The sequence below is a fragment of the Quercus lobata genome, chromosome 10 (assembly GCF_001633185.2).
Source record: "Quercus lobata isolate SW786 chromosome 10, ValleyOak3.0 Primary Assembly, whole genome shotgun sequence".
NCBI lineage: Eukaryota > Viridiplantae > Streptophyta > Magnoliopsida > Fagales > Fagaceae > Quercus > Quercus lobata.
Genome location: NC_044913.1, coordinates 18,380,740 through 18,446,412, shown reverse-complemented (window position 1 = coordinate 18,446,412; position 65,673 = coordinate 18,380,740). Strand labels below are relative to the sequence as shown.

At 32.8% G+C, this 65,673-nt stretch overlaps 4 protein-coding genes across 4 annotated transcripts; 1 reads left to right on the top strand and 3 right to left on the bottom strand.

Moving 5' to 3' along the window:
• Positions 1-8,344: 8,344 nt before the first annotated feature.
• LOC115963259 (probable LRR receptor-like serine/threonine-protein kinase At1g74360) lies at positions 8,345-14,562 on the bottom strand. The gene is made up of 4 exons (XM_031082201.1): positions 14,447-14,562; positions 13,022-13,123; positions 12,102-12,340; positions 8,345-11,708 (listed from the first exon to the last, which is right to left on the bottom strand). The coding sequence occupies exons 3-4, from the start codon at positions 12,163-12,165 to the stop codon at positions 8,479-8,481; spliced, it is 3,294 nt and encodes a 1,097-aa protein (XP_030938061.1). The 5' UTR covers positions 12,166-12,340; positions 13,022-13,123; positions 14,447-14,562; the 3' UTR covers positions 8,345-8,478.
• Positions 14,563-23,126: 8,564 nt separating this feature from the next.
• On the bottom strand, positions 23,127-27,146 carry LOC115963147 (probable LRR receptor-like serine/threonine-protein kinase At1g74360). Its single transcript, XM_031082043.1, has 2 exons — positions 26,844-27,146; positions 23,127-26,490 (listed from the first exon to the last, which is right to left on the bottom strand). The coding sequence occupies exons 1-2, from the start codon at positions 26,905-26,907 to the stop codon at positions 23,261-23,263; spliced, it is 3,294 nt and encodes a 1,097-aa protein (XP_030937903.1). The 5' UTR covers positions 26,908-27,146; the 3' UTR covers positions 23,127-23,260.
• A 26,207-nt stretch (positions 27,147-53,353) lies between these two features.
• On the top strand, positions 53,354-56,453 carry LOC115964458 (zinc finger BED domain-containing protein RICESLEEPER 2-like). The gene is made up of 4 exons (XM_031083765.1): positions 53,354-53,384; positions 54,787-54,857; positions 55,039-55,269; positions 55,383-56,453. The coding sequence occupies exons 1-4, from the start codon at positions 53,354-53,356 to the stop codon at positions 56,451-56,453; spliced, it is 1,404 nt and encodes a 467-aa protein (XP_030939625.1).
• A 7,723-nt stretch (positions 56,454-64,176) lies between these two features.
• Positions 64,177-64,572, bottom strand: LOC115964457 (egg cell-secreted protein 1.4-like). The gene has a single exon (XM_031083764.1). It carries the CDS (start codon positions 64,570-64,572, stop codon positions 64,177-64,179), a length of 396 nt encoding a protein of 131 aa, XP_030939624.1.
• Between the last annotated feature and the right edge of the window lie 1,101 nt (positions 64,573-65,673).

Sequence of the window (65,673 nt, the reverse complement as noted above, 5' to 3'; positions counted from 1 at the left end):
TAAGGATTACTAACGAAAGAACAAAAACTTAGGTAATGTTTGGTAACAGTTTTTGTTTTCTATTTCCAAAAACTTGTTTTTAGCATGGGAGTCAATTTCGTACTGTACCGACTGGAATATACCGTACCGGCAAGTAAACCGGTACACATAACTCCCCTGTTTCGTATCGGAAAAAATACCGGCCGTATCGGCCAATTTCGAGCAATACCGACCGATACCGGGCGTACTGGCCGGTACAGAAAAAAGTTTTTTTTTTTTTTTTTTTTTTTTTTTTTTTTTTTTTTTTAAGTTTTGTAATTTTTGAATTTTTTTAGGGCTGAATGGTAACTTATTTACATTAACTTATTAGTATTATTTGTTTTCTTAGTAGGCAATGGTAACTTTTAAGCTATCTATTTTTTATATTGTTTTTTTTTTTTTTTAATTGATACTAAAGTCTAAAACCATGAATAATTAGTTTTGAATTGAGAAAATGTTTTATGGTAAACCCGAAACGGTACACCGATATTGACCGGTATCCGAAATATATTGTACCGCTGATCAAACCGATACAGCCTCCGGTACAGTATTGACTCCCTTAGTTTTTGGGAATATAAAGAAAAAATAATTTTTCTTGTATTTTTGGTTAGTTGAAATTAAAAAGACAGTTGTAGGGACCGGCTCAGAATAACAAGTTGGCTGGGCCTTGGGCCCGTCTGAGGACCATTCTGTCAGAGGAGACGTCGCAGCCCAAAATCCTTGCTCAGGCCCACTGGAGCGAAGAAAACACGTCCGAGGAGTAATTCCTCCTTGAACATTCCAAAGTCCAGGTCAATGATGCATCTCAGTTACTGTAACCCTCACTCCAAACACGTAAAAAGAAAGGAGACTCAAAATATCCCAGCAAAGGCTGTCACCACCACATTAAATGCACCACAACTACTCTCCTGGCCGCATTAATGAAGAGAAGACCCCTGAACAGTGCTACCTTGATCACTGTAACTCATAAAGAACTGGTAAGGGCGTCTGATGGGACAGGTGCTCAAGTGAGGGCTTGGATGATCAACAAGTGTAAGGCCCAGATGATAAAAGAGGGCCTATATAATATGTAAGAGCCCCTCAAGAGAGGGGGACGGAAAAAAAGAGGAGAGAGGAGAGAGGGGAGCAAGAGTTCATTATATGAATGCATGCCCATGAATAAAGCTTCCACTTTCACATCCATTTTCTTCATTCTCGTTTCTATATCTACTAAGGACATGCAACAAACCGTTTAACCCAACTGGAACCAAGTTCTTCAGCCCATACTCTACAAAATTCATTGTGTGGGACCTTTTGGGTCAAGGCCTGACCATCCAGGAACGAGTTGACTAAAATCGTGTCCCTACAATAGTTTTTTGAAGAAAAAAAATAAAATATGTTATTACCAGGATTTGAACTGTAATGCTAACTCATTAAATGAGACAGATTTATTAAATTAAATGCGTATTTTCATTGACTTTTGAAAATTAGAAATTGAAAACAGCATTTTGCATGTTTGCAATTTTTTTCACAAATTGAGTTTTGAGAATAGTTTTTGTTTTCTGTATATTTTAGGTTGCCAAACAAGTTTTTTAGATTCAAAAATAGAAAATTATTTTTGAAAAAAAAAATAAAGAGAAAAAATAATTACCAAACATAACCTTAACTTTCTTGTATAGATTGATTCAAAAGTTCCTCAAACTCTTTTTTCACCATTTCTTATTCTTATATTGCCATCCTAGCTTTACTTTTACTTTAAATCTCCATAATCTTTTGTCTTATTTTTTATTCCAAACAAACTTTTATAAAAAAGAACAACAAAATATGACAACTCCATGACAAAAGAAAAACTTTTAAGTTCCACTCAACCTTTGAGAAAAAAAGAAAAAAAAAAGAGAGAAAAGAAGAAGAAACAAATTGATCAGATGCATATCTGTTATTTGGAGAGGTGCAATCCTTTCTGCTCACAACTTAGCTATGTGGTTGACATGGCAAATGGAACCGGTCAAATTGAATGGGTTTAAGTAGTGGCAGCTCCAGGATTTTTATTTAAGGGGGTCAATAATGGCAAAGCTATGAATTTATTGGCAGGGGAGGCATGAGTAAAAAATAAAAGGATTTTTTTTTTCTCTATATATAACTTTCACATTACATACAACACAACTATATTGTACAATAATTTTAAAAAACATTAACATTCGAAAGATCGTTAAGACAACAATCATTGGATGTGTAAACGAGTAGAATTAAATAACTAATTATACAGTTTTATCAAATTAATAATAACTTATTATATAATTTATATTTATAAGTTATATCAATTGAATAAAAAATATTAAATAAATAAGAATAGTAACACACTTACGAGTAGGGCTAGGGCCTAGGAGTAAGTGTGAAACTAAGAAAAATAATACTCCAGCAATAAAATTTTGCTTATGAAGTGTATGGTTTTTTAAATATGCACGCTATCACTCTCTTGGAATTGGAGTAAATAGTAAAAGATTTCTTGGACTTGAAAATGTGTAGAGCACTTATCAAAATACTTGATTGGACATAGAGAAAAACTAAGAAAACATAAATACAAATCAAACATAGAGAAAAACTAAGGATCATGTTCAAACTTATTTCAATTGGGTTTAACAAAAAATGTAAAGTTAGGGTGTTCAGATTTTTATTGTAGGGGTAAAATATATATATATATATATATATATAATTTTTTTTTTTTTTTTTTAAGGATCAGGTTAGGGGGTTCATTTGAACATCCTAGGGTTGGTCTTGGAATCGCCCCTAGGTTTAAGTTAGGTACAAGTCAAGCTAAGTACAAGTCAAGAAATGAACCCCTTGGGTTGGTCTAGGAGCCACCCCTGGGTTTAAGTTAGGTACAAGTCAAAAGTGAGGAATCTAGAGGGGGCAATAAATTCAAGTTCTTGTTAAAAACATACTCCTCTCATGAGAGAGTATTAATTTAGGAAAAAATCGGGTTCCACACGCATGGGACCCACATGTCAGTGAGACAATGGGTGCATGCGCCCGTCTCACAGGATACCTTCTCTTAATTTAGATGAGGTAGATGAGGAAGATAATGAGAAGAGACCATTAGTTTACATGAAATAGATGAGGAAAATAATGAAGATTTAAAACCTTGTGATGACAATGGTCATATGATTAATGAGGATGAGGATTATATACTTTAGGATTGCATTGCATTGCTTTTGTTAGGCATAGAAAAATTATTACTTAATATTCTAGTGATTTTTTCTCTTTTATCTAATAGCCTTTTAGATATTCTATGATTCAACCATATATATTTCATGGCTTTACTTTGATCATGACTATCAAATATAATATTTGTGTATATTTTGTAAGGTACAAGAATTATACAAAATTTTATATTTTGTTTTTATATGATTACTTGATTAGTATTAATAATTAATTTTAAACTAATTACATTATTTCTAAAGTGTGTGGTTTACTTCAATCAAACACGTATTTAAGTCCTCCCCAAAAAAAAAAAACACGTATTTAAGTCTGGAAGAGACATCTGCGCTTATGCCACTTTTAATCCAATGCTGGATGAGCCCAACAGGCTCCAACTCCACTACCCCAAGTTTAAGCCGAATGGGCTCCTAAATAAGGCCTCTATATTAATTTGGAGGTTAACATTAGTAGTAGAGTACCAGAATTGCTTGAGATCTGAAGTGAAGCCCAAGCATACCCATTAACAAATTACATACACTTCACAAACAAGCAAGGCCACTTTTTTAATCACAATTTCAAATCAAACTCCTTGAAGAGATAAATAAATAAATTTATTTATTTATCTATTTATTTATTGAAGGGTTCTTTTTGTTTTTGGCATAAAAAAAGAAAAAAAAACTAACATTGATTTGCTATTCTCTTAATAGCTATAATACTGCACAGATGCCAATATAAGGGGAAAGTAAACTCTGAATCTTACTCTTCTATATTTAACCAAAATCTATATAGAAGTCATTGAAAGAACACAAATGAAACATAACCCATCAATTATTTCATCCAGATAGTGTGTAAAACCACGTTACACAGTTAAAAGACAACTCTTTTTTTTTTTTTTTTTGGGAAACAGATACCCAATAAATTCGGAAAAGGAGAAAAAAGAAACTGGAAGACACATTAGGCAAAACTTGTAGAGATTTCACTAGAATGCACAAATCAAACACCTACATAAGAGTTGAAAAATGAACCCATTTTCTTGGAAAACAATTTCCTGGGAAAAAAACTGGAAAGGAGAAAGGAAATGTCATCTGGGGTTGGGAGTTACTAACTTCGTTGAGGATGATAGAGAAATTAGACTCACCAAGATACAATTTTGGGCCGCTTAGATTTTTCTCTTACTTTGCTTTCATGTTTTGGATAACATTGTTGCACAGAGTTGGAAGCTAAAAAAAATGGGTGAAATTTGTCACTAAAGAGAGAGAAAGAGAGAGAGAGAGAGAGCAGGGAAAATACATGCAATGCAATGGCCAAATGTTGGTTGGGAAAAGCTAGTAGGATACTAATTTTGGGAAATTCTAAGGAGAGATTGGTCATTAGGAAACGAGTAAACAGGGGTATTATGGTCACTTACGTGTACAAATAATGAAACTTTGGGTCCAGGCCCTTTCTCAGATGAAAATAATGTGATTCTTTTAATACCTAAGTACACTCCTTTATTTGCTCAAAAAAAAAAAAAAAAAAAGTACACTCCTTTACTACTGACAAGGGACTGGAATTTTAGCATTAAAAATAAAATCTACTACAACAAAAATGTGTATAATTTTTGCAATAAGAGCAATTACATCAGCTTGTACATAAATTTTTTCATTTTACACATCTAAAACCTACCTTTTCTATTTTACACACTTATTTTTACAAAACACCTACATCAGTTTGTCTATTATACACATTTATTCAAATAAAATATTCATTTCTTTACCCATACAGCCATCGACCCATACCCACAATCCACACCGGAATCCACACAACCCACCGACAAAAAACCAGAAAAACAAACCCAGCAAAATGGGTCAGAACCCATTTATCAAGATTGATGTCTTGCCTTGAGCAACAAGATCGACGCCTCCGGTGGCGATGGCGAGAACGAGAAACAAGATCGACGGTTTATATCGACACCTCTGGTGGCGATGGCTAGAACGAGAAACAAGATCGACGCCTCCAAAGGCAAGTGGTGGCGATGGTGATGGCGAGAGACATTCAACCCCATTCAACCTGAAACCCAATGATCAAGCCCATTCAACCCGAAAACAACGAGAAACAAGGAAGAAAGATCGATCGGCGGTGGTGGCGATTGATGGAAGAGGAAGAAAGATTGATGAGAGGAAGAAAAAGAGAGTTCTGCGCTTGAGAGAGAGAGAGAGAGAGAGGGAGCTAAGAGTCAAGTACAGAGAGAGAGAGAGAGAAAAAATTGTTAAAAAATTATATGCACATGCTGCAGTACCCATGCATATTTGCACGGGTACTGTAGCAACTTGCATTTATACACAAGTTTACCCAAACTGATGTAGGTGTTTTTTTTGCTCATATTGTGTAAAATGAGCACATTTTTCCATTTTGCACAATTTTACATAATTTTAAATCAACTGATGTAATTGCTCTAACTTTTTATTTGTTTAATTGTAATCGGTGAGAAAAAAAATAGTGAACGAATATAAAAGCAATACACAATCTAGCACAACAAGAGCATTGTGACAAAAATTGTGAGATAGTTTGTGATTTTAGAAGATCTCTTTTAGAATTTGATATATTTGTCTGGTTGTGCAATTTAATTTTTGTGATTGGGTCAAACTTTTTGACTGTTTTGACCTAGTCTCAACTCAAGGCCGGATTGGACTATTTATTGCAACTATATATATATATATATATATATATATATATATATTTGTGAGAACATGTAGTTATATTAGATGATTGTATAACTTCAATTGTTGGTCCGTATCTGTTATTTGGAGAGGTGCAAAACTTTACTGCCCACAACTTAGCTATGTGGTAGACTAGTTTAAGACAGGTACATGTCAAATTGAGTATAAATTAGAAACTTATTTAACTAAAAGTACAAGACTTAGGTACAATACTTAAGTGCTACTCTTTAGGTTCATCTCTTAAGATTTTGAATAGAAGTGTATTTTTTAAATTAAGTAGCCACATAGCAGAATTTTAAGAGGAGAATCTAAGAAACAGCACCTAAAGTACTGTATATAAGTTTTGTCCTAACTAAAATAAGTTATTATTCCTCTAGCCTTTTGCTTGATTTTTTTTGATAGGTTGGGGCAATTTGGTATGACTTGAATTTTTTTCAAGTTCCTTTAACATACTTTCTAACTTTTACTACTACTACTACTATTATTATTATCATTATTATTATTTCTTTAAATAAAGATAAAAGAACAAAGAAATACTTAAAAATGGAAGTTATACATAAATCCTTGAGTTTATATTTCGACAATTAATTCTATTAGTCTACTAGGCCAATAGTTTCACAAAGAAGAAAACAAATCATGTATACATTTTATATAAGAAAATGAAATAAAATTGAATTATCTATAAAAGTAACTAAGTATGCATTTGGTTTAGTATTTTACTAAAAACTTATTTGTTTATTTGCCTAAAGTTGCAAAAGTATAGTGGTACCTTAAAAAAAAAATGTTGAGGCTTCAAAAAGTTATACATAAGAAAATAACCTTAAAAAAACTAAAAGAAAAAAATTAATTCAAACTCACACATATATAAAGTTTCAAGAATAAAACATAACATGTTATGTAAAGGAAAAGAAAATATATAATTAGGAAGAATATATATAATGAACTTATAAAAATAACTACTTAATGTTTGTAATAGATTTGACACTAAAAATATTTATATTTGAGAATCGCATGTCAAGTTGACAAATAGAGTCATTAGTATTTTCATTTACAATATAGAAAAACCAATATACTTTTAATCTACAAATGTACATTAAAAATGAATCAATAAAAAAAAAAACTTTTATATTTGTAATAGAAGCTTGATAAACAAGTCATGTCTGGTTAGAGTTCAACCAGACCGGATAAAGTCAAAAGTAGGTTAGGTTAGACAAAAACAGATTGCCATATTACTCATATTAGGTTTTTTTTTTTTTTTTTTTTTTTTTTTTTTTTTTTGTGTGTGTGTGTGTTCAAATTTTACAAGGTCTACTAATTAGACATCTTGGCCTAACAAATTTGGTTCTTCTCCCCCAACAGATTGCCATATTACTCATTCTATTTATTTATTTATTTTTGCCAAGTTAACGGGTCCAATTTTACAAAGTCTACTAATTAGACATCTCGGTCCAACAAAAATTTTCTTCTCCCCTCCCTCCCAACCCTTCCTGATAGCGACAATAATAGAAAAGGAAGATTCAGACTTTAGTTCTCCAAATAAAGGAAAGCACGTCGTACCACACTGAGTGACAAAACTCTTGAAAATAAAATTAGTTCTTTCAGCTTCTCTTATTTTCTTAGAAATGTTCTTTTTGGGAAGGGCAAAGAAATTCAAGACCTAGTATTTTTGTTGACAATAAAATCATATTCATTCATCAAAAGAAGCAGGGCAAACTTTTTGCTAAGCATAAATACTTCAACTATGAGATTTTTTTTTTTTTGTTTTTTTTTGTTTTTTCAACAATTCATATTGGCCTCCCTTTCCAATCTGTGTAGGTTTCTTGAACATTATGTTTTGATTGTGATTTGCATTATTAGTTATTTTCAAATGGACAAATGACAATGCGCGTGGTGCCATTTTTTGGGCTGCCAAAAATTGATTGGCACCTATTGTTCATGCTGGAAAAGCATCCATTCTATGATGTTGAAAACTGGCCATTTTGTGGTGAATCAACACAAGTTCTCCCAATAGAACAAAAGGAACAAGTTACTGTAATATGAAGTATACCCTTATTCATAATTCCTAATTCAATCAAATGTCGAAAACTTGTCGCTTCCTTTAAAGAACGCATTGCCTCCAATAACTCTTTGGAGTTTCTGTGCAGTCCACCAAACGATCATGAACCATTAATAATTATTACATTTTTTGATGAGTGATAATAATATATAAATGCTTGAATGGTTAGCCACTCCACTAGAAAAATCATGCACCAGCTGCATTCTTAGATGGATTAGACGACTTTGTGTTTATTTGGTGCAGAAAAATATAATTGAAAATGCATTCTCAAGCACTATGGTCACTCGAAAAGTTGCTTGGGAGTAGAACATAATCTTATGCTCAAATGAAGACTATTATAACTAGCATTTGCCCTTAAACTGCTTTGAGGAGTCGCATAACAAAATTGAGAAGCCTTTCTTTGACATAATGAATGATGAATGATTTGTGTACAAGAAGAATTACATCAGTAAAAACTATGTGTATTATATGTGTGAAAACTATGTAACATCCTCAAACTATGGACATTTTTCTCAAAACTTCAAAAAATTAAAAAGGAGGAGAGTGACCATAATTGAACTCCCCTCTAATGCAGGAAATCTCTATTAGCATAGCTAGCACTTCCTTCATGTTTGGTCTAGCTTGTGGTGACTCGGCTGTGCACTTCACCCCAACCCGAAGAAGCTCACTCATTTCCTCTGCCCCCTCAGCCAGCCCGGACCCCAAAAGCACAACTGGTATGACTGATCTGCTCAATGCTTGCCTCTCATTTCCCATCACCCGTTTCGCCCATTCCACCAGACACTCTTCCCCTCCATCCAAAGCTCTCCTCCCAGTTGCTAGTTCCATTGTCAATACCCCAAAACTATACACATCCCCTTTTGTAGTAGCATGCCATGTTTGCCCATATTCAGGAGCAACATAACCAATTGTCCCGGCCACCACTGTACTAACATGACTATCCCCAGCATCAACAACTCTAGCTAGACCAAAATCAGTAACCCGTGCTTTCCCATCCTTATCAAGTAGGACATTGCTAGCCTTCACATCGCGATGCACAATGGCAGGGTAGCATTCATGGTGTAGAAACATTAATGCACGAGCTACATCAACTGCCACATCAATTCTTCTCCTCCATGTAAGCATTATTCTGTCTGATATGAGGTCCTCCAAGCTTCCACCTTCCATGTACTCATAAACTAGAATTTTCTGTGTGTCATCCAAGCACCAACCATAAAGTGTTACAAGGTTTGGATGTGGCCAACCAAATCCATTGCCACTTAGAACCTCCATTTCAGCTCGGAATTCCCTTTCACCCTCTATTCCTTCTCTTTGAAGCTTTTTAACTGCCACTTCTCTCCCATCAGGCAATACTCCTCGGTAGACTGTGCCAAATCCCCCGTTTCCAATAATCCTCTCCTCTGAAAAGTTACCAGTCGCTTTTAAAATGTCTGCATGTGTGAAAGCTGTTTTGTCCAAACGAATGACCTTAATCGTATCTGACAACCATGGTGATGAATAGCTAGAACTTGATGCAAGATCATGCGGGTACTTTATATCCTGCAATTGATAACCAGGTGATTCTGATGGGCTCTTCTCCAACATGCAGACTATGAGTGACAATACCCCAAATATTAAGAAAATCAGTGCCAAAGCTAGGAACACCAAGAATGCAGCAAAACTACGCCTGTTTGTCTTCCCATCATGATCGTTACCATGTGGAAACATATCTGTGGTGTTGTGACTGAAATTTGGAAGTTCCAAAAGGGCGTCACCGAGATAGGACTTCTCAAACGTTGAAAATTGCCCGGTTATTGGAATTACACCAGAGATCAGTGGATTGTATGAGATATTGAACTTGTTTAGCTCACTCAGGTTGTTAAAGCTTGCTGGGAACATGCCAGAAAAATTGTTGCAGGACAAGTCCAGATTCTGCAGGCACTTAATGTTACCAATCTCCCCAGGAATTTCACCAGAAAACTTGTTATTGGAAATGTTTAGGACTACAAGTGGCATTTTTTCAATTTGAGGAGGAAGCTTCCCATAGAATTCATTGAAGCCCAAATGCAACATACTGAACTTCTGCATATTACCAATATCTGGAGGCACCTCACCTGAAAGCCGATTCCCACTTAGTTGAACATAACCGGGGATTTGAAAGGTCCTGACTGACAAACCAGCTGCACATATTGGGAAAATGCTATTTCCTTGAAGTATCGTATCCCATGTGCTTCTACAACTCTTCCTTGTGAGGATGTCATACACAAAACTGAAAGGAGGGTAGTTTGCAGGAATCCACCTCCGCATCGCCAAACACTCCCCTGAACCACCAACAATCCCGTCATTTTCCTGGCGATTAGACTCGAAAGTTACTGTGGCATTTGTACCAATATTTGTCAATTGTGGTGGGATTTTCCCAGAAAGCTGGTTGTTGGCAAGGTTCAACCACAACAAGCTTGTGCAATTTCCCAAATCCGGCGGAATCTCCCCTGATAGGGAATTATTTGCAAGCATCAACCATAAGAGTGATCTCAACTTTCCAAAGGTGGGAGGTATTGATCCATTTAGCCTGTTAAAAGAGAGGTCAAGTGCTTGCAGGCGGGACAGGTTTCCATATTCTGATGGTATAGTTCCAGAAAATTCATTGTAAGCAAGGATCAAGAACTTCAAACTTGGCATTTCAGAGATTTCAACTGGAAGTGGACCTGAAAATTTGTTGAAGCTCAGGTCTAATATAAAAATGTTAGGAATCTTGAGAATTCCCGATGTATATATCCCACCGATATACAAATTGCTGTGCAATACAAGAAACTTAACCTGAGTGAATTTCCCAAAAATCTCTTGTATATCTCCTCCAAAATTGTTCCTACTCAAATCCAAGAAGGTTAACTTATTCAAGCTGAGAAGTGAATCAGGAATATCTTTGGAAAAGCTGTTGTTCCCCAAGTACAAAGCTTGAAGACTAGAAATTGATCCCATCTCAGCTGGAATTTTTCCTGTAAAATTATTACTCGACAGATTCAAAATAACCAAACTTCGACAATATGATATATTCCCTGGAACCTGACCAGTAAAACCATTTTCAGACAGGTCTAAAACTTGCAGGTTACAGTTAGTACCAAACATTGACGACAAAATATGCCCGTTGAAATTGTTTTCTGAGGCAGAAAACTCAAGCAGCTTTTCAAAACCAATCCATAATTTCCCACTTAACTTGTTTGTGCTCAAATCCAAGAACTGCAAATTCTGGCATGTATCAAAACTGCCATTGATCACGCCTGTGAAGTTATTCCTCGATATATGCAACACAACCAACTTGTCACAAATTGTTGGGAGGCTCAACTGGACCTCCCCACATATTCTATTGACAGAAATATCAAGCTTCTCAAGCTTATTCAACCCTGTCAAGTTCAGGTGGCCGTCAAGAATGTTATGTGAGAGATTGAGACGCACAAGGTTTTGGCACCGGTTTAAGTCCTCAGGAATCACTCCACTGAGTGTGTTCTTGGAGAGGTCGAGGAAAGAGAGCTCGGTTAGCAATGAGAAGTTTCCGAATAACTTGCCGGAGATTTTGTTGTCTGAGAGGTCGATGCTAGTGACTCTTGCTGTTCTGGTAGTAGTACTGCAATTTATTCCAGGCCATTCACATGGGTTATTGCTCTGCTTGTTCCACAGTGAGTATATTCCTCGGTTTATTTGATTGTTTTTTTCAAAGAATGCTTTCAGATTTAGAAGGACTTCTTTGTCTGTGTCCAGAGAATCTCCAGCAACAAGCGTACCTGCAAAATTTAATGAATTAGATTCCCATAACTTAAAACATATTTGAGAGACAGAATCGTCCTTTAAAAATTAAAACATGTTTTGGTTCTATGAAACAGGAAACATCTGTGGTGAATGTGAATTTTATTATTAAATGTTAACAAAAACAAAAACAGAGAAAGACCCGTGAAACTTTTTTGTAAGTTTGAATATTTCATTAGACAGATATAGTTCATACTAGTATTGAGATTCAGGATGTCATGAAAGATGAACTAGGTATGGTATTGCAAAGTGCTAAACTTTCATGTTAAAAAGGCAGAATTCAGAGTTATGAGCCGAAAGAATCTCTCTTTTTTTTTTCTTATTCTTTTTTAATAATTTTTTTATTAGAAAAACAGAGTTTGAATAAGTACCTGTGATCAAGATTAAGAAAACAATTAACGCAACCGGCCATGAATTAGTTTCCTCGTCTGACATGCTAGTTCAAATATGGCCTTCTCCTTCTTCTTCCTCTTGGTCTTTGTCTTGGTTCTCTTTATAGAATTTGTAGTTAAAGATTAGCTTCTTAGAATCCGATGAATAAAATTGAACCAAAACTGAAGTTATGGATTCTCAATATGAGAATGTTATTCCAGTGTTGTTGACACACCGCCTGCAGATAGACCAAAACAAACTTGCAACTAATAATGCCTTCTAATTTTGTTCGCTTTTATATTAAATAAAACTAATTGTTAACTAATGCAATGGATGAGATATTAAAATAAAAATTACAAATATTTATTAGCTCATGGTAGGAATTTGGCTTTATTGTTTCAATTCTCTAACCACTAACTACATTGTTCTTTACTATCTTATAACCAAAATGGAAAAACATCAGATTAAAGAGAATTAGAATATCAACATCAAAGACCTACAAATGAATAGGCAAATAACTTTTGAATTTTAATGCCACCATTGAAAAAATGAAGCTCTCAAGTACAACATGAGTATGAAATTCTCGAGTACAAATAATATTTTATGTCAATCTAGACAATGGAGAAATTATGTAATGATAGTATACAACAAGAGAAATGAAATTCTCAAGTACCAAATATATTCTCTAGTAGCATATTTAAATAGAAGATCAAGAAAGGATTGATGTGAACATAGTAATGGAAGGGAAAAATAAAGTAATGTAAACAAATTTAAAAAATAAAAAAGGCAAAAACTGAAAAGCAAAGGGAGATACATACCAGTTACCCAGATTTAAGATTTTAGCAATTTGTTCATTTTCACAAAGAACCATACATATATTCTAAAAAAATCAAACATGCTAAAAACAAAAGATACTGACCAGATAGGAAGTAAAAGCTTGTTAGCACCACCCTCCTCTCTAAATCAACATAGGTAAATAAGCATCCGTATATTGAAGAATTTTTGCATACGCAAAGCTAATCTGCAAAAAGTTTGGCAAGCTCAGATGACATTAATTGCAACTAATCAAATAATTCAGAAAATTTAGTCCCTACAAATTGCACTCCAAAGCCTCACATTTGGGAACATAAAAAAACATGATGCAATTGCGAGCCCATAAGACATTTTATCAAACACGTAGGATGCTGCAAACTCAACAAAAAACACACTAAAATCAATGCCCATTACACATTACACAGACACAATATCTTGATAAATGCTAAGAAAGATGAAAACTATCTTATATAATCTTGAGAAAAATTTAGCCCAACAATTGAAGTGTATCACATAAATCTGAACTGCAGCCACGGAAAAAGAGAAAGAATTAGAATTCCATTCGGTAACAAAATTCTTTTACACCACAATAGTACTAAGAGCATCAGTATGAGAATACCAAAACTGCAACTACATTGCCAAAAAACCGAAAGCTTAGGGCATTGCATCACCCATCAATACAACTCAAATCTTATACAATCAGACCATCAACCTTTTTTCTCAACTAAGAATTGTAATCAAATAGCACAAAGAAAAAAATTGCACAAGAAGAATAAGATAAAACCAGTATGAGTTCAATGCATTGAAAAGATTAATTAAATAAAATATCCATAATAAAGAACGAACATAGAGAGGATCTAATTAATTAAGAAATCAAATAAATAAAATCCTAGCAGTGTTTTCTACAGCAATATCTAAATATTCAAACAAAATCCTGCAATTATATCGCAGCCAAAAGTACCCATTAGCCTAAAACAACACCTATGTCCTTTATACCATATTTTAATTTGGTCCATAACTTTTCAATTGTATTAATTTGATTCCTAATTTTTCAATATCATGTCAATTTTTTCCATGTTGTTATCCTTTTGATGGAAATTGGTGACGTGACAAATAACCAAAATAAAAAATAAGTTTTTTTTTATTGCTAGAAACTAATTTTTTATTTCGGCTGTTTGCTATATCAGCAATTTTTATCCAAGAGATAATGGTAAAAACTAAATTGAAATGACACTGAAAGGTTAAGCATCAAATTAACACAATTGAAAGGTTATAAACCAAATTAAAATACTTTGCAAAAGATAGGAGCCAAACGAGTAGTTTACCAAAGAAAAAAATCACACCCCCAATAAGCACCACCCAAGCAAGCAACAAAAACTTTAAAACCTAAGAAGCACAGGCACAAATTCGACATGCACAACAACATGACAATAGGTATGGGCACAGGCAAATTTTATTAAGCATTTGCAATAGTGTTTGTTCTTTGTTTAACTGACTAAATTTAATAAAAGAACTGAATATAAAACAGTACCTCACGCAACTTTAGCAGCAGATCGTGTAATTTGTTTTCACGCTAAACTATTTATAATGTGGTTTCCTCTGAATCAGAATCTAATTGTTGTAATCCCCAGAAATCAGAAAGTTATAAAGAGGTAGGTGGGAGTAGTTAATACCACCAATGAAAATAAATTCTGAATGGTTCATAAAATTATTGGAAACTTGGAATTGGTAAGGTTGGAGAGAGAGAGAGAGAGAGAGGGGAAAAGATGGGACAAAACATGATGATCACAGCACCTTCGCCGCTGAGGGAAGGAAATTAAGGATGAAGTTCTTGTGTTGCACACATGGAAGACTTCTGCGTAAAGCGCATGGTTGAACGTTGAAGTTTTTTTGTTTTTTTTTGGTTGAACGTTGACGTTGAACTGATCTTTGAACATTCAAACCACCATGAAAAAATTTATATTTATTTCAGATTAATAAAAATATAAATATAAATCTGACTTTTTCTACTTTTTACTTAACTATTCCGCACAAACATGTGTTTTTGGGTGATGACCAGCCGAATTTGCGTGAGTGACTTGACTGATAGTACAACAATGCAATGGGATCGGGAAAAGATCTTTGATCTCTTTGTTTATCAAACTAGAAAAGAAATACTAGCCATTCCTCTGTCCATGACTGCCTCTCAGGACAAGCTGATATGGAAGGAAAATTCAGCTAAGTTGTTTACAGTGAAGTCTGCATATCAGGTTGCTTTAAAGCTAAAGGAAAAAAAATTGGCTGAGCACTCTAGAGCAGTAACTGATCGGGCTCTCTGGAAAAAAAAAATCTGGACTCTTAAGACTCCTCCTAAGGTTAAGATGTTTGTGTGGCGTGCCTGCTCAAATATTTTACCTACAATGTGAAATATGCTGCCAGAAACCTGAATACATTGGTAATCTTCTTTGGGAATGTCCCTTAGCAAGGAATGTATGGGCACTTTGCAGAGGGAAAATCCAAAAATGTTCGAATGCAGAACAAAACTTCTTTGCATTCTTTAGGATGATGGCAAATAGGCTTACATAGATGGAGTTGGGACAGATGGGCAACGATATTGTGGGCATTATGGAATGCTAGAAATAAATTCTATTTTGAGAAGGTCCAACAACATCCTAAAGCTATAATGGAAGGGGCAATTGGCTACTTGGAAGAATATCAGAGATTATGTGCAGCAATGGGGAACCATTAATAATGTTTTTGGACCTTGTTATAATTTGTTGTGTGTTGTTCTGGTATTTAATGTAGTTCTCCAATAGTTCTGCAACTATGCACATGTGCTGTGAAATTGGAAGGGGCAATTGGCTTCTTGGAAGAGTATTAAAGATTATGTACAATAATGGGAGTTTTTTTGAACCTTGTTATAATATGTTGGAGGCTGTTCTGGTATTTGATGTACTTCTCCAGCAGCTCTGGAATTATGCACATGTGTTGTGAATTTGGAAGGGGCAATTGACTTGGAAGAGTATTAATGATTATGTGCAGTAATGGGGTTGTTTTTGTATGCTGATCTGGTATTTAGTGATGCTGAAACTCTGCACCTGTGCTGTGATACTGGAAGGGGCAATGGAGAACCATTAATTCTGTTTTGTGAAATTGGAAGGGGCAATTGGCTTGGAAGAGTATTAAAGATTATGTGCAGTAATGGGGTTCTTTGTATGCTGGTCTAGTCTTTAGCAATGATGAAACTATGCACCTGTGCTGTGATATTGGAAGGGGCAATGGAGAACCATTAATTTTGTTTTGAATATTGTTATAATTTGTTGTGTGTTGTTGTGGTATTTGTAATTTGATGTACTTCTTTCTAGTAGGCTTGGAGTTTATGCGCTTGTGCTGTGATGGATATGGTGCTGTACCTTTATACTTTTATATAAAAAAAAGTTTCTATCTTTATCTTAAAAAAAAAAAAAAATTAGGTTAAATGGTAAATTACACTCTTAAAAATTGTGGGTGTTTAGATTTTACATGTTAAAATTTCAGAATTTAGATTTTACTACCTAAAATTTGAGGGTGTTTGGATTTTACACCCTAACGTTTCAAAATTTGGATTTTGCCTTCTAAATTTTAGGGGTGTTTGGATTTACTCCCTAAAGTTTGAAAGTGTTTGGATTTTACACTCTAAAATTTCAAAATTTGAGGGTGTAAAATCCAAACACCTCGAAACTTTATGAGATAAAATCCAAATTATGAAACGTCAGGATGTAAAAACCAAACATCCCAAAACTTTAGAGAGTAAATTCCAAATTCTGAAACTTCATAGTGTAAAATTCGAACACCCCAAATGTTAGGGGTGTGATTTGCAATATACCAAATTATTTATTCTAAACTCTATTTCATCAAAATATCAATTTTCTTGATTTTTTTCAATTGTTTTTCTTCTTTCACATACAACGAATACCATCTACTTTATTTCTTCATGTAAAGAAAGAATAAAAACTAAATGCAAAATGAATATTGTCAGTGTAAATTTACATGGTTACAATAGTAACTTTGCAAATTCACATTTTCTTTTTTGACTAAAATTTACATATTTTTAACATTAGTCTGTGATTTTTGGGGGTTGAGTATCTAAAATTGAGTCAAATTTTATTTTGCATTGTCTAATACAAATGCTCTGGCAATTATAAAAGTAGTGGGCCACCCTGTGAAGAAAGCATAGTTAGCCAATGTCAAATATTTTGACTTTGCTTAACAATATAATTAGTTAAAAATTAATATTTTAAAGAAAAAAATACATATCTTTAGAAATAACTGTAAGGACTTGATTCGTGACGAACCGTATCGGTGTTGGGCTCGTACGTAAGGAGGCCCATACAATATCATTTGTAGAGCGTGGGTTTGAAAGGCTAGGCCTTGGTTACCAGACGGTGGGTTTTCCGTTGTGTTCATACATGGTTAAGTTTTCTTCACCCCTGGAATCTTTTTCCTGGAGGTGGGCTGGAAGGCTCTCGTTTCTGGCCATTTTTCCCAGCCTCCCTTTTGGCGCACCTATCTTTTTATTATATAGTCCATCTTGGTTGATCCTAGCCCTCCACTTGTTGGTCAGGCAGGTGCTTCTTTCTGTGTCCATCCCATCAACCGTCCCCTCTTACTTTCTATTAGTAGCTAGGATCGAAGTTTACACCATCCAAACGTCTTTTCTCATTAATCGGCTCTGGGCACTGGCAGGTGCATTTACTGAGGATGGGACGCATTTTCCTTGGTCCAATTTTACACCTTGCTTCCCTGTGGGCCCCATTCCACTCACATCCCCTTCAGGGGGTTGTTTGGGGATAGCCTTCACTAACACGTTGATTTTCCCATCGAAGCTCTGGAGTGCCGAGGACAGGGTAGTTTCTCAACCGTTCCCCTTAATACCCCGACCATCGATCATTCGTCCTCGGCAAGAGGCCTCCTCGGCACGGGCCCTGGGCCTAGATAGAGTTTGGGCCGGATTGTAAACTTCTCGGACCCACAATAACCATATTGTTTCTTTTTTATGGATAAGGTTTCTCTCCATACTCAAACTCATCCTATATCTTTTTATTTTACGTAAAATTTGAAAATCTAATTGCTAGATTACATATCCTTTTAAGTTCTTAACATGCATGTAAAATTTCATTTAAATTGGATGTTATTTACTATTTGATCAATAAACTTATTTTTTATGCATAGTTTTTTTTTTTTTTAAAAAAAACTTGAAATTTAAACATTTGATTGATTACATAGATATTGATGTTTGATCTTCTTAAAATTTTGCAAATATGAATGATATAATAAGAACATGCAATCCAACGGTTAGATTTTCAAAATTCATACCCAATAATAATATATAGAAGGAGTTTAAGTTTGGAGAGAAAAATTTTCCTTTTTTTATGAGATGAAACAAAAAAATCATCCACATCAAGATTTGCATATTTTCCACCAAGCTTGAGCATAACTCGTTTAGGTGTCTCCAAAATATTTATCTATTTGAAGAAACAGCAACATGACAACCTATAAGCAATTCAACAACTAAATTCAATGCAGTACATGTGTAGGTATACCTTGCACCATAAGAAAATATTTACAAATTTCATATATAATATGATGATTTTAGACATAATTCAGGACAATAATTATAAACAATGTGAATTAAAATTATGATGCTAGAAAATATGGGGAAACAATGGACAATGAAACCTTGATGGATTTGGAGAAAATGTTGCCTTCTAGTTAAATTAAATTAATCCTTAATGTTCCCACATTCCACGAACAACAAAATCATATAATTCTAATGAAAATTACCAACAGCTAATTTTTATTTTTATAAGTAAAATTTCATTAAAAAAGCTGAAAGGCGCCAGCCAAATACTTAATAACAAATCATAATAACTGTAAGGATTACTAATGAAAGAACAAAAACTTAACTTTCTTGTATAGATTGATTCAAAAGTTCCTCAAACTCTTTTTTCACCATTTCTTATTCTTATATTGCCATCCTAGCTTTACTTTTACTTTAAATCTCCATAATCTTTTGTCTTTTATTTTTTATTCCAAACAAACTTTTATTAAAAAGAACAACAAAATATAACAACTCCATGACAAAAGAAAAACTTTTAAGTTCCACTCAAGCTTTGAGAAAGAAAGAAAAAAAAAAAGAAAAAAAAAAGAAGAAGAAGAAGAAACAAATTGGTCAGGTGCATATCTGTTATTTGGAGAGGTGCAATCTTTTCTGCTCACAACTTAGCTATGTGGTTGACATGGCAAATGGATCCGGTCAAATTGAATGGGTTTAAGTTAGGTACAAGTGAAGAGTGAGGTCGCTAGAGGGGGCAATAAATTCAAGTTCTTGTTAACAACATACTCCTCTCATGAGAGAGTACTAATTTAGATGAGGAAGATAATGAGAAGAGACCATTAGTTTACATGAAATAGATGAGGAAAATAATGAGGATTTAAAATCTTGTGATGACAATGGTCATATCCTTAATGAGGATGATGATTATATACTATAGGATTAGGCATAAAAAAAATTATTACTTAATATTCTAGTGATTTTTTTTTTTTCTTTCTCTTTTATCTAAAAGCCTTTTAGATATTCTATGATTCAACCATATATATATTTTTCATGTCTTTATTTTGATCATGACTATCAAATATAATATTTGTGTATATTTTGTAAGGTACAAGAATCATACAAAATTTTATATTTTGTTTTTATATGATTACTTGATTAGTATTAATAATTAATTTTAAACTAATTACATTATTTCTAAAAGTGTGCGGTTTACTTCAATCAAACACGTATTTAAGTCTGGAAGAGACATCTGCGCTTCTGCCACTTTTAATCCAATGCTGGATGGGCCCAACAGGCTCCAACTCCACTACTCCAAGTTTAAGCCGAATGGGCTCCTAAATAAGGCCTCTATATTAATTTGGAAGTTAACATTAGTAGTAGAGTACCAGAATTGCTTGAGATCTGAAGTGAAACCCAAGCATACCCATTAACAAATTACATTTCACAAACAAGCAAGGCCACTTTTTTAATCACAATTTCAAATCAAACTCCTTGAAGAGATAAATAAATAAATATATTTATTTATTTATTGAAGGGTTCTTTTTGTTTTTGGCATAAAAAACTAACATTGATTTGCTATTCTCTTAATAGCTATGATACTGCACAAATGCCAATATAAGGGGAAAGCAAACTCTGAATCTTAATCTTCTATATCTAACTAAAATCTATATAAAAGTCATTGAAAGAACACAAATGAAACATAACCCATCAATTATTTCATCCAAATAGTGTAAAATCACGTTACACAGTTAAAAGATAGCTCATTTTTTTCCTGGAAACAGATACCCAATAAATTCGGAAAAGGAGAAAAAAGAAACTGGAAGACACATTAGGCAAAACTTGTAGAGTTTTCACTAGAATGCACAAATCAAACACCTAGATAAGAGTTGAAAAATGAAGCCCATTTTCTTGGAAAACAATTTCCTGGGAAAAACAGGAAAGGAGAAAGGAAATGTCATCTGGGGTTGGGAGTTACTAACTCTGTTGAGGATGATAGAGAAATTAGACTCACCAAGATACAACTTTGGGCCTCTTAGATTTTTCTCTTACTTTGCTTTCGTGTTTTGGATAACATTGTTGCACAGAGTTGGAAGCTAAAAAAAATGGGTGAAATTTGTCACTGAAGAGAGAGAGTTTATGGTATGAGAGAGCAGGGAAAGTACATGCAATGCAATGGCCAAATGTTGGTTGGGAAAAGCTAGCAGGATACTAATTTTGGGAAATTCTAAGGAGAGATTGGTCATTAGGTAATGAGTAAACAGGGGTATAATGGTCACTTAGGTGTACAAATAATGAAACTTCGGGTCCAGGTCCTTCTTCAGGTGAAAATAATGTGATTCTTTAATACCTAAGTACACTCCTTTATTTGCTAAAAAAAAAAAAAAAGTACACTCCTTTACTACTGACAAGGGATTGTGGAATTTTAGAATTAAAAATAAAATCTACTGCAACAAAAATGTGTATAATTTTTGGTACAACTTTTTTTTTTGTTTAATTGTAATTGGTGGAAAAAAAAAATGGTGGATGAATATAAAAGCAATACACAGTTTGGCACAATAAGAGTATTGTGACAAAAATTGTGAGTTAGTTTGTGATTTTAGAAGATCTCTTTTAGAATTTGATATATTTTTTTGGTTGTGAAGTGCAATTTAATTTTTGTGATTGGGTCAAGCTTTTTAACTGTTTTGACCCGTCTCAACTCAAGGCCGGATTGGACTATTTATTGCAGCTATATATATATATATATATATATATATATATATTTGTGAGAAAATGCAACTATATTAGATGATTGTATAACTTCAATTGTTGGTCCATATCTGTTATTTGGAGAGGTGCAAAACTTTACTGCTCACAACCTAGCTATGTGGTAGACCTGATTAAAATAGGTAGATTCTGCTATGTGGCTTTTTTCTCATAAATGAAAGTGTATTTTTTTAATTAAGTAATCACATGACAGAATCTTAAAAAGGAGAACCTAAGAAATAGCACCTAAGGTATTGTACATAAGTTTTGTCCTAACTAAAATAAGTTGTTATTCCTCTACTTTCTACTTGATTTTTTTGATAGGTTGGGTCAATTTGGTATGAATTGAATTTTTTTCAAGTTCATTTTACATACTTTCTAACTTATTATTATTATTATTATTATTTCTGTCAATAAAGATAAAAGAATAAAGAAATACTTAAAAATGGAAGTTATACATAAATCCTTGAGTTTATATTTTGATAATTAATTCTATTAGTCTACTAGGCCAACAGTTTCACATAAGAAGAAAACATATCATGTATACATTTTATATAAGAAAATGAAATAAAATTGAATTATCTATAAAAGAAACTAAGAATGCATTTGGTTTAGTATTTTACTAAAAACTTATTTGTTTATTTGCCTAAAGTTGGCAAAAGTATAGTGGTACCTTAAAAAAAAAAGTTGAGGCTACGAAAAGTTATACATAAGAAAATAACCTTAAAAAAACTATTAAAAAAATTAATTCAAACTCACACATATATAAAGTTTTAAGAATAAAACATAACATGTTATGTAAAGGAAAAGAAAATATATAATTAGGAAGAATATATATAATGAACTTATAAAAAAAACTACTCAATGTTTGTAATAGATTTGACACTAAAAATATTAATATTTGAGAATTGCTTGTCAAGTTGACAAATAGAGTCCTAGTATTTTCATTTACAATATAGAAAAACCGATATACTTTTAATCTACAAATGTTCATGGAAAATGAATCAATTAAAAAAAAAAAACTTTTAAATTTGTAATAGAAACTTGATAAACATGTCATGTCTGGTTAGAGTTCAACTAGACCGGATAAAGTCAAAAGTAGGTTAGACAAAAACAGATTGCCATATTACTCATACTAGTTTTCTTTTTTTTTTTTCTTTTTTTGGGGGGATCAAATTTTACAAGGTCTACTAATTAGACATCTTGGCTTAAATAATTCATATTGGCTTCCCTTTCCACTCTGTGTAGGTTTCTTGAACATTATGTTTTGATTGTGATTTGCGCTATTAGTTATTTTCAAATGGATAAATGACAATGCGCGTGGTGCCATTTCTTGGGCTGCCAAAAATTGATTGGCACCTATTGTTCATGCTGGAAAAGCATCCATTCTATGATGTTGAAATCTGGCCATTTTGTGGCGAATCAACACAAGTTTTCCCAATAAAACAAAAGGAACAAAGTTACTGTAATATGAAGTATACCCTTATGCATAATTCCTAATTCAATCAAATGTCGAAAACTTGTCGCTTCCTTTAAATTACGCATTGCCTCCAATGACTCCTTGGAGTTTCTGTGCAGTCCACCAAACGATCATGAACCATTAATAATTATTACATTTTTTAATGAGTGATAATAATATATAAATGCTTGAATGGTTAGCCACTCCACTAGAAAAATCATGCACTAGCTGCATTCTTAGATGGATTAGACGACTTTGTGTTTATTTGGTGCAGAAAAATATAATTGAAAATGCATTCTCAAGCACTATGGTCACTCGAAAAGTTGCTTGGTAGTAGAACATAATCTTATGCTCAAATGAAGATTATTATAACTAGCATTTGCCCTTAAACTGCTTTGAGGAATGAGGAGTCACATAACAAAATTGAGAAGCCTTTCTTTGACATAATGAATGATGAATGATTTGTGTACAAGAAGAATTACATCAGTAAAAACTATGTGTATTATATGTGTGAAAACTATGTAACATCCTAAAACTATGGACATTTTTCTCAAAACTTCAAAAAATTAAAAAGGAGGGGAGTGGCCATAATTGAACTCCCCTCTAATGCAGGAAATCTCTATTAGCATAGCTAGCACTTCCTTCATGTTTGGTCTAGCTTGTGGTGACTCGGCTGTGCACTTCACCCCAACCCGAAGAAGCTCACTCATTTCCTCTGCCCCCTCAGCCAGCCCGGACCCCAAAAGCACAACCGGTATGACTGATCTGCTCAATCCTTGCCTCCCATTTCCCATCACCCGTTTCGCCCATTCCACCAGACACTCTTCCCCTCCATCCAAAGCTCTCCTCCCAGTTGCTAGTTCCATTGTCAATACCCCAAAACTATACACATCCCCTTTTGTAGTAGCATGCCATGTTTGCCCATATTCAGGAGCAACATAACCAATTGTCCCAGCCACCACTGTACTAACATGACTATCCCCAGCATCAACAACTCTAGCTAGACCAAAATCAGTAACCCGTGCTTTCCCATCCTTATCAAGTAGGACATTGCTAGCCTTCACATCACGATGCACAATGGCGGGGTAGCATTCATGGTGTAGAAACATTAATGCACGAGCTACATCAAGTGCCACATCAATTCTTCTCCTCCATGTAAGCTTTATTCTGTCTGATATGAGGTCCTCCAAGCTTCCACCTTCCATGTACTCATAAACTAGAATTTTCTGTGTGCCATCCAAGCACCAACCATAAAGTGTCACAAGGTTTGGATGTGGCCAACCAAATCCATTGCCACTTAGAACCTCCATTTCAGCGCGGAATTCCCTTTCACCCTCTATTCCTTCTCTTTGAAGCTTTTTAACTGCCACTTCTCTCCCATCAGGCAATACTCCTCGGTAGACAGTGCCAAATCCCCCCTTTCCAATAATCCTCTCCTCTGAAAAGTTACCAGTCGCTTTTAAAATGTCTGCATGTGTGAAAGCTGTTTTGTCCAAACGAATGACCTTAATCGTATCTGACAACCATGGTGATGAATAGCTAGAACTTGATGCAAGATCATGCCGGTACTTTATATCCTGCAATAGATACCCTGGTGATTCTGATGGGTTCTTCACCATCATGCAGACTATGAGTGACAATACCCCTAATATTAAGAAAATCAGTGTCAAAGCTAGGAACACCAAGAACGTAGCAAAACTACGCCTGTTTGTCTTCCCATCATGATTGTTAATATGTGGAAACTTATCTGTGGTGTTGTCCATGAAATTTGGAAGTTCCAAAAGGGGGTCACCGAGATAGGACGACTTCTCAAATGTTGAAAATTGCCCGGTTATTGGAATTTCACCAGAGATCAGTCGATTGTATGAGATATTGAACTTGCTTAGCTCACTCAGGTTGTTAAAGCTTGCTGGGAACATGCCAGAAAAATTGTTGCAGGACAAGTCCAGATTCTGCAGGCACTTAATGTTACCAATCTCCCCAGGAATTTCACCAGAAAACTTGTTATTGGAAATGTTTAGATTTACAAGTGGCATTTCTCCAATTTGAGGAGGGAGTTTCCCAAAGAATTCATTGAAGCCCAAATGCAACATACTGAAATTCTGCATCTTACCAATATCTGGAGGGACCTCGCCTGAAAGCCGATTCCCACTTAGTTGAACATAACCGGAGATTTGAGAGGTCCTGACTGATGAACCAGCTGCACATATTGGGAAAATGCTATTTCCTTGAAGTAGCCTATCCCATATGCTTCTACAACTCTTCCTTGTGAGGATGTCATACGTAAAACTGAAAGGAGGGTAGTTTGCAGGAATCCACCTCTGCATCGCCAAACACTCCCCTGAGCCAGCAATAATCTGGTCATTTTCCCGGCGATTAGACTCGAAAGTTGCCAAGGCATTTGTACCAATATTTGTCAATTGAGGTGGGATTTTCCCAGAAAGCTGGTTGTTGGCAAGGTTCAACCACAACAAGCTTGTACAATTTCCCAAATCCGGCGGAATCTCCCCTGATAGGGAATTATTTGCAAGCATCAACCATAAGAGTGACCTCAATTTTCCAAAGGTGGGAGGTATTGATCCATTTAGCCTGTTAAAAGAGAGGTCAAGTGCTTGCAGGCGGGATAGGTTTCCATATTCTGATGGTATAGTTCCAGAAAATTCATTGTAAGCAAGGATCAAGAACTTCAAACTTGGCATTTCAGAGATTTCAGGAAGTGGACCTGAAAAATTGTTGAAGCTCAGGTCTAATCTAGAAATGTTAGGAAGCTTGAGAATTCCCGATGTATATATCCCACCGATATACAAATTGCTGTGCAATACAAGAAACTTAACCTGAGTGAATTCCCCAAAAATCTCTTGTATATTTCCTCCAAAATTGTTCCTACTCAAATCCAAGAAGGTTAAATTATTCAAGCTGAGAAGTGAATCAGGAATGTCATTGGAAAAGCTGTTGTTCCCCAAGTACAAAGCTTGAAGACTAGAAATTGATCCCATCTCAGCTGGTATTTTTCCTGTAAATTTATTACTAGACAGATTCAAAATAACCAAATTTCGACAATTTGATATATTCCCTGGAACTGGACCGGTAAAACCATTTTCAGACAGGTCTAAAACTTGCAGGGTACAGTTAGTACTAAACATTGACGACAAAATAGACCCGCTGAAATTGTTTTCTGAGGCAGAAAACTCAAGCAGTCTTTCAAAACCAATCCATAATTCCCCACTTAACTTGTTTGTGCTCAAATCCAAGAACTGCAAATTCTGGCATGTATCAAAACCGCCATTGATCCCGCCCGTGAAGTTATTCCTCGATATATTCAACACAACCAACTTGTCACAAATTGTTGGGAGGCTCAACTGGACCTCCCCACATATTCTATTGACAGAAATATCAAGCTTCTCAAGCTTATTCAACCCTGTCAAGTTCAGGTGGCCGTCAAGAATGTTATGTGAGAGATTGAGATGCACAAGGTTTTGGCACCGGTTTAAGTCCTCAGGAATCACTCCACTGAGAGTGTTCCTGGAGAGGTCGAGGAAAGAGAGCTCGGTTAGCAACGAGAAGTTTCCGAATAACTTGCCAGAGATTTCGTTGTCTGAGAGGTTGATGCTAGTGACTCTTGCTGTTCCGGTAGTAGTACTGCAATTTATTCCTGGCCAATCACATGGGTTATCGCTCTGCGTGTTCCACTGTGAGTATTTTCCTCTGTTTATTTGATTGTTTCCTTCAAAGAATGCTTTCAGATTTAGCAGGACTTCTTTGTCTGTGTCCAGAGAATCTCCAGCAACAAACGCACCTGCAAAATTCATTGATTTATTAGATTCTCATAATTAAAAACATGTTTGAGACAGAATCATCCTCGAACAACTAACACATGTTCTGGTTTTATCATACAAGAAAACATCCTTGGTAAACGTGAGAATTCTATTATTTAATGTTAACAAAACAATACCCATTAAACTTTTTGGAAGTTTGAACATATTTTGAGACATATTAAGGTTCTGGGTGCCATGAAAGACGAACTTGGGCAAGATATATGGTATTGGAAAGTACTAAACTTTCATGTTAAAAAGCTGAATTCAGAGTAAAGAACCAAAAGAATCAAGCTTAACAAAAAAAGAAAAAGAAAAATACAGGTTCAATTAGTACCTGTGATCAAGATTAAGAAAACAAATAAAGCAACCGGCCATGGATCAGTTTCCTCGTCTGACATGCTAGTTCTAATACGAGCTTCTTTATCTTCTTCTTCTTCTTCTTCTTCCTCTTCTTCTTCTTAGTCTTTTGTCTTCGTTTTCTTTGTAGAATTTTGAGGTTAAAGAATAGCTTCCTATAATTCCATGAATAAAATCAAAGAACCAAAAATTTGAAGTGTTGTGAATTTTCTCAATTTGAGAATGTTATTCCAATGTCGTTGAAGGACACCGCCAGCAGATAGACCAAACCAAACTTGCAACTAATGCCTTCAAAACTTTTTTTTCTTTTTCTATTAAAAAATTTTTATAATAAAATATTACGACCTTTTTGGTCCAAAATAAATATTGTATCTCTATTAATATCACTTAAGGACTATTCCTTAATAGAATCAATCAGTCTTTTTTAATTAAAAAAAATTGGAAATAATAAGATAAGTCTTTTAGAAAGATAACTGAGGATTAACTTCTCACTTTTTTATTATTATAATATATTGATTCTTTTATAGAAAAAAAAAAAAAAGTTATTTCAATTTACATGAACTTTATAGGTCTCTCAATTATGATTCTTCATTAGATAAGTGTGTTGTTATAGTCACACTTAGACAGGGTTTCTTGAATGAAAAAAAAAAAAAAAATTATGAAATATGTATTACATATAAAATAAAATTATTAGTGTAATATTAAAAAGGAAAATTAGGAAGAAGAAGTATAAAAAATGAAGCCAAGTAAAAAGGTGCATCCTTTCTTCTAGAAAAGACGGAGATTACAAGCTAGGAGCTGGTGAGCCGCCCATGTTGACCATACTTCGGCTCCGGGTTTGACTATGACTCCATATACGTCCTCACGTTGACGTTGATTATAGATTTTTTTTTTCTTTTTTTTTTTTTTCAAAAGACAAAGCTTTGAATTTGAACAAATAAATCAAATTGCACGATCAATAAAAACGAAAAATAAACTCACCCTTTTGCTATAAATGAACCAAGATATTTATGATTAAAAAGAGCTCAAATGATATAAGTTTAAAAATAAATAATGTGTTTGTAAACAAGCTTTTGAGCATGAGACTTTTTTTTTTCTTTTTCTTTTTTTTTTTTAAGTCTACATAATATTATATGTTTATAAGTTATATGTATATTTCTGGAAAAATATACTTAATTATATAGGCTTGAAATTGAATGATATATCTATATAAATGAGTCTATATGATATCAAATTATTATTTTTAATTCATTGATAATCATAATTCAACAATATTTTTTGTAAAAATTTGTTGATTTCTGAATGGGGTAAAAGATTTCAATCAGTTTTTTACTATATATCAGAGAAAAATACTTTAAAAACAAAATTGAACATGTAATCTTATTTGGTAATAAACTTGAATTTGGTTTGTGTTCAAAATAAAATTAAATGAGAAAGTTTGAACTTTTATTATTCAGCTCAATTATAGTCCTGCCAGTTTGTGAGTTGGTAAGTTGCTCTACTAATTTATTTTTTTAACCTAGTAAATTTTTTTAAAAAAATATACATCTCCATTAAAAACAATAGGAGGTGTCATTTGAGCTACATAGCTCTAGAGCCTAAAGTGGTATGTTGCTTTAATCATTTGTGTGAATTTATGTAATAATAATACCATAATAAAATAGGATCAATTACATTTATTGTAAATATTTATTAATATTAAATTTTTTTATAGTATAGAATTAATATTATGAAGATGACATCATTTGACACTCTCTCTTTCATTTTAACATATACATCAAATTTTGTATTAGTTGAATATTATTTATTATCATAGTATATAATAAGTATTTGAAATATAAATATTTTATAGATAAAATATTTATATCTATTCATCTTCATAATTTAACTGTATATTTGTTATTTAAAAATAAATAAATAAAACACATGTTTACGAAAGTTATTTCACCTCCATCTTGAACCTAACCCCTTTACCAAATAAGGAAATATAAACAAAGGGTTAGGAAGTTGGAGAAGGAAACCCATGGTTTTAGAATTTGCTATCATAAGTTTCTGGACTCCCATCATTCTATTAGTGCTCAATAAAATTAATAAAAATATAAAACTAAGTTGAACCACTTTCAATTAAGTAATTAACTATTGTTATTTGAATTTTTTGCATTATAAACTTCTTTATTTAGTCTCTTAACAACAAGTTTGCTGCCAAATTGCCAATGACTTTCTCCTTCTTTTTTTAATTTTTTAACCCCTAAAGTTTTGAAATGTAATACCTCTCACTATCTCTCTCAGGATTTATTTTGATTTTTCATTGTTTCTTTGCCTTTTTTAAAAAATATTTTTGTTTTATTGGAAGAGAAATTTTCATTGTTTCCAAACAATGAGTTTTCATGATCTTCATAATGGGCCTCCAAGGCTTCAAACAATGTGGAAAGCGTTAGATATTGCAAATCCCTCGCGTGCCAAGAATCACATAGAAAGCTTGGAAGTGAGGGTAAGAATTGGTTGAGAAAATTATTACATTTTTGGTTATGGTGGGGACTTGCCTAACGAAAACCATTAAATCCAAAAATATAAAATGGGCTAGCAATTTCAATGGGTTTGGTGAGACTGGGATATCCAAAATCTTTATTCAATTGCCAATTCTGTTTCATGAGCTCTTTTAAGGTAATGGATAGGGGATACTAGCAACACAATCCGATATATATGATTATCATGGATTCTGTGTTGATAATGTGGTTTGGTCTTTTTGGTCAAAACCAACTTGTAAGAATCAAATCTATAATTAGGGTGGGTTTCAAACTTTCAATTAGTTCAATTGATAAAGTTTCTTATTGTTAAATAAGAAGTCTAGGGTTACAACTAGAAGTCTATTTACTCCAATAATCAATTGGTGTCTTGTGACAAGATGATACAGAACAATCATCATGGAGTATACGTCATAAGTTTGAAATTCAATTAAAAAAAAAAAAAAAACCCAAAATCAGGGAGTGTGCATAAGTTGGGTTATATTTTCATGGATTTTACTTAGATGTTTCATCTCTCGTAAAAAATTGTATTTTCTTTCATCAACTATTTAAACATTTTTTTAATAAAATAAAATTCATATTATATTCTAAAATTCCAAATTCTTCTAAAATAATTCTCAAACTCCCAAAATGAATCAAACTAAAAGAATTAAATTGAGGGTAATTAAATAAGCTTATATATATGATGGGTTGGGTTGGATCAAATGAGTTGAAAAAATTATCAACCTGAATCCGACCCACTGAAGGATCAAAATAAAATTATAACTCAAACCAACATAATGCCTCAAGTTAGGTTTGGTTAAGCCAGTTTTGTCTGATTGGGGGGTTTAGATGCACATGGACTACAACCCTTCTTCCTTATTGATGTCATGGCTAATAAATCTGGCCACTATAAGAGAAAATATTTCGTACATCGGTAGATTTCATCTTTATGTGAAATCTACCGATGTGCGAAATATTTTCTCTTAGTTACGATTTGACTTTGGATTCCATCTTAGTTACGACTATGGAGGTCTATAAGTAAAGAGAAAGCTATTGCTCGAGTAAATTTGGTTAGAGCTTGAAAAGTGATCTCAATTTAGATTGGGACTTTTAGCTAACCTGTCAATATTATTGTAAAAGCAAAACCCAAAATCATGTCATACTCACATTTCCAGCAATTAACATCATCTCTGGATTCATGATCAAGCCAATTTTGTCATAATCAGAATCTCTTGCAGCCCCTAAAATGATGAAAAATCAAAGTTTACTGTTTTTTTACCCCTTTATTTTAGAATAGAATATTTGTATATCCAAGTTTTGAAAAGTAAAATACAAATGTTTTTTTGTATATAATGTGCTGATGGTTTGCTATGCCAATTCTCAATAAAAATTTTTAATTTTTAAATTTTTTTTTTGAGAATCGATTAGTAAAGTTTCTTGTTATTGAATAAGAGAATTATGGTTTAATTTCTACCTATACAAAAAAGCATTTGGTAAGCGGACGCTATAAGTTGGATGTCTATTGTATCTATTATAAAAAATAATTAAAAAATCTTCAATCAAAATTAAAAATCATAGATTAAATACAAAATAAAGGAAACAAGCTTAACTCTTTGCTCATCCAAGCATCATGGTGGTGTACATAGGTCTCTAATAGGATTTGTTGGGACCTCATTTACAAGTAGGAAAATGCTTCTTGAAACTCTTCGAACTCTTCCTATATCTTTTTATTAAATATGAATATTGAAAATTTAATTGTTAGATTGTATGTTTTTATTATATTCTCCGTCCTTGCGAAATTTCAAGAAGATCAAAGATTAATAGTTATGTCATCAATCAAATATTTAAATTTCAAATTTTTGTAGTCTAAAATTATGCATAAAAAATAAATTTATTGATCAAATAGTATATAATATCAGATTTAAACAAAATTTGACATACGGTTAAAAATATAAAGAACACATAATTCAGCGATAGGAGTAGTTTGGAGGGTTTCTTTCCAAACTAATTTAGATAGAAACCTTGTCCTTACATGCATGCTTTAAAGAAAGCGATGAAAAAATAAAATAAATTCATGATTAAGACTTTATAACAAACCAATATATATATTTATAGGTTTTCCCAACATTTTTTACCAAGTGGGGTCTGCCTATCTTAGATGGAGCAAATGAGCTTGCACGTGTGCTCATATGTCATATCTAAGATTTTCTTTTTTCTTTTCCGGGAAAATAAAACCCAGGAGACACTGAGTGGTTTTGGGGAATTGGCAAATTAAGTCAAAAGATGTTATAATGAATCCAATTAGAGAGATTAGAATGACAACATCCTACTCAGCAGGTGATCGAAACTTCATTTACTAATAATAAATTCCCTATCTTTGGTTTCATCATTCAAAGACGAAGCTTCATTTTCTTGATTTCCCTTTTTCTTATCAATTTCCTTCAAATTTTTCTTCTGCAAGTTTCAATGGTCCTATTTGTACCATTGTCTTAAACAAAACTTAAGCGTGGGTCCATATGTTTTTTTTGTTTTTTGAAATAATGAGAGAATATTTACTTTTGTCATGTTGTTATATATATATATATATATATATATATATATATATATATGAAACAAGCTACGTACATATATGAAACATAGTAGATTGTTTTTGCTTTTAATAAAGTCTTTTATTCATCCAATATATATATATATATATATATATATATATATAACAAATGTTTCTCCTAGGAGGGTTTTGGATCAAACCAATTAAGTAGATTTTTAGGGTTTCTTTTTTATCATCCCGTACGCATGCACTCACATTAATATTATTTATAGAGTTAGAAAAATAAAAAGAACACAACATTGGTATCACTCAATTAAGACTGTGTTTGGGAGTCTTTTTCTTAAAAATGGAATGGAGTGAAACACATGATGCATTTTCTCTAGAGTATTTGGAAGTTTATACAAAAAGGAATGGAAAGGAAATAATATATAATTTTACTATTATGTATGCGTTTGAGTACCGCTTATTTTACTAAAAATTGGAAAAAAAAAATCGGTTATTGTTTATTATTGTTCACTATTGTTTAGCACTGTTCATTTTCCTATTTGTACTGTTCATGTCTCATGAACAGACATGAACAGTGCAAGAGGCGCTGAGCTGGAAGGAAAAAAAAGAAAAAAGAAAAAAAAGAGGTTGAAACGCAGATGCCAATCCAAACAAACACTATATCATTCATTCACCTTCTACCCTTTTTTTCCCTTTCTTAGAAAAGAAGTAAGTGTTCCTCCACTTTTTGAAGGAATGCTCACCTTCCCTCATAGTAATTTCATTTCTTACTATTAAACTTCCAAAAAAATCTTCCAAATAGGGGAATATATGGAATATACTTTTAAAAAAAATTCATTAATACAATTCCATTCATTTTCCCCTCTCAAACAAACTATAATAGTATAGCAAATAACACACAAGTCGTTTATCAAAAAAAAAAAAAACACACAAGTCATATTTATATTAGCTAAGTGTAAAAAAAATCTTGATCGTGGATGAAAAAGATTCTCAAAAAAAGAAATCCATCAATATTTATGCAAGTACACACCAATGGCCCCAAAATATCATTGTGGATCAAAACGAACTAGTCAATATCACATATCTTGTTTGTTCATATATGAGTTAACTTATATGGGTTTAGAATAATACAAATAGCACCATAATAAAACAAGGCAAAAGTACCTAACAAAAGTTAACACAAAGTTTAGTAAGAAAAAGACATGAGAAATTCTATTTTATCATGTCTTTTAATTATTTTGTGTAATTAAAATCCTCTAATGGTCAAAGGAAAATGATGTTTTCCTCCAAGAGTTGTTGCACTCATTTTCTCCTATTGTTTATCGTCTAAGACAAGATGTGGAATCTTTAGCTAAATTAGTCTTCTTTCCTAATTGCCTTTGTGAAAAATGTTGAGCAAAGACAAATAGGGTTTGTTGAGTTTTGACACACGTGTCTTCCATCAAGTCTCATTCTTGGATTTGTCTTCACGGCAAAGGTAGCTTAGTCCATCGCACACATGAGGTTGTCACACTCAAATGTGTAATAGTCATGTTTTAAGAACAAATCAAAGTCTGTTTCAAAAAAATAAAGAACAAATCAAAGTCAAAATGAAGGGCTATATACTCTCTAATTCTACATGTCAACTATTGTGTAATATCTGATTTTATGGGTGAGCTAGCCTAGTTCTTGTTGGGGTGTTGTTTTCACTGCTCCTAACACCTTCATAAGACTAATCCAACCAATCAAAGTGGTTTCTGTTAAATCATCATGCTAATATAATAAGCATTCAAATTAAGAATCTAGACTACAATAAACTTGATAGAGGAAGAGAGTCAAATATGTTAATAAATTTTATTACCCAAAAAAAGAAGAAGAAGAAGATATATATACATATATAATGACATATATCAAAATGTGCATCATGAATTACTCATTTTTGTAAATACGAAGAGAGGTATTCAAACAACGCCCATTGAAACCAAATGCCACTAACTTGTTGCTCAATCTTGAAAACCAAGCTCATGGAACTTGATTTGAAAAAAAAAAAAAAAAAAGGAAGATATCTTATGAGGTCTCTCTTTCATAGCATGTGTGACAGGCATATGTAAAACTCATATATGTTGTGAGAGGAATGTCTTATAATTATAAGACCGTCTTATAAAATAATTTTTCTTGTATTCTTAATTCTATGACATGAAATTTCTTTTTTTGGATAAAGTGCCATGTAAGAAGGTATTTTGTATGTTCATTTTCCTAATTGATGAACTAGCAAAAATGGTAATACAGAGCAAAAAAGGATTTTCTATTTTGTTCCTAGTATATGCAATGTGGTATTAAATGTATCCATTTTCACACAAATGTTGGATCCACCCCATGTGAAATGGTGGATATATGTATCCAATACACGAAAGATTTCTATTTTTATTTTTTAAATATGCAACTAGCCCTCTCACAACATGTGGACTCTACACACTGATGAGACACACATGTTGTGAGAGATCCACTAAATACAATGGATACAGGAGATACCTTCTCATGCAGTGCACAATATGGCAATATGCATCTTGGTGGATTTGATTACTTGGTAAAACACTCTGAGTTTGATAACTTTGATTATCGGGCTATAAGGACCTTAACACTATAGTAGTAAGTTTTTTAGTTTCCTTTTTTTTTTTTTTTTAATTTAAAATATGGCTTAATAAATCAGGAATTTTAATATCAAGTGCTTAAGTTTTTTTTTTTTTTGGTAAAAAAAAAAAATTGTTATAATTATTATTACATGAACGATCCTTCTCTAAAAAGTAAAAAAAAAACAGAGGACGTTCAGAGTAATTTCCATAATATGTTATTCCTACAAAATTCTCACAACTTTTAGCTAACACTCATAAAAGTCATAAAGGAGGAAACACAGCATTAGTTTTTTAAAACTAAATTCAAGACTCAAGAGAGGTTTAAGCCATTTAGTCAAAGACAAAGTCTGAACAATTAAAGAAATTGAGTAGGCAATGACTATGTGCCTAACCCCATTATAACATGGGATCCTCGATCTTATAGCCGTGGCCCATCCTAGACCTTTTCAGGTTTATGTAATCAAAAGCCGAAAAAAGAAGAAGGTGAAACTACACATACAATCCATGTATATACCATACTCTTAAACTATAGAACTATTCAATCAAAAAAATAAAAAACTATAAAACTATTTTGAGTTTTCTTTTGGTTAATTTCGTGAGACATTTCTATTAACTTTAAAGGAATCTGATGATGTGCAAATGTCATTATCACTTAAAAAAGTCATTTTATTTTTCAATCCTTATCTGGATTTATATCTATTCAAACGACATAAACTTTAAAATAGAACGGTCTTTCCGTTCAATTATTTCATAATAAGTGATGTTGGTACCACGCCATTCTTATGCGGCTACGCCTATGATTAAATATTTTATAAAGCTAATCACAAGGAGGTAAGTATCACGAAAATAAAACATACTATAGCTTCATATTTTAAAAATATACCACAATGATGTTATCTACTATCTATAAATTACAATCCCCTTCTCAGCCAAAAAAAAAAAAAAATTACAACCCCAAAAAATAAATAAAGAAATAAATCTTTCTACCAATTAATGATTCACATGTTTAATAAATAAGTTGAGTGCCGTGTCCAAGAATGCCTTCTAAGATTTTTTCAGTCAAATTTATTTATTTTGAGAATCCAGTCAAATTTATTTATTTAAGGACAAGTTAGTGCCTTAATTAAACTTTGTTAACCGTTTTTCCCCGCATAAGCACTACGCCCAAACCACCAATGTGCACAAATTCTAGAATCTAGACCATTGTGATTTATAAAATGTAATTATAATGTTATAAATTCATACTTGAAAGTTGAAACTGGACCTTGAATTCCAATCACGTGTGGGTATTTTTCACATCGTGAGTGATCACTGAACATTTGTTAATAAAAGCATCTATGTTCACACACACACAGAGACAGAGCTCATTGTGTTTCTTTTGTTTAAAAATTAAAATTTTTAATAGTTTGATCTCCTAAAAATTATGAATTGGCTCCTCCTAAAAAAACACTAATATTTTATGGAACTTAAGAAAGGCGACAAAATTATAGTATCTCATCAAATTAACAAAATTATAAATAACTTATACAAGTGGTATAAAAAATCCCACTCAAATTCATTATTTTTATGAAAATAATACATAACTGTTCATTATCAAATCTAAAATAAAACACCATTTAGGTATGAGTAATAAAATATTGTCTATAAGAGGTTTAAGTTCTGTTCATCCAGTTCCAATCATTCACTTTTTGGACTATTTAATATGCCTAGTTATTTGATTTTATTATTTTTCTTCAGTACTTAAGTATTTTTTTTTTCCTTTTTTTTAGTAATTAATTTTTTGATCTTTGGAATAAGAAAGAGTGTAAAGTTACACGACATGTCAATTATAAAGAAAATCAAGTTGTTTGAGAAATTGGTTGGAATGATAGTTTCCTAAAATGATTCTTGATTGATGTATTGCTTTGTTATTTATAGGTCAAATAATTGTTATATATTTTAAGCATCTAGTATATTCCACAAATTTGTTAGTATTATGAGTGACAACTAAAATTATTTTTTAAAATAAAAGTTCAAATGTTTAAAAATTTAAAAGTTTCACTAAAGCAACAAATATCTCATAATGCATGAATAAAACTAAAAACACATTACAAATACAACGTAAATGCTCAATTTAAATTCATATATACATATATATATATATATATATAGTTTAGATCTTTCAACTACTTGAAAACATGTGACTTATTCATTTTATATGAAAGAAATTAGTATATAAATAAAATTTATGGTGTTAAAACATCTAAATTAGAAATTAAATCAAAACTTTTTTCCTATACTTTAGTTTAGTTCTCTCACAAAACATAAAAAGTTTTGCTCACCTTTTCAAGTAAAATAACAAGAGCATACATTACTATGTATGAGCATGTGTGTAAACACAAATATTTTCATTATGTGATATGAGTTTATACAATATCATTTTGGTTCTGAGGTCGGCTCCAAAATAAAATTTCTGGCTCTATCACATGTCTCTGTCACCTTAACCATGTCCATGATCTCAAAGTCACACCAATGTCCAAATGGCCATTTAATTTTCCTTTAATAGGCAAGCACACTCAATCACCCTCAACTGTTTTTGATGCTCACATCCTAAATGACGTTCTCTACATCCTACTATACTCCAAAGATGATAGTGCAATTATGCTCCTTATTCTTTGTTAAATTCCTAAGACAAGACAGGGGAGCTTACGGGTACTTTTTCTCTTTCGCTAAAGAGCTTTATGAATGGTCAATATTTTTTTTTTAGCAATTAATTTTTTGATCTTTGGAATAAGAAAGAGTGCAAAGTTACATGAGATGTCAATTGTAAAGAAAATTGAGCTATTTGAGAAATTGGTTGGAATGATAGTTTCCTAAAATGATCTTGATTGATGTATTGCTTTGTTATTTGTAGGTCAAATAATTGTTATATGCTACTCATCTAGTGTATTTCACAAATTTGTTAGTATTGTGAGTGAAAAATAAAATTATTTTTTGAAGTAAAAATTCAAATGTTTAAAAATTTTAAATTTTCACTAAAGTAATATGTATCTTATAATACATGAATAAAACGAAAAATATATAACAAATACAAAGTAAGTGCTCAATTTATATTTCATTTTGTTATATACATATAAAACTTATAAACTACTTGAAATCATGTGACTTATTCATTTTATATGAAAGAAATTAGTATATAAACAAAACTTATGAGCACGTGTGTTTAAATACACATATTTTCATTATATGATATGGGTTTATACAATAACATATTAGTCTTGAAGTCAGCTCCAAAAAAAAATTTCTGGCTCCGTCACACATCGTGTTACTTTAACCATGTCCATGATCTAAAAGTCACACCAATATTATCTCCAATTGGCCATTTTGTTTTCCTTTAATAGGCAAGCACACTCAATTACCATCATCTATTTTTGATAGTTATATTTTAAAAAACGTTTCCTACATCCTACCATACTCAAAGTTGACAGTACATTTATGCTCCTTATTCTTTGTTAAATTCCTAAGACAAGACAGGGGAACTTACAAGTACTTTGTCTCTTTCGCAAAAGAGCTTTATGAATGGTCAATTTTGTTATACACCTTAGTTTAGACCAAGGCCCAAAATGCCATACATGCCGGCCATCAGTCACATCCTTGGATTTTAGCTTCATGGCAAATTAAGATATACTATTCCACCACCCGTGTGGTTGATGTCACCTTCATGTAGTAATCATGTTTTAAGATAATCAAACCCAAAATGGAGGACTCTGTTTGTCAACTTTTGTGCAATAAGATTTTATTGGTGTGGTATAAGAAAGCTTTCAAGTAGGTATGTTGCTATCTGCTTTACAAATAAAAATGACACCACCAATCAAATTATAATTTTTTATTTTATTTTATTTTTTTATTTGAACCTATTAGAAGTGATAAGCCTTCAATCTAATAGGCTGTGGCCAAAACAGAAACTTTCAAGCAAAAGAGGGTCAAATAGATAATAAATTTATCAGAAACATGAAAAGGATTTGGTTGTTGTTTCCATATAAATCTCTTTGTTAATAAGCCTAGAAAATATTTTAAAGTATAGGCATCTCATCAAGCAGGCTTAGCCAAAATTTGAAACAAAGAGCCATTTTAATGAGTAAAGACACTCACTATTGAAAACACGATTTCAAAGGAGCATGCGCAACAATGAATTTGTAACAAAGTTTAATCTTTAGTAAATCACTTGCTGAATTACCGTAAATGATAGTTTCTTGTTAAAGGTGTTCTCATTCTTTCCAGTTATTGGTGTGTGTTTGGTTTCTATAGGTTTTCCCTTTGTTTATCTTTATAGGATAAACTTTTTTACGCCAAGAATTTTGTAATTCAATTGTCACTTCCTAATGTTTTCAACAAAAACATTTAATTCCCCAACTATCAAAAAATAGGATAAACCTTCTCACATAGTCACATATGTCATTAGTGCTTAGACCCAAAACAATTGGCTTACTAATTTACTAATACATAATAAAATCTTAAACTTCATTTCTTCTTTTTAAGTAACTTCTTCTTTACTTTTTTTTAGCCGGCCAACTGTAATCTAGAACATGTTTTTTGACTGAAGGTTCAAATTGGCAACTAATTAAGCTGACTAGCTGATTACTCATGCAGAAGTGACAAATTTGTCATCCATCTCCAACCATCATAATCCCTAGCTATGCGTTGGTTGTTGCAATAAAATTTTCAAAAATTACCCGTAGACTTGGACTAAATAAACGAAATTGAATGAGAACCAAAAAACAGACAAATTTTAAAGCAATTCAAAGTTACTTTTTGACTTAAAATCACACATTATTTCCGGGATTTTTTTTTTTTTTTTTCTTTTGTGTCCTTTCTGTGGATAAAACTGCATCACACTCTCATTGTTGATCTCAGTGACACCCCATTGTTTTGCTATTTTTAAAACAACTATAATACAAATTTGATACATCTTTATGATTTTTTTTTTTTTGTTGGGGTGGGGGGGGCGGGTAAATACATCTTTATGATTCAGTTCACAATACCCATAGAAGATTTTCTACCATATTATGAGCATTAGGCCATTGATCGTTTCTCAAGAAAATAGGACGGTTTAGTTGTTGAGCTAACAAGTAGAGTTAATCATAGTTAATCATGGCCTAGCTATGAGCCTATGAGTTAGATATATTATTCCTATTTCCATAAGCTAACATGCACACTGTTAACATAGTTTTTGTGGAGCTTAAATTAAGTTAGATATATAATTCAAGCCAAAAAAAAAAAAAAAAAAAAAAAAAAGCTAGTTAAGCCAAGTTAAAACAGTTGAAGGCTCATCAAAAAGAAGGTTAATAAAATGAATAAACCAATTAAGCCAAGCTCTTTGTAAACCAAAACCACAATCACCATAGCCCATTGTTATAAAAACCTGTTTAGACTTTAGAGTTTAGCTAGATAGAGTACGTGATTGACATGTTTTAGATGACCCAAAAAAAATTTTATTCACATGTTTGGAATTGGTGCTCGTGATGCATGAGGTGTATCTGATTGAACACTTTTGGTCAAATTTCACGTTTAATTATTATATCAAAATTTTCTTCTTGATTAATTTTTATTTTAAATAAGTAAAAAAATGTATTCTTAATGGTTAGCTTGAAGGCTTCTTCTGTCTCCACCCTACACACGTTTACAAATTTAAAACATCATAGTCTTCTTGTATTTTAGCAAGAAGACCATTCAAGTCTTCGAAATGCACGTATATATAAAACTAGTCAGTAAAAGTCTCACTAATGGAAGGCATTTATATATGTAATGTTTTCAAATGAATATACATCATTGACTAAAACTCATTGTAGTACGTATGTTGTTGGTTTGTTGCTTCTGAATATTTTATTATTTATTATATCACATTTTTTTAGAGTTTCATCATGTTTTAGTTTGTCACTACTTTTGCCTAGGATTTTTTAGAGCTGGCTTTATTTTGTAATTGCCATTAAGAGAAGGAATATATATATATATATATATATATATATATATATGTGTGTGTGTGTGTGTGTTATTCTTTGGAATGTTTTTTATTACTTATACATGGAATGTTTGTGATTTAACATATATGATATTTTTTACTTAAACAAAAATATTTACTTCAAATAAGCATTTACTTCTTTGCAAAAAAATAAATAAATAAATAAATAAGTCTTGACATGTGTAAAAATATACAAGGTTTTTTTTTTTTTTTTTTTTTTTTTTTTTTTTTTGAGAATGTAAAAAAAATATATATATATATATATATACAAGTTAATTTAATAAAAATAAAATATAATTAAATTACATATAGTATGCATTAAATACGCTTTAATTTAGTAAAAATCTAAAGGGGTCATTATCGAAATTTATGTCAAAATTTATTTCTTTTACCAAAAATACAAGAGGAAGGGCGGATTTTTGAAAAGTCAAGTAACACCCCCCCCCCCCCCCCTTCTCTCCCTCTGCCTCTGGGCATGATAGGATATTTTTAGGGGAAAAATGACCTCTCAAATACCTACCATCATGGTTTTAAAAATTAGAACTGTTAAATAACCAAAAAAATAGACCAATTCCCAGTTTTTACCAATTCTTAACCCATTTTTCCCAGTTTTGACCAAGTCTGATTTCCAATTGAACCGGTTTAATTAGTCGGTCTGGTTTTTAAAACATTGCTTACAAGCAACCATTTTCCTAAAAATATCCTATAATGCCTAACAACAAATTGGTTCGAAGTAAACATCTTTTAGATTAAACTAAATTAACTGTTAGAGATATATTAGCCCATTAGTATAGGCCCAAGCCTAATTCTACTTTGTGTGCAAGTCAAGTCTCCTACTTGTACTAGAAGTCTATTAGTCTAGAGTTTAGTTTACTATATATACACATGTTATGATTCATTGTAACACAGGGATTTGTACTATACTCTAATATATTATTAATGTAGCCCTTTAGGGTTTCCTCCGTGGATGTAGGCCGTTAGGCTGAACCACGTAACTCTCGTGTGTTACAATGTTTTATATTTTATGCTTTCGCTTCCGCATCTATACTAGCATATTCAACATGGTGTATCAATGCTAATATTTAACATTAACAACGGGGAACTTGAATCAAAGTTCAATAAACTTATACAAATGAGGTTAATAAGTACAAGATTACAATGAAGTGCTTATAAGTATGAACACCCTCTAGAACCCCATGAAACTATGAGATAATCTCCTAAGGAACAAAATATTACAAGTGAAAACATGCAAATCTAACAGTAGTGAACTAACATAGAATTTTTGTCCATTTTAGTTATTGTGAGTGTGTTGGTTTTTTATTTTTTGTCATTTTGGTTTTTATAGAGTTATTTGAGAGAGAGAGAGAGAGAGAGAGAGAGAGATTTGGTTTCGTAGTTTGAATAAATATATACACAATAATTATTGGGTAAATGGTTAGTTTGTGTTTTACTTTAAAAATAATTTCTTTTTTATAAGATGGAAAATCTACTCTTGCCTAATCTAAGTGTATATATGTATGAAACTCCTCCTTGAAAACTTAAATCCCGACCTTTACCCCTCACACTCCACAAACATTTATACTTGTGGAGTAACCATCGCACCAAGGGTGCACAGTGGTACTTTAAAAATAATTGAGTTGGGATGAGTATGAGAAATATCTATTTTGTTAAATGAGTAATAAATAGATGAATGACTATTTAAAGCACCCAATCCATTTATTAGCCACACACTATTTACTCAAAATTTCTAGAGCCAAGCAGACTCAAGGATTATTTATTACACATATGATGCCTATAATAATAAATTTAACATTTCTCTTTAAAATTTGTAGTACGATGGCATGGTGCAACCTGAATCACCTCCTTTCCAATTGGTTCATGTAATAGCATTTTAAGACCATTAGCTCCTCTGCACTCACATCAATCAATGTATAATAGCATAAGGGGTAAATTTTGCACATCCAACTTCAAAAATCACTCACATTAGCACATGTAAATTTGTGTAAAATAAGATGTGGGCTACAATAATCATGTAAATATACACGGTTGCTATTCACATACAAATTTATTTTCTAATACTTATTTACTCATAGAGAGAGAGAGGGAAATAAAATTGATAAATAAATAAATAAATATTATTGAAATATAGTATAAAATAAATAATCTGATACAGGTATTTTGAAAAGTTGTAATATAAAATATAAAAAGTAGATTCTTATGTTCAAATCAATATGAATTTTTGCACAAACCAATGTGAATGCTTTATTGTGACAAATGAGTCTTTCTTAGGTCATAGAATGCATACATGAATTATTGAATTGCAGCTCTTCTAAATATCTCCAAACCGTTCTCTTTATGGTAAGGTTGTACAAGCTGCTAGTTCCCACCAATAACATGGCTTCTGGTCTTAATCCAGCATTGCAGCACTAATACACAAGTGCATGTGATGTGATGCATGGAATAAAGACTTTTTTTAAACTTTGGTGGCCTCATGAAGTTCCGTAGGAAATACTACTTCATCTAAACATTTCTGCTTTTCATCTAGAACTAAAAAAACGTAAGCATCATGCAATATATACTACATATTTGTCTGCCTGACAAGGGAACAAAAGTGGTGTATTATCCTTGACAAGGCATTTGACGCGCAAACCCTTTTTGAAAAATCACACACACCTTTATAATTTTCCATTCATTTTCCTCCTCCCTTTCATTTCTCTTTCCTCCCCTCCCTTTTTTTCAAACACTCACGAAGACATTGTTCTCCTACACTTAATCTTTAACACTATTTGCACTCGAGGTGGTATTACATATATATGTTATATGTATCCGCCCTTTTATATGGGGTGAATCCCACATTTGTAAGATCCACCCCTATAAAGCGTAGATACATATATCGGATACGTGATAGATTTTCTAGCCACATAAATTAAGTTCAGCCACATCGTCACATTATTATCATCATAACCAAACATCACCACAAAGTGCGCGCACACACACAATGTCTCTATAACCAAACACCTTCAAGTCAGGTACTGTACACCCGATTGCTATCTTTCAGTGTTTGGGGATGAAGTTTGTATGGTGCACTATTTGGAAATGAAGTTTTGAAATAGAAAAGGAGGTTCCTTTTTGGATTTATCAATAGCTAAATAAAACATGTTTTTGTTTTCTATCATTGCACATTTCTTAATTTATTGAGTTTTTTTTGGAGTTCTTGTATGAGATAAGTAAATCTGTAGCACTAGGCCGTGGGGTGTTGTTTTGCATATACTATTCACCATATGGGGATCAACATTTGAAAATGGAAATATTGTTCCTTTATGGAGTTGTTGTTTTGTGCCGATACCATTGTTGCCATTGTTGGGGGTCATGTGTTATATCTGATCCTGGAGTGTTGGCCAACTAGTTTATGTCTCCATATTCGTTTAGCAAGTTTAGTATACCCACTATGAGAAGATTCTATAGTGGATTATAAGAAGATTCTATAGTGGGTTAGGATGAAATGGTATAAAGAAAGAAATGGAAAATGAAACATACTTGCATGTGATGGTGTGTGTGTGTGTGTTTTTTTTTTTTTTTTTTTAAATAAATGTTTTAGTTTGGCAGTAATTTTGAAATTTTCGTTAAAATTTATTATAATTTTCTGTTAAAATTTGAGTTATAATTATATCAACATTAAATCTTGATTTTGCAATACTTAGCCATTATGCTTAAGGGTACAATATGATTATGAAATTTTGTGGATTGTTATTGAATTGTTTTTATCCTTTTATGGAAATGGATTTTATGTTGTAAACATTGGATATAATGTTTAATATTATGGACATGTAGTAGCGAAATGTGGGTATGATAGTAGGAACAATCAATTTGATATTCTATATCATATACTATATATAATAGCATATACTATATATAATAGTAGAAGCTGAGAGAAAGTTGAGTTCTACAATTAAGGTTGTTATTCTATGTAAGAACCTACTTAAAATTCTGTCACATTAACAGTTAAACCCCAAAAGCCTAATCATTACACCGTTTGAAGCCCGATCATTACCACTTCAATCCATTCAGTCTACTTTAGTTCTTTCAGTCTACTTTGGTCCTTTTGGTCCGCTTCAATCCATTCGATCCACTTCAGTTTACTTTGGTCCATTCAATCCATTCAGTCTATTTGGTCCATTTCGGTCTGCTTCAGTCCACTTCGGTGGTGCTTTAGAGGGAGAGGTTTGTGTAGAAAGAGGAGATACTTCATTAATAATTATGTCACATTCTCAGTGTAATGTTAGTTGATTCTTGATAAAATTACATTTTTCTTATTTTATTAAAGTTTTGTATTTTTCAAAGAAGGCACATAATTCAGTAGATTCAACGTACACAATTTTTCAAATAATGTACACAAGTATGTACATTTCATGTACATATTTATTCAAAGAATGTACACAACTTATCAAAGAATGTATACAATTTTGTATATTCAACATACATAATTTTCAAAAAATACACACAATTTTGTATATTCAACATACACAATCTTTCAATGAACACACACAATTCTTTACATTCAACGTACAATTTTTTTTTTTTGAAAAGTAAATAATTTTTCAAAAAAAAAAATGTATACAATTTTGTATATTTAACGTACATAATATTTCAAAGAATGCACACAGCTGTGTATATTTAACATATACAATTCAAAAAATGTACACAAATCTATACATTCAACATACAAATTTTTCCAAAAATTGTACATGATTTTTCAAAAAATACACACAATTTTGTACAATAATGTACACAATTTTTCAAACAATATACACATTTCTATATATTCAATCCACATGAGTTTTCAAAAATCGGACAAAATTTGGTACATATTACGTACACATTTTTCTATAAAATGAGGAAAATTTTGTATATTCAACGTACACATTTTTTCAAAGAAAATACACAAACTTTCAAAGAATATACACAAATTTTCTAATAATGTATACAATTAAGTATATTCAATATACTCAAATTTTTGTATAAAAAAAATACTCAATTTTTCAAAAAATGCACAGAATTCAGTACATTCAAGTTGCACAATTTTTGAAAGGATGTACACAATTCTATATATTTAACGACACAATTTTATAATAAAAAAAATGCACACAATTTTGTATATTTAAAGTACACAAATTTTCAAAAAATGTAACAGTTCTATACATTCAATGTACATAATTTTTCAAATAATGTACCCAATTTTGTGTATTCAATGAACACAATTTTTCAAATAATGTACACAATTTTGTATATTTAACATACACAATTTTTCAAAAAATGCACACAATTCAATACATTCAACACACAATTTTTCAAAGAAAGTAAGCAATTTTATACATTCAACATACATGTTTTTTTTTCAAAAAATGTACACAACAATTCTGTACATTCAATGTACAGAATTTTTCAAAGAATGTACCCAATTTTGTATATTTACATACATCATTTTTCAAATAATGTACACAATTTTTCATATTTAACGTACACAATTTTTCAAAAAATGCACAAAATTCTATTCATTCAACCTATGCAATTTTTCAAAAAAAAAAAAAAAAAAAAAAAGGTACACAATTTTGTATATTCAACGTACACATTTTTTAAAAAATTTACATAATTTTGTATATTTAACGTACACAATTTTTCAAAGAATGCACACAATTTTGTATGTTCAATGTATATTTAAAAAATGTATACAATTATGTATATTCGAAATATACAATTTTGTACATTCAACGTACACATTTTTTCAAAGAATGCACATAATTTTGTATAATTACGTATATTTAACGTTAACGCCCAGCTCTTTTACTACAATTGAACTAAAATGAATCTTGATACGGTGACATGCACCATCATTTCGGCTAGAATTGCTCATGGTACTGTTCTAAGCACTAGTTGAAGCTGGTGTTGTTGTTGTAGGCCCAGCATCTCTTCAAGCAGCAGGATGAGCAATGCCATGGGCATAGTTGCCTTCTATGTTTTGCAGTTCCTTAATGCCTACAAGGATAATGATCTTGATGTAAACAAGCTCTAGTGTTTTCAAAATTGATATTATAATGAAAATATCAAAGCAGCATCTTTCCAGCATTGCTTTGATATTTTCATTAAAAATAAAAATAAAAAACCCTTCCCAAAATCAAGCTCTAAAACCTGCCAAAATATTTTCATTAAAAAAGTGTAAATATGAGATATATAATTAAGATTAAATAAATCAGATATAGACATTAAAAATAATAATTAAAGAGTTAATAACTAGCATACTAGAAAATTGTTTCGAGGTTTATGAGTTAAGAAAAAGAAAAGGACCAGAAAAAAGGGAAGAAGAAGAATATCTTTTTTGGTGAATTGGTAAGTTTTATTTTTGCAACACTTACCAAACCAATTGCATAGCCATTTTAGAACAGATCATTGCTGCAGGAACAACTAGAGAGCTACAAAATTGCAAGCCTCAACAAACAAAGATCACCAATACAATATGAGCTTCCAATAATAACCAAGTTTGCATCTTGAAATCAGAATAGATAACATCAGTACTTAGTGGACAACAGCTTACAATGTGCCATGTTTAATGCTTCAACTCTTCCAATTTTGTGGGCTATCATCACCTTGATCTAACTTAGAATTCTATAACCACCTCCAAATTTCCTTGCAATTAACAGGACATAAGAAATAACAAACTAGTGTACGGATATGTCTTCAACTCACGATTTCAGTTGTTCTCACCTGTGTGTACGGCCATGTGTGAAACAAATTTTACCCTTTTTATTTTACAGTTGGACTAGTGTGTATAGAGAGTGTGAAACTTGAGATGTGCGGGTATCATTGCTCCTCAAGTCCAAGAATGTAAGGGTAGACAAGACTAACCAACAATAAAACATGCAATCTAAGAATTCAGAATCTGCTCCCTTCTTTTCAAATCATAAGCAAGGTCTACAATCTAAAGAGTGCATGAACAACTGCTATAAGATTTTGCTGAACATAAATTCTTAAGATTTTCTTTTTTGGTGCTTTCTCCCGTACACGTGTTACCTCATTTTAATATTTTTGGGGCATACCACTGCACACCCTTAGTGCGATGGTCACTCCACAAGTATAAGTGCTTGTGGGGTGTGGGGGGCAAGGGCCAGAATTTAAGTCTCCAGGAAAGAGCTTCACACACTTATACACTTAGATTAGGTTAGAGTAGAATTTTATCTTGTATCAAAAAAAATATATATATATATATATATATATTTCTGGGGCATTGCCCATTCTTGTACCAGCTCTAATATGGTTGTACTGCATTTTACTATACTCAATTAAAACATGGAGAACAGCTATTTTCAGCATTTGAGCATACTGATACTATTAACAAATTTAAAAATCATTCTATCAAGTACATACTAGCCTGAATATTGAGACATCCAAGCCCAATAAGAATTTACAATTTGTTGTTTAAGAGTACTAATAATGATAAAGTCTGCCCAATTGAGATCTTAGGCTCACTGTGAGGCTGTGTTAGGTTAGAGTTGATGTGGGACTGCCTTGTAATTCTGTTTGTAATTGTACCTGCTGGTGCTTGTACTTGTTTGCTTTAATTTGGACATAATAAAAATTTTCTGAACTATCAAAAAGACTTAATCTAATTTAAGTTCATAAATATTAGTTGATGATAACATATTTGGAAAAGTGAGATGTATATAAAGCTGATACAGAAAAAGAAGTTTATTTTGTGGTTCATTATTACATTGAAGACTAGACCACATCAAAAACCCCAACAAGGACCCAAGGAACAAAACAGAGATACGCCCAATTTGCCTCAGGAAATATTCCATGAAAAAACTAACCAAAACCAAGCAAGAGAAGGACATAACATCCCAGACATCATAGTAACTAAAAAAAAGACTAATAAGTAATAAACTGTCTAGAAGCTTTTTAACTGAAAACTTCGGGCACTGGATATTCGTCCCCAATGTCTAAGCCCGAGGCAGTGGCAAGCCAAGAGGAGGAGCTGTAGAAGGAACTGAGGCTTCTGCATCACAATAACCTCTTAGAATATTGCCTTCCTCAGCTGTGAAACCGAGTGAAGTGAGCATGGCAGGCCAGCAATGATGTGTTATGATAGTAATGGCGCGGCAACAATCTGGGCCAATATCGGTTTGGCCATTGAGGAAGAAAACGACAATCTCATTTGAGCAGGATTTGAGCTCCCAAAGCGCATTCCAGCAAGGGACTAAGCCTTCACTACTGGTTTCAAGCCTTGTTGCAAGCCTGTGTCCAGGCTTAATGTACAAGTCTCTGGTTGCAGTCACATTTGTCACTGCCAAGAGGCATGCAAGGGATAGTAACACAAACAAAGTTTGGTTAGCCATTGGAAAATGATGTGTATCTGTGTGTGTGTGTGTGTGAAAGAGGAAGGGAGAGACTAAGAGATATGTAAAAGTTAAGAAGTGGGAGGCAATATATAGAGCTAGTGATGAGGGAGAGGAAAGGACTCTGTGATGTTTAACCATTGTAATGGGGTTTAATTGTATTAATCAAAATGAGTTAATAGTAGATGATGGGTTTCAATAGCTGTCATTGATCAAATTAATGAGATTTTAGGAAGCTGAAAGTGTATCAAGATTTCTGGGAATTAATATCAAATGGTGGCCCATTTGTGACAAGCCAAGGCATAGCTTCTTCAACCATAGATGTATCCCGTAGCCCTTAAACTTGTAACGTACATTTTTTTCCATCAATATTGTACTGCTTTTTTTTTCTTTTTCTTTTTTTCTAAATGGAAATTTTGGCCTTTTCCATTAACACAACTTGCATCAGTGACCTACCAAAAACCAATTGATGAATTCCAGTTATCTCAACTGATAAATTCTCTTGTTGAATAAAAGATCTGGAGGGCCTAAAAATAAAGAGTAATAATTATAGATCAGACGCCATAGTTTAAAACCATTTTCCTCTTTTCCACACAAAAAAAAATACATGTAAAATAAAAAAACCCTTACGTCAGTGACTACATATATTGCCATAATCTCATTTTTGCAATCTTGACTGAATGGAAGTTTGAATATTTGGTTAGAAGAGCCACTAACATGGTTGGATGCAATACTATTTTAGGAGAAAAATTGTCACATTCTCTGCAAAATGGTAAATTAATATTAAATTTATTTTAATAATTTAAGATTGTTGTTTTTATTGTCACTGGCACAACTATCCCATATCAACACCATTGCTCAAGGGAAATGATACTCTTAATTTTGTTTGAAACGAAGAATATCCATATGAACATTGAATTGGGGAATTGATGCATTGGATGCTTGAAATTGAAATTGAAAATCTCATAGGCAATTTTTTTTTTAAATAAATCTCTTCTTGACCTAAACAAAAGAAAGAAATTAATTATTTGAATCCCCAAAACTTTAAATAAGATCCCACCTCTAAATCCCCAATCCAAATTCAAAACATAGAAATTTTTTTTAAATAAACATTCTAACTTAGAAGGCTCAAATTATCACATTATAGAGACATACAGTAACATCTCCTATTAATTTGTTACATTAATCTGTTTGTTTTCCTATGTTTGAGAGCATAAAAAAAAATAAAAAAAAAAAAAAAAAAAAAAAGGTCAAAAGAAAACTATATTTGATCAACAAAAAAACTCTATTAAAAATATAACTTTTTTTTAGAGATTGTTTTTTCTAAATTTATTTTTAGAAAACAACATCTCTCTCTGCTCACATGTCAATCAGAATCAATCTGTGTAATATATAGACCAATTTTCATACTTGTTTAATTAATATTGGTTGATGGGTTGACAGCATGAAATGGATGAATTGCTAGACATGGTAATTGTTGTCTCAATACATGTGATTGGTCAGATAACTAATTGATTGTGAATCCGTGAATATCACCCAATCATATGTTGTGACAATTATCTCTAGCATTAGTGCGAATTGTAAAACCTATTTAACTATTGTCTCAAAGATATCAGTTCATGACTATAGATATTAATCTGGGCATGATGTTGCTTTAGGAACGGTATACAAACATTGAAGGAATTTTCTTTATTGGCATTGATGAAGATTATTGATAATTAATTTGATAGAGATGCTGTCGTGTTATTTTAGTTTACTATTGAGCATTCCAAATTAACTTTACAGTTATAAGTTATAACATCGATAAAAACCAATTGATACTTAGTTTTTCAATTTATATTGTTTCCATTAGTTAGTTTACACAACATATATGTTAGCACATGTTTTGAATTATACAAGAAATGTTAAAAAAAATATAGTGCATACTAAACACCAGAAAACATTTTCAAGTTCATTTTAAAGGTTATTGCCAAATATAGGAAAATAAGATAATTTTCGTAAAAATGCTATTTGAAAAATAACTCATTTTCTAGAAAATATTAATGTCAAAACAAACAAGTGAGATGAGATTGAAACTAACAAGTTGACTTAATAAGATATATGGTAACATCACTTATTAGTTTGTATGGGTGAGAAGAGATAGATGCTGGACATATTACATATCCATAATTAAGCACCTCAAGTCACTCAACAAAAAAGCCCAAACCATACTTGGAACCCAAAAAATAAAAAACAAAAAAGGACAATAAGGACAACATTCATTTATTAGAGATATCAAATTAAGGTAGGGGAACTATGGGACTAATTTAGAGAAACTTGTCTTTTTAGCCCTCGATTGGTGTTGGTGACAGTAGTGGCAATGTTTGAGCAGTGGTACTATCATCTTCTTCAGAAGCATCACAATAACCAAATAGAATATCACCCTCTTGCTCAGTGAAGCCAAGGGAGCCCATCATAGCTGGCCAACACTCATGTTGTATAATCCTTATGGCACGGCAACAGTTGGATCCAAGATAGGTCTCGCCATTGAGGAAGAACAATATGGCTTCTCCACTGCATGATTGGAGCTCAAACAACGATTCCCAGCAATTATTTTGATTGTCCAATTTTAAACGAGTTGCAAGGGTTGAGGGAGAGTTGAGGGGTCCTGCCATGGCTAAGAAGGCCATGGAAAATGTTAGGAAAAGTGTGAGAAAGAGGTTGAAAGAGTAGGCCATGAGATTGAGATAGATAGAGATAGACTGGGTATGAGAGAATGGTATTATTGGTACGTACTCAAATGGGGTTAGGATGGTTGCAATATATATACATGAAGTTTGTGCATGGGAAAGTCTTAAATGGGTGCACAAGTGGGGAGGCCAAGAGATATAGTAACTTATAAGATAATTGGAATTTTAACAGTTAAAGACTTTATAGTAGATGTAAAGACCATCTACATTTATGCTTTATGCCTTTATATGAATAAATTGATTAGCATCAGATTTAAAAATTTTAGGTAAAAAGTAAACTATCTGCTGCACACAAGGTGGTATTGCATATGTGTGATACATGTATCCGTCATTTTACATGAGATGGACCCCATACATATATCGGACATGTGATAGATTTTCTAATCTATATGCATACCTTATGCGTAGGGGCGGAGCTACATTGCTTCTTAGAGGGGCCATGGCCCCCCCATTTTTTTTTTTTTTTTGTTTTTTTTTTCCTCCTACAACTATACTAGTAACAGGAAATAGCCCTCCCAAAAAATTAGAACCGGCCCCCACAACTATTTCTAAGATTTCTAGTTAGTCCAATGGATTTTTAGTTGGTCTCCTCAATTGTTCAAAACTTTATTACCTATCCACCCCAAATATTCCTAAGATTTATAGTTAGTCCAAAAGATAACGACTAAAAGTTGATCTTCTCAATTGTCCAAAAAATTTATAATTAATCTAATGGATAACAACTCACTCTCTAGCATCATTGACAACCCATTTCCCAACATAATTTCAATTTTTTTTCATCTTTAGGTACCTACGGAGCTTTGTTGTAGCTGCTAGTGCCAGCCCATTGCCCCATTTTCTTTCTTCTCAACACAAAAACTTCTATCTCAACCAAAATTATTAATCCATTTTTTTTCCTAGTGCAACATCATCTTCTTGACTCTTTAAAGAAGTGAATATGCAAGTGCATTTGCTTTTCTCTCTCTTTTATCAATCATCATCGTTATTTTACCATTAGTATTATTTTTGTTTCTTTCTTTTGCCACTATGTGTGTGTTGATATGCATAAGGGTATTTAAGATTTTTTTTGTTCACATTTTTGTATTGCTATCTTTATTCCATTAAAGATTGTTGGGCATAAGTTTGATGTGAACTGTTCTTTTATTGGATTTTTTTTTTTTTTTTTTGGTATTTGTTTTAATAAACGATATAATTGTTGTATGTTCATTAATATTTAAGAATATAACAATATATCAAAGTTAATGATTTTGTATTCAATATGAACTATGGTTAATATATCAATACTACAATTTGGCCCCCCCAAATAAAATTTTCTGGCTATGCCCCTACTTATGCGAGAACGCCACATAACTTAGGTTTAGCCACATCATTATCACTGTAACCAAACATCACCTGACAGCGCACACGCATGCGCACTCACACAATGTCTCTATAACCAAAAACCTCCAAGTTAGGTATTGTACGTAGGCCTGTCCAGCGACCCATGTAATCCGACCCGCCCGACCATATCCGCCCGACCCGAAGGCCCACGGGTGAATCCGAGTGTATATACGGGTCGGATACGGTTGTTGTTTTAAGAGGAACCGAATAATCGGTTCGGGTTACACAATAAAAAATCCGAATAACCCGACCCGACTGAATATTTGATAAAATAAAATAATAAACCACTGTTACCACTCAGTTTCAGTCAGCTATAAGTCATGTCGTCTGGGACTCTAGGTAGTGGAGTGGGTAATGTGCTGAACTGGGCAGTGGGCACAACTTCCCAATTTCAAATCCAACCATTGAAATTTTTTTTTTTTTTTTATTAAGAAAGAGCTGTTGATCAACGGATATAAATATATTACTCAATCTACTCTACAGGCTACCAGTACAGCTCCTAGCATAGCACAGAGAGTTAGAGATTTCAAAATCAACGGTTAAAATTAAATTAATATCAAAATCTAATGGTCACAATTAAAGATGAAGTGATCAACGGCCTGATATAATCTCATATCCCAACACTCTCTCTCACTATTCACTATTCAGAGTTCAGTCTTCACTCTTCACCGAATCAAGATCAACTGATCAAGTGATCAACGGCCTCAATCTCTCTTCATTCTTCACCTAATCACTCTCTCACCATATCCACGGCTTCAGACCTCAGTCACTCTCTCTCTCTCTAATCGCAATCTCATACCTCTCACTCTCAAAGTAACGTTCTCTCAAAGAAGTAACATTCTCTACATCTCTCTCTCTTTCTCTATTTCAGATTCTCAATCTCAAATCCTCAAAACCTTGGAATCACTTCACCAAATCCTCTTCTAGTCTCACACGAATGCTCTCTGCCTCTCACTCTCTAATCTCTACAGTCCCTTCACCAATTTCATACAAAATCTCAAGACTCAAATCTTCATCAGTCTTCAATCTTCACCCTTTAAAAGCTTGCATCTTCGATTTTCTCACCAATGAACAGACCACACTCTCAAACTCTCAGTTCTCACTTTGCCTCTCTCTACTCCAAGGTCCAAACCCTAGCTTCTCACTACAAGTTCTTCACACCTAGCCACCGCCGCCGCCGCCACCACCACCAGCCACTCCTCTCCCTGTTGCCGATCATATGGGTTGAACCTAGGGTATGTGTTCTCCTTTTCTCATCTCTCTTTTTTTCAGTCTCTCATTGATTATATATGTTATGAAAATCTACTGTTAAAATCAGATAAACCCTAAGTTTTATAATTTGAAACCCTAACTAGAAATAGTTGAAACCTTAACCATTTACTTTTGTTCTTTGTTCTTTGTTCAGTAACTTAAGTTGATTGATTAATTTTGTTCCTATTTAAATTTTATTCAGGAATTGAAAGTTGTACATGTGGGGTTTTCAGTGTCTTCAAACTTGAAATTAACACCCACGGTTTTTTAAGGTATGATTTTTGTTTCCCTTTGTTTTTTGTGTTCAAAGTTGGGATTTTGTTCTTTTTTTGTTAGAGACGTAGAGTTGATGCATGTAACTTAAGCTGTTGTGGATGTGTTCAATGTTTCAGCTTTTATTATTTAGTAAAATTTATACTGTTAAAAATCAAATAAACTCCCAAGTTTTTTGTTCTTTGTTTATTTGTTTGATTAATTCTGTTTCTATTTTAATTTTACTCAGGAATTGAAAGTTGTCCAAGTGGGGTTTTCAGTCTTCAAATTCATAACTCCAACACACCTAGTTTCTTTAAGGTATGATTTTTGTTTCCCTTTGTGTTTTGTGTTAAAAGTTGGGATTTTGTTCTTTTTTTTTTGTTAGAGTTTTATGTAGAATGCTATTATCTAGATTCAAGTATCAAAGATTTTCCTTTTTGGTTTGTTTGATTATTATTATTAATTGTTAGTTTGCTAATTTCTATGTTTGATTTTTTAGGTCATGGATTCCTCCACTAATGCTCCCTTTGTTTCTACACAAGTGGATGGTGCTGCTGCCACCCAAGCAGATGGTGCTACTGCCACTGCCACCCAAGAGGCTGCTGCTGCAACCCAAGCTGAAGCTACTGATGGTGAGTTGCCCCTAGTTCCACCTAGTGTAGTGAGTAAGACTGGTACTGGTAGTGGTAGGAAAAAGTCTTTAGCTTGGAATCATTTTGAAAAAGTAAAGGTAGATGAGGGTGTCACTATGGCTGTATTAATTATTGTAAAAAATCATATCTGGCTGATAGTAAGAGTTGTGGTACTAGTAATTTATTAGCTCATGTGACAATCTGTCCTAAGAACCCTAATAGAGAAGATAAAGGGCAGAAAACCTTGGCTTTTGAACCCAAAAATGATGGAGATGAAGGGTTCAAACTTGTGTCAACAACTTTTTCTGTTGAGGCTTCTAGAAAGGCACTAGCTGAAATGATAATAATTGATGAGTTGCATTTTAGGTGTGTTGAGGGTTATGGGTTTAAGAAATATGTAACTACGTTACAACCTAAGCTTCGTGTAAAAGATATTCCATCTCGACAAACTGTGGCTAGAGATATAATTGGAATTTATAATACTGAGAGAAAGAAGCTAAGGAAATCCTTGAAGGGTTGTAGGGTGTGTCTTACTACGGACACATGGACTTCTCTACAAAATTTGAATTATATGTGTCTCACATGTCACTTTATTGATGATACTTGGAAGTTGCATAAAAGAATTTTAAATTTTTGTCAAGTTGAAGATCATAAGGGGGAGACTATAGGTAGAAAGATTGAGATGTCTTTGCGTGAGTGGGGTATTGATGGCATATTCACTTTGACAGTGGATAATGCTAGTTCCAATTTAACCACAGTTAAATTTTTACAAAGGGTAACAAAAGATTGGAATGGGACAGTTTTAGGAAATGAGTTAATGCACATGAGGTGTTGTGCCCATATCCTAAATCTAATTGTTGGGGAGGGTTTGAAAGAAATTGATGCATCTGTTGCTAGGGTGCGTGAAGCTGTGAGGTATGTGAAGTCCTCGCCTAATAGAAATCAAACCTTTAGGAATTTTATGGAGAGGTTAGGTATGGAGTCCAAGAGTCTTCTTTGTTTAGATGTACCTACTAGGTGGAACTCAACTTACCTTATGTTAGAAACTGCTAAAAAATTCGAGAAAGTATTCCTTAGGATGGACTTTGAAAATGATGGTTATTCATCATATTTTAGGAGCAAGGAAGATAGTGGTGGTTTGGGATCTCCTTGTATGAGTGATTTCCAAAATTGTAAGGCATTTGTGACTTTCTTGAGGCTTTTTTACAATGCAACAAAGAAGTTTTCTGGCTCTTTGTATGTGACCTCAAATGCCTTTTTTGATGAAATCTTTGTTATTTAGGAGAGTATTTCTCATTTAGTTAAATCCCAAAACACCATCTTGAAAAACACAGCCACAAACATGCAAACTAAATTTGAGAAGTACTGGGGGGAAGGTGATAAGATTAATCCTCTTTTGTATGTGGTTGTTGTTCTTGATCCACGAAAAAAATTGAGGTTTTTGAAGTTCTCTTTTTCTGAAATTTATGGGAATGAAGTGGGGAGTGTGACGGTTGATAAGGTGAAAGCTCTTTTGATGAAGTTGTATACTTTTTTCTGTTCTGTTAATTCCCCAAATGTGGAAGAACCAAGTGGGGGTGAGAGAACACCAATGGTGGTAGGTGATGCAAGTGATCCATATGTGATGGTTCACTCTCGGTATGAGCTTTTCTTAGAAGCTGAGCAATCTATAGGTTGTAGTAATGAGGTTGACAAGTATTTAGCTGAAAATTATGATGGTAGAAGGGATGGGAATTTTGAGGTGTTGGGGTGGTGGAAGGACAATTCTAGTAGGTACCCAATGTTGTCCAAAGTGGCTAAGGATGTGCTGGCTGTACCATTTTCGACTGTTGCATCTGAGTCAGCATTCAGCACTGGAGGCCGCATTGTTGATCCATTTCGAAGTTCTCTCTCTCCTCTCATGGTTCAAAACCTTGTATGTGCACAAAATTGGCTTCAAGCCATGGTACCAATTTCTCATCGCCAATCAAGGGATGAGGTTGAGGCATTGGAGGAGGAATTTCATGATTTAGGTAATATGTTTAAATTCTAGAACCTATAGTCTATGTCTCATGTTCAAACAAAATTTAATATGTTGTATTTATTTCCTTTTCTTTTCTAGTTTTAAATCAACAGTCATCATCAAGTGCATCAGCAAGTACCAGCTCCAAATTGGGTTCTAGCTTAGGCAAACGACCCATAATTAGTGTTGAAGATTGATAACTGAGTTGGCATATTACTACCTTTGGCCTCTTACTGTTATAAGCTTGCTGGCTTGCTGCCCTTTATATTTGGTCTTGTATTTGGTAGTAATGTATTATTTGTTAAATATTTTTTTGTCTTTTGTAGGCGGAATCACTTATTTTGTGAAGGAGGTAGAACCTTTTGGGAACATTTTGGAAGTTTTTTTGTAAATTGCTTTTCTAACAATACTAGTCTTAATGCTTATAGGAAAGAAATCCTAGGAATCATATAGGTTTTCTTTTCTATTAGTTATAAGCTTGAGAATTTGTCATTTAATGTTTGGGAAAAGCTTTTTTTTTTTGGAAATACCTGTGGTATTTTATAATTTGTAATTAATTATATTGCTGGGAACATTGTATAGCCAGCAAGGTTGCTGCCTTATGATTTACTGCCTTGTAGAAACATTGATTTTACTGCCTTATAATTAATCACTTGTTGTGTGGTTGTTGGAATGGAAATACACGTTTTGTGTATTGTTTTGCTATTTTGTCCAGGTTATTTGTTGTGGTAATTTTTGGGTAGTCAATGTGGCTGTTTAACAAGTCACAGGTGGTGAAAATAGGATTTTGTGTTACATGTGTGGAGGCTGTTTAGTCAATTTGTAGTCAATGTGGCTGTTTAATTTGTAGTCAATGTGGCTGTTTAGTTTTTGTGGTCCATGTGTGGAGGCTGAACGGATGTTGTAAAAATAGGTTTATTTTGTGTTGTTGTGGAGTATTTTGTCCAGGATATTTAATGCTTAACAGGTGGTAGAAAGTGGCTTATTTTGTGACCTTTGGTGAGGTTATTTTTCCAGGAAGATTTTGTTCTGAAGGCCCAATATATTTGAAAGTGAAGTTGCTTAATTTTAGTTTAGTTGAAAGCCCCATTTTTTAAAAAAACCATTAGGGAAAACGGAGGCCCAATCTGTTTTATATGGAAAGTTCAAAAATTATGACACCCAAATAATTTTTAAAACTGCCAACTCCTTAATTTGGGCTAAAAGGGCTGATAAAATTTTACCTACAAAAATTTATATAAGTTCAAAAACTGGGCCCATATTAATGGCCCAACCCGCCTAACCGACAGCTCTTACCCGCCCATCCGGTGACCCGAAGCACCGGATCCGACCCGACTATTCGGTCGGATACGGATCTAAAATTCATCCACCCGATTCAAACGGGTCGAGTTCGATTCAGGCCCAAACCCGAACCGACCCGACCCGTGGACAGGCCTAATTGTACACCCAGTTGCTAAATCCTTTTGGTGTTTGGGGATGAAGTTTGTACGGTGCACCATTTGGAAATGAAGTTTCGAAATAGAAAAGGAGGTTCCTTTTTGGATTTATCAATAGGTAAATAACATGTTTTTGTTTTCTATCATTGCACATTTCTTAATTTATTCTGTGTTTTTTAGAGTTCTTGTATGAGATTAATAAATCTGTAGCACTGGGCCGTGGGGTGTTGTTTTGCATATACTATTCACCATACGGGGATCAACATTTGAAAATGGAAATATTGTTCCTTTATGGAGTTGTTGTTATGTGCTGATACCATTGTTGTCATTGTTGAGGTCCATGTGTTATATCTGAACCTGGAGTGTTGGCCAACTAGTTTATGTCTCCAAATTTGTTTAGCTATTTTAGTATATCCACTATGTGGGTTTCAATTAGCTCAACTGGTAAAGTCTCTGATGATTGAATAAGAAACCTGGGGTTCAATCCTCGCTTACACCAAAAACTGATTGGTGTCTTTGTCTGATGATAAAGAGCTATCTTCATGAGCAGACGCCGTAGGTTGAAATTCTCTATAAAAAAATTTAAAAAAAAAAAAAATAGCATACCCACTATGAGAAAATTCTATAATGGGTTACGATGAAATGGTATAAAGAAAGAAATGGAAAATGAAACATGCCTGTGTGTGGTGTGTGTGTGTGTTTTTTTTTTTTTTTAAATGTTTTAGCTTGGTAGTAATTTTGAAATTTTCATTAAAATTTATTATAATTTTCTGTTAAAATTTGAGTTATATCAACATTATTATTATTATTATTATTATTATTATTAATTTTTTTTTTTTTTTGAGAACCTATCAACGAGTTTTGGAAACAAAGAATGAAAATAAAGCCAAACCAATTTTCACTCAATGAGTCCCACGGATTTTGGGTTTTGAGTTATATAATTCAAAACACCCCAATCCAAACACCCTATTAGCCAATATGCTTAAGGGTCCAATATGATTATGAAATTTTGTGCATTGTTATTAAATTGTTTATATTCTTTGATGGAAATGGTTTTTATGTTGTAAACATTGGATATAATTTTTAATATTATGGACATGTAGTAGTGAAATGTGGGTATGATAGTACGTAGTAACATGCAATTTGGTAATCTATATGATATCTTAAAGTTGAAATGTAGCATTTACACTCCTAAGTTTGGTTCAACTTTTTGATACTGTGTTCTTTGAAAAGTGGTGATTTCAAAAAGTGAGGTATGAAAATGGGCTTTTTAAAAAGGTTGAGTGTTTGGTAAAGTTGTTAAAAAGAGCTTTTTGAAAAAATTGAATATTTGGCTGGCACTTATAAAAGTGGCGGTTTGAGTTGTAAATTACCAAAAATGATCATGTATATATAAGGGAGTTTATTTCATACTTAAATCAACTGCTTAATAAACATTATATCCAAAGTTTCTTTAAAACCTTCTCCCCTCTCCCCTTGTGTGTGTGTGTTAAAAATATTTAGTATTCTCCAAAAAAAAAAAATTGCTTAATAATAATAATAATGATGATGATGATGATGATGATGATAATAATAGTAAATATATTATTGGTATTGTTTTAATAATGTTTGTGTTAGTTTTTTTTTTTTTTAAGTGTCATAATTATTTGTTATTACTATTGTGGCGAGCAGAGAATGGAATTAACAGAAATGAAATGTTATACTCCAATTACTATGTGCTCACACAATTAATTTTTAGAGATGGGATGCAAGACCAACCTTTTAGTACTCGTTCGAAAAATAAAAAGTGATGTTCAAAGTTGTATGTATAATATTTATGTGAAAACAGCTTTGAAATAAGTGTTCATCCTTGGGTTTGGTCCGAGGAGGATGTTACAGTTTTATGGCCTTTCTCTCTTTCTCTCTTTCTCTCTTTTTCCTAATCAGACCTCCCCTTGATCCGGATGCTTCTTGGCTTTATATATCTTAGCAAAGATGCATCTAGATCTTACATTTGGAGGGTCATGATCATACTTCCCTGATACTTGTCCCATCCAGACCTTGCTAGAAGGTTTTTACCCTAAGATATTAGCTGTGAAAGCACTATTCAAGGTCATTTCTCCATTAATGCGGCCAGCTAAGTGGTTAAAGTGTATTTAATGCGGAGGGGATGGCCACTCTGTCCTTCCTTTTTCTTCTATTCCATGCTCAACACCAAATTACCCTTTTCTCCCCTCGGACTTAGCCATGCTCCCTTTGCCTCTGTCCCTCGACCTTCCGAGGCTAGGCAGGTGTACTCGGCATCTTCACCAATTATGGTTGCTCAGTCTAAGTACAAATTACATGGCTAACTTCCGAGGATAACCCATCTACAATGTTCGAGGTTTACTCCCATATGAACTTCATCAACTCTTTGGATCCTCACCCCCCCACAACTATTAATGACTTCTTATCAATATTAATAATTCTCAAAAAATTTCATCATCATGGAGCACAAAATGATAATGTAAAAAGATAATAAAATACATACCAATAATCCAAGTTTAAATTGTACAACATGATATTACAAAAAAAAAATATATATATATATATAAATAAATATATATATATATATAAATATTAATTATTATCCCCAAATAGAATTAGCAATGGAATGATATGCATAAATTGTGAATGATTTCCTTCATTAAATTACTAAAAGAAAAAAAGTACAAATTATTTTAAACCATTTTCAAATAAACAAACTATCAAAGTGGAAAGTGGAAACTACTTTTATTAAATTTAAATATGACATAAAATATTTTCTCAAAAAAAATGACATAAAATAGTAGAACATTAAAAACTAAAAGCTGTGAACCACAAATTTATAAAAAATATATATAATAAGTACAATCTGGAACTGTAGTACACTTCGTGGCATCATACCATCCTCTAAAGTCTAAACTATTACTTCATCAAAGAGGAGGGAATGAGAAAGATCAAAATGAAAAATGAGAGATCTCGACAAACCCAAAAAAAAAAACAAAAAAAAAAAAAAACAACAAAGAGAGAGAGGTAGTTGCCAGTCATTAACTGAAGATTGGACCGGAGCAGAGCAAACGAAAGGAAGATATTGCATAAGGGAAGATTTCGCTATATTTCGATGTTTTTTTTGTTTTGCATTTTGAGGAATCCTGATTTGCAAGGGATTGATTTTTTTTTTTTTTTTTTCCTTAGCTGATTTGGGAATTTGTTATAGATTTTTTGTGTTTGGATTTAGAAATTTATTATTGAATTGAACCTAGTCCAGACGCTATTTTTTTGTGGTCTTTGTAGCAATTAATTTATCAAAGGGTTCTAGGACTACAGATGGCGATCTGCCTTGATTTATCAAAGGGTAAAATTGAGTTTTTAAGAAAACACGATGGGCAATTTGGGAAATAGACGGTGGCTTTCCAACGGTAATGCTAAAACATAGCTGTGGCTTTTGCAAAAGTTGGGGCTAGCCAGGGTCAAGGAAACGCTTAATCCTTTGGATTTCAAAATGTAGCTTTCTTCCAAACGCTACCATGCATACATTACCAAACACTCATTTTAAAATTTCAGTTTCAAAAGGCACGTTTTGGCTCAAAAAAGTGGAAACAAACATACAGTTATTACACTCCTGTTAAGCTTTATTAGCGTAGCATTTTGGTCTATTTCAGCCCTTTCAGTTACTTTCGGTCCACTTCAGCCCTTTCGGTCCGCTTCAGTCTATTCGATCCACTTCGGTCCATTTGGTCTATTTTGATCCATTCAATCTATTTCGGTCCACTTCAATCCATTTGGTCCACTTCGGTAGTGCTTTTGGAGGAGAGGTTTGTGAAAAAAGAGAAGCTACTTTATTAATAATTATTTGACATTCTCAATGTAATGTTAGTAGATTCTTGATAAAATTACATTTTTCTTGTTTTACCAAAGTCTTGTATTTTTCAAAGAATGCACATAATTTAGTACATTAAAAATAAAAAATAAAAGCGCCTCTCAATTTCAAGCTCTAAAACCTGCAAAAAAAAAAAATTCATTAAAAAAGTGTAAATATGAGATATATGATTAAGATTAAATAAATCAGACATAGACATTAAAAAAAATAAATAAAAAAGATCTTTTTTGGTGAATTGGTTAGTGTTATTTTTGAAGCACTTACCAAACCAATTGCGTAGCCATTTTAGAACAGATCATTGCTGCAGGAACAACTAGAGAGCTACAAAATTGCAAGCCTCAACAAACAAAGATCACCAATACAATATGAGCTTCCAATAATAACCAAGCTTGCATCTTAACATCAGACTAGATAGCATCAGTACTCAGTGAACAACAGCTTACAATGAGCCCTGTTTAATGCTTCAATTCTTCCAATTTTGTGGGGTATCATCACCTGGATCTCAACTTAGAATTCTATAACCACCTCCAAATTTCCTTGCAATTAACGGAACATAAGAAATAACTAACTGGTGTATGGACATGTCTTCAACTCATGATTTCAGTTGTTTTCACCTGTGTGTACGGTCATGTGTGCAACAGATTTTACCCCTTTTTTTTTACAGTTGGACCAGTGGGTATGGAGAGTGTGAAACTGGTGATGTGCGAGTATCATTGCTCCTCAAGTCCAAGAATGTAAGGTTAGACATGACTAACCAAAAATAAAACATGTAATCTAAGAATTCAGAATCTGCTCCCTTCTTTTAAAATCATAAGCAAGATCTACAATCTAAAGAGTGCATGAACAACTGCTCTAAGATTTTCTGAACAATAAATTCTTAAGATTTTTTTTTTTTTTTTTTTTTTTGGGTGCTCTCTCCCTTACACAGGTGTTACCGCTTTTTTTTTTTTTTTTTTTGATGGGAGGTGTTACCGCATTTTAATAGTGCTGGGGCATTGTCCATGCTTGTACCAGCTTTAGTATGGTTGTACTGCATTTTAGGGTCCGTTTGGGAACACCTTTTAGCACACTAATGCTATTAACGAATTTAAAAATCATTGTATAAACTATTATGTACATGCTAGCTTGAACATTGAGACATTCAATCCCAATAAGAATTTACAATTTGTTGTTTGAGAGTTCTAATATTGATAAAGTCTACCCAACTGAGATCTTATGTTCACAGTGAGGCTGTGTTAGGTTAGAGTAGATGTGAGTCTGCTTTGTAATTCTGTTTGTAATTGTACCTGCTAGCTGGTTCCTGTAATTGTTTGCTTTGGTCTTAATAAAAATTTCTGAACTATCAAAAAGACTCTAATCTAATTTGAGTTCATAAATATTAGTTCATGATAAAAGATATTTGAAAAGATGAGATGTATATATAGCTGACACGGAAAAAGAAGTTTATTTTTTGGTTTATTATTACATTGAAGACTGGACCGCATCAAAAACCCCCAACATGGATCCAAGGAATAAAACAGAGATACACCCAATTGGCCTCAGGAAATATTCCATGAAAAAACAAACCAAAACCAAGCAAGAGAAGGACATGACATCCCAGACATTATAGTAACGGAAAAAGGACTAATAAACTGTCTAGAAACATTTTAACTGAAAACTCCTTGCACGGGATATTTGCCCCCAATGTCTAAGCCCGAGGCAGTGGCAAGCCAAGAGGAGGAGCTGTAGAAGGAACTGAGGCTTCTGCAGCACAATAACCTCTTAGAATATTGCCTTCCTCAGCTGTGAAACCAAGTGAAGTGAGCATGGCAGGCCAGCAATGATGTGTTATGATAGTGATGGCACGGCAACAATCTGGGGCAATATCGGTTTGGCCATTGAGGAAGAAGACGACAATCTCATTTGGGCAGGATTTGAGCTCCCAAGGCGCATTCCAGCAAGGGACTAAGCCTTCACTACTGGTTTCAGGCCTTGTTGCAAGCCTGTGTCCAGGCTTAATGTACAAGTCTCTGGTTGCAGTCACATTTGTCATTGCCAAGAGACATGCAAGGGATAGTAACACAAACAAATTTTGGCTAGCCATTGGAAAATGATGTGTGTGTGTGTGAAAGAGAGAGGGAGAGACTGAGAGATATGTAAAAGTTAAGAAGTGGGAAGCAACATATAGAGCTAGTGATGAGGGAGAGGAAAGGACTATGTGATGTTTAACCATTGTAATGATAAAGGGGTTTAATTGTGTTAATCAAAAAGGAGCTAATAGTAGATGATGGGTTTCAATAACTGTCATTGGTCAGTAAGATTTCAGGAAGCTGAAAGTGCATCAAGATTTCTAGGAATTAATGTCAAGTGGTGGTCCATTTGTGACAAGCCAAGGCACAGCTTCTTCAACCATAGATGTAGCCCTTAAAGGCTTAAACTTGTAACTCACCTTTCTTTCTTTCTTTTTTTTCCATTTTCCTTTCATTTAATGGCTTTAGGAAGGGTTTAAATCAGTTGATTGAACGTCATTGTACTGCTTGGTTAAATCAAGCAGTAACTTTTGAGGAGAAAAATTGTCACATTCTCTGCTAAATGGTTAATTAATATTAAAAATTTTTGTTTTTCATGCATCTAAAAGTATCAGTATAAAATCAACATCTTAAAATGGATATCCTTCGTTTCAAACAAAATTGAGCAATGGTGATGGTATGAAATGTTTATGTTGGTAAATTTTGTTGTACAGTAGCAATAGCATGCTCCCTATGAACACTGAATTGGGGAATTGATGCATTGGATGCTTGAAATTGAAAATCTCATAGGCAAATTATTTAAATAAATCCCTTCTTGACCTAAACAAAAGAAAGAAATTAATTTTTTGAATCCCAAAACTTTAAATAAGATCCCACCTCTAAATTCCCAATCCAAATTCAAAACATAGAAAAATTTGTGTAAAAAAACATTCCAACTTAGAAGGCTCAAATTGTCATGTTATAGAAACATACGGTAACGTCTCCTATTAGTTTTATACATTAATCCTTCTTTTTTTTTCATTGGAAAACCTTATATAAAAATAGTTTTCCTATAATTGGTAGCATAAATAAAAATAGATCAAAAGGAAACTTTTTTTAGTCAACCAAAAAAACTCTTAAAAATATAACTTATTTTTTAGAGATTATTTTCAGTTAATTTTTTTAGTAAACATCTC

Excerpts from the sequence above, each read along its gene's own strand:
- LOC115963259 (XM_031082201.1), bottom strand. The coding sequence starts at position 12,165 with ATGTCAGACGAGGAAACTAATTCATGGCCGGTTGCGTTAATTGTTTTC. Across the intron at positions 11,709-12,101 it reads TTTCTTAATCTTGATCACAG|GTACGCTTGTTGCTGGAGAT; the intron begins GTACTTATTCAA and ends TAAATTTTGCAG.
- LOC115963147 (XM_031082043.1), bottom strand. The coding sequence starts at position 26,907 with ATGTCAGACGAGGAAACTGATCCATGGCCGGTTGCTTTATTTGTTTTC. Across the intron at positions 26,491-26,843 it reads TTTCTTAATCTTGATCACAG|GTGCGTTTGTTGCTGGAGAT; the intron begins GTACTAATTGAA and ends TGAATTTTGCAG.
- LOC115964458 (XM_031083765.1), top strand. The coding sequence starts at position 53,354 with ATGTCGTCTGGGACTCTAGGTAGTGGAGTGG. Across the intron at positions 54,858-55,038 it reads ACACACCTAGTTTCTTTAAG|GTCATGGATTCCTCCACTAA; the intron begins GTATGATTTTTG and ends TTGATTTTTTAG. Across the intron at positions 55,270-55,382 it reads ATCATTTTGAAAAAGTAAAG|AACCCTAATAGAGAAGATAA; the intron begins GTAGATGAGGGT and ends ATCTGTCCTAAG.
- LOC115964457 (XM_031083764.1), bottom strand. The coding sequence starts at position 64,572 with ATGGCTAGCCAAAATTTGTTTGTGTTACTATCCCTTGCATGTCTCTTG.